The sequence below is a fragment of the Oncorhynchus masou genome, chromosome 31, assembly GCF_036934945.1.
Source record: "Oncorhynchus masou masou isolate Uvic2021 chromosome 31, UVic_Omas_1.1, whole genome shotgun sequence".
Classification (NCBI taxonomy): Eukaryota; Metazoa; Chordata; class Actinopteri; order Salmoniformes; family Salmonidae; genus Oncorhynchus; species Oncorhynchus masou.
The window spans coordinates 62,901,101-62,973,189 of NC_088242.1; the positions used below are offsets into that span (position 1 = coordinate 62,901,101).

At 41.6% G+C, this 72,089-nt stretch overlaps 2 protein-coding genes across 2 annotated transcripts; both read right to left on the reverse strand.

Moving 5' to 3' along the window:
- Nucleotides 1-570: 570 nt before the first annotated feature.
- Nucleotides 571-18,848, reverse strand: LOC135525261 (ammonium transporter Rh type C 1). Its single transcript, XM_064952980.1, has 11 exons — nt 18,626-18,848; nt 15,706-15,898; nt 4,394-4,544; nt 4,040-4,187; nt 3,781-3,947; nt 3,478-3,615; nt 3,160-3,296; nt 2,916-3,040; nt 1,994-2,067; nt 1,543-1,610; nt 571-610 (listed from the first exon to the last, which is right to left on the reverse strand). Exons 1-11 carry the CDS (start codon nt 18,846-18,848, stop codon nt 571-573), a joined length of 1,464 nt encoding a protein of 487 aa, XP_064809052.1.
- Nucleotides 18,849-58,725: 39,877 nt separating this feature from the next.
- On the reverse strand, nt 58,726-61,208 carry LOC135524982 (muscarinic acetylcholine receptor M2-like). Its single transcript, XM_064952786.1, has 3 exons — nt 61,035-61,208; nt 59,768-60,745; nt 58,726-59,055 (listed from the first exon to the last, which is right to left on the reverse strand). The coding sequence occupies exons 1-3, from the start codon at nt 61,206-61,208 to the stop codon at nt 58,726-58,728; spliced, it is 1,482 nt and encodes a 493-aa protein (XP_064808858.1).
- Between the last annotated feature and the right edge of the window lie 10,881 nt (nt 61,209-72,089).

Sequence of the window (72,089 nt, forward strand, 5' to 3'; positions counted from 1 at the left end):
ATGCTAGGGTTCCTGACCATTTCTGCTTCTGCATTTTTGGGAAGGGCCCGTAAGGAAGCATTTCACTATTAGTCTACACCTGTTGTTTACAAAGCATGTGACAATTGTATTTGATTATACCTGTCAAAAAGGACAGAATCTCCACAAATTCCGATTAATGCAATAATTCCTCTCACACCAGCATCACCGGTGGTTTGGCCTGTGGTCTTTATTTGGTAAGGTGACACAATGACAATGTGGAAAATAAAGTGTACAGTCACCTATCTTACTGTTAATATTAATGATGTAGGGTTACCTGCTTAGGATTCGACTTAGGCCTGACTGGTGATAGAAACATGGCACCATTATTTTTGTCTGGTTATTCTATTATTTGCCAAAACTATTTCATTAAACAAAGATAATTGTCACTGTTTCTCAGGGAGATCTTGTTGTGATTCCAATGTAAAGTAGTAATGATTGACTAAATTCCATGAACAGAACAGGAGGATAGGAGTGTTTTCTGTCCAGTATGAGTCAGTGTAGGATAGAACCATCAGTTTTTGTAGGGGGAGATGACATCAGGCTCTAGCGTCAGTTCTGACTCTGTTCCATAGAGAAATGGGATTCTGTACTGTGAATGACAAAAGGTGACGTTAAGATTACAACCCTTGCGTGAAACTGGTACAGCCCAGGACTACACATAGGCTTCAGACCATTTATTCATACTTTCTGACCAGTACACTCCTTCTATTTTCACGTTGCTTTGCTTAAAGGGAATTGAGAGAAAGTTGGTTCCTGTTCTTTTTCTATATTGTTCTACATCAAATAGACAGATTCCACCTAATTAGACAAAATCCTCCTCTCACACACAGTAAATGTTTTTTTATCCCCATACACTGCCCTATTCTAAAAGCAGTACCATTGTCATTTTCAGGCCAAGCACAACAACTACGGGATAACTTCAAGGTCACTTTCAGAAAGCACCCGTCCAGGGCTATGGAACACCCCTACCAACACACAGAACAGATGAGCAACACACAGAACAGATTGCCACACACACACGTAGAGCACAATTCAGCTTTTCAAAAAGTCTGAAACAACATGTTGTCAACTAATTTGTGGCAATTTTTCACAGTATTGTGTGGGCTATTGTGTGGGCCCAAACAAAGATTGTATGCACTAGGGGTGGGCATACACTTCATATAGCACAGTGGTCTGCTGCCATCTTGAGGATATTTGACATAACACATTTTATGAGGACAAAGGCATTTTAGGGCCCTGTGTTTTGGTTAATCATGTCACATGACCTGGATTTGAATCTTTATTTTAATAAGCCTTTTCCAGAAAAAATAATTAGACGTAAATAAAAGCAATTCTCTGAGGATGGTTTTGGACCATCTGACAAAAATTAAAGGGGACGTTTGATGAAAAAGGTTAAATTCCAGGTCAAGTAACATGACTAACCAAAAAAACAGGAACTATTGTCGTATCATAAGGCATAATGAACAAAAGCCTTACAATCCAACCTCCATAATCCTATTGTTGCACAAATCTGCTACTTACACATCCCTGTTCCGCATGTGGTTGTTGTCCTCCAGTTTAGGTGGAATGCTCTCTTCATCCTCAGGTAACTGAGGGCAGAAATCAACATTTGATTCGAACTTCCAAAAGCATGTAAAAAAAGAGGTAAATAGTTTCCACTGCTATATCCTTCCTTAGCTTCTACAAACCAAATACCATTTAGTCATAATAAGCAAACCTCCTCGGACTGGAAACAAGCTAATAGCTAAATATTGGTATTAACCATTCCATGAAGGACGTGACAGTATTAGGGAAACAGTTTAGGGGAAAAAAATATATATATACTGCCCTTTAACAATGACACATTGTTTTGATTCAAATTCTCAACAAAAAAAATGCTCAGAAATCTCCTTCAGAAAGATCGGTCGAAAATGACTTCAGTCTTCATGCTATGAATGCATTTGGACTTTAATGGTTTAGGACAGTATCTCACCTCCCAGTAGAGTTCATCGTCAAAGCAGTTATCATCAGGAGCATCCCCCCAGATAGGCATCCTCAGGATACAGCCTAGGGACAAACACCATCCTCACCACGGAGTACATACAGCAGTTATTCAAATACACCACCCCAGCTGCACAATACTACATGAACTTGTCAGCTCCCTCAAAACCTGTCCTCACTTAAACACTCATGAATGTGTCACATGTTGTCTCCCTTATATTTAACCCAAAATGGAGACCATACTTTTTTGTATGAATGTAACATTTATTTTGATTGGGCAGTGACCTTTCTTTATTCAATATACTTTGTGAGCCTTATTCAAATGTTGCATGATTTCTATTGTTTGCTCTGTTTCTCCTTCCTTTAGTGTTTCCTAATTGATTTATTGTAGACTCCCCTTGGAGACAGGAGTTGGGCCTGATTGACTTAATGAGCTACCACACAACTGAAAAAGGAGCTTTCAGCATCAGTCTGGGCCTGCTGATGGAGGGAGATGGCCATCACTGCTGCTGCCTCCGCCACCACCACTGAAACCTTGATGGGGACCAGCGGCGACCATGCTCACTACCACGCAGATAACGAACGGTAGACCCCTAAATGTGTGGGTGAGGTGGAATACTTCTGTTCAGAATGGATGTTTCCTCTCTCCATCTGTGCTGCCAGCACTGTTCTGTGGGCTGGGTGCTGCGAGCAGATGATGACCGAAGGGTAGTGGGGGCAGCCAATCGTGAGGACATCCAGCAGTATGTACTGCATCTCTGGGACTGAGCATGTGAACCAGATTTTTGTACATTTTAAAATCTTTGACCTTGCAGTATATTAGCCTTGTTTGTGTGGTGGCCTGGGATCTCAGAACCTGTTTTGATCAGCACACACAATCTAATCTAGAGACGGTTACATTGTGTCAAACTCACCAACAATGATTCCTCCTCCGACTCCAAAGCAGAGGGCAACACAGAGCCCTGCTGCCTGGTGTCCTCCCTGCCGGCTCGGCACCATGTCTTTCCATTTCCCCGTGAAGTCAAACGTGTTTATCAACCTATTAAGAAAAACATTTACTATATCTAAGGTGGGGGAAAAAAACTATTGGAAGCAGACAAACTGAGTAGACTTCATTGTTGCAGCATTGGATGTGCATAATGATATGACATAACTCACCCCGCCTTGCCATAGACCCCTTCACTGGCGGCTGCTGCAGTGACGGCGCCCACAATGCCCCCTATGACCCCAGGCATGGCGTGGAGGTTGTGGATGCCACACGTGTCCTGGATCTTCAGATACTTCTCCATGAACGGCTGAGGGAACAGACACATACATGCCCACTAATCAAATAGGAGTACCCCAGTCAGTAGTCACTACTATACTAGCCTCGAACTAGCAATTACACTCCTTCACTGCATTCAGTAGGCACATTTTGTGGAAAGTTGCAAATAAATCTGATGAACAAAGCTGATGTGACTCTATATTCTACATTACCGTGATATAGATGTAGCCCAGGGTGGAGATGATGCCACAGCAGAACCCTATGATCAGAGACCCATAAGGCATGAGCATGAACTCTGCTGCCGTACCCACGGCAACACCCCCTGCCAGCGTGGAGTTCTGGATGTGAACCTGGAACACAGGAACAGAACGGTTGGCCAATAGTTTGAGTGGAGATGTATGATAAAAAGGAAACGGGTATGGCCATTACTCCAATGACCATAGGAGTTGGCAAGACAGCCCAAACAGATCTGGAACCAGGACAATGTATGTAAGGCACACCATATGGCCAATTACCATGTCCAGCTTGCCAGTCTTCTGGGAGAGACTGGAGATGGCTACGGTGGTGAGGACAGTGGAGGCCAGGGCCAGGTAGGTGTTGATGGCTGCTCGATGTTGCCCATCTCCGTGGTCCGTGATGGCTGAGTTAAAACTAGGCCAGAACATCCACAGGAACAGGGTTCCTACGGGACAGGGGTGGATCCATGGTAGTACAGTTGCATATATACCAGTATGGAAAATGTGCAAAGCGTCAACTATTGTGAATCCGACTCACCGATCATAGCAAAGACGTCTGAGTGGTAGACAGAGCCATTCAGACGCTTGCTCTGGTCCAGGTTGGGCCGGTACAGCATCCACGAGATGGACAGACCATAATAAGCCCCGAATGTGTGGATCACCATGGAGCCGCCAGCATCCCTGGCCTGTAAGGGAGAATGATATACAGTAAAACAGCCACCTTATTCGTATATGTGGATATCACCATCTATTCCACAAAACCCTGTTGTAACAGTAAATGTATTCAGAAAATCAATCAAGCACAGACCTTGATACAGCATCACTGTGGGCCATTTGTGAGAACCATGTATGCAGGACTTAATATTAAAGCCTTCATTCACTAAAGACTTACATGTATGAGGTTGAGGATGATGAACTCATCCACAGCATACAGAGTGATTCCAAACAGTGTCATCACCATCAGCTGGACTGGGCTCAACTTGCCTAGCACCGCCCCATACGCTATTAGGCAGCTGGCTACACAGAAATCTGCATTGATCAGACTGAGAAGGAAGGAACCAGAGCAGGATTACAATGTATAGTGGGTTGGTGTCAGCCTGGTACCATATCCTTTTTTGCTGACTTGCCAACTCATTTGGTCATTGTAACACAGCAAAAACAGATCTGGGACCAGGCTAGGTTAGTACAGTGCATTCAGAAAGCATTCAGACCCCTTGACATTTTGTTACGTTACAACTTTATTCTAAAATTGATTTTTCCTCAATCTACACACAATACAATATAATTTATTATTTTCTACATTGTAGAACAATAGTGAAGACAGCAAACATATGAAATAACACATGGAATAATGTAGTAACCAAAAAAGTGTTAAGCAAATCAAAATATATTTTATATTTGCAATTATTCAAAGTAGCCAACCTTTGCCTTGACGACAGCTTTACACACTTTTGGGAATGTTAATGTTGTATAGTTTTGGAAAGGTCTGGAACTTACCTTTGTGGTATTTAAAAAAAAATGCTGAGGTGTATTCACGTTTGAGGACATAAGCTCAAGTACGTAGTATAAAAATATGATAAATCTAATATTTTTTTCCTATTCAACATAAGTGGGGCAATAGGGCTTGAAATGACTGAAATGCTTTCTAAATATAGTAACAATAATAAACATAAACAACTTATTATAAGATTTCACATTTCTTATAACTGTAAAATAAATATGATCATACTTCCAAGGTGCTTGAGTACAGAGCCAAAACAACAACAAATGTGTCACTGTCCCAATATCTTTGGAGATTACTGGGACTCTGTACACCTCACAACACAGAGTACACCTTTCCTGCAGTAAAATTACCTAGTGGTCTCATGGGTGGAATGTTAGATTTCTCTTAATTCCATAATTAATACTCTTTTATTTTTCTTTATGCCGAAAATACAGTGTTTCTATGTCAAACAGTTTTGTTATATTTCAGTCTTATGTGATGTATATAAAGTGTAATATTGGCATGCAAACTCAAAATTGAATACATTTAAACTCAATATCTGACATGGTGCAGGTGTCTTCTTTTTTTTAAGCCGATAACCATGTGTGTGAGGTGAATACTTCAATTTCAAAGTAGATTTGTTTAAGACTACCAAGAAACATTGTGTGACCCTTATTTAGCCCACTGCTGTAAAAGATTTTAAGGGCTCGATTCAGTCTGTAGCACTGAAGTTTGGCTTTACAGCATGATAAAAATGTAAAGGCAATGCATTCGCGCAAACTGCATTAACGCTAAATGCTTTATATGTAGGCTCAATTGTAAATTACCTTTACATTTCAACTCTTCAGCACTGTGGATTGAATAGAGCCCTTAATTTGCATCTTACTTTATAACAATTTGTTCTGCTAGGATACGAAACGGCTCTTATGGCATTAGCGTTATAGCATTAGCGTGGGAATTATTATGGCATTAGAGTTATGGCATTAGCGTTAAAGGCATTAGCGTTATGGCATTAGCGTTATGGCATTAGCGTTAAGGCATTAGCGTTATGGCATTAGCGTTATGGCATTAGCGTGGGAATTATTATGGCATTAGAGTGCTCAGTGAAAAGGGCACCCTACCTCCCGAAACCACAGTTGACTTAAAATTCTGACATTCATAGTTCATTATCTAATGTTCTTGTAATCAAATTTCAACAGCATAGGCCTTTATTTTCTGTCAAATCACACTCATCCATGCAAGTTTACAGCCTACTGCTCAAAGAGCGGGCAAAGAGGGGGGGCTATCAGCTGATCATAGCGGATGTAGATTATGTAAATCAGCTAGTTAGTTAAACAGCTATGCTGTTGAAACAATCTAACTGGTCTTTAACTGTGATTGTTTTTTGTTCTGCTTCCCTATTCCTAACCGTGAGAAGACACATGCAACTCAAAAGGTAGCCCCTACTACACTACCTTTCGGCGCCTGTAGCTTCTGCCTGCAGGACAAGTGCAGTCGGGGTGGACTCGAGTGGGGGAGGAGGATCGGGAATTTTCCAAGATTCAATCATGAGAAATTAGCTAGTTTGATGGGCAATTCATTTAAATAACAAGAGTGAAAGTTAAATAAAAATTTGGGCACTTTTCTCATAGGAGGGCAAAAGGGCGGGTGCTCAGGCACCCTTCGACATTTATCTGTTCACGTGCACAGGCACAGAGGCATACACGGGTACACAGGGGTACATGTTTGATTACACACAGACGTCACACAGACATGCACCCACAAATATCATATCTGTTTACACAAGATTGGAGAAACTTCAGCAGAATCATAAATGCATGATTAGCACCAATATGTCTTTTGTTTGCCCTACCATTACTGTGTACAGGCTGTACATCTCACAAGTCAAGAGGATCAACAGTAACAGGTGATACATACAGTGCCTGCAGAAATTACTCACACCATTTGACTTTTTCCACAATTTGATGTTACAGCCTGCATTAAAAATGGATTCAATAGATTTTATTTCCCACTGGTCTACACACAATACCCCATATGGTCAAAGGTGAATACTGTGTTTAGACATTTTTACAAATGTATTAAAAATGAAAACCTGAAATGTCTTGAGTCAATAATTATGTTATGGCAAGTCTAAATTAATTCAGGAGAAACATTTTTCTTAACAAGTCACATAATAGGTTGCATGGACTCACTCATGTTTACCATGATTTTTTGAATGACTACCACATCTCTGTACCCCATACAGACCTCTGTAAGGTCCCTCGGTCGAGCAGTGAATTTCAAACACAGATTCAACCACAAAGACAAGTAGGGTTTTCCAATGCCTGGCAAAGAAGGGTACCTATTGGTAGATGGGTAAAAAATAAAAGAGGCAGACAACTGCTGAACACAAGTACTCAGACTGCGTAAAAGCGCTGCTTTCGACAGTCTGGGCGGTCAAACACTTCACCAGTCATGTCGGCGGACAAAAGGTGATCATAGAAACATGTCACCAGCCTGTGACTTTTCTGAAAAGCCGACGAATCAGTGAGGGTGCTGTACACAACAGCATAATAGCGACTTGACTGATGGCGCTGCAGAGCCATGATGTAGTAGTCCACTACGCAAAAGGGTCAAAGGGTCAAACGAAGGGTCAAACCTGCCTTTGGGTGGGGCTTTGGCAGTGTGTCAAAGGTGTGGTGATGATGAAACCGACTTCACACCACCCCCGGTGACGTAGCTCCGCCTTCGAACCATCACTACTTCGAAGAGAACGTGGCTCTTGGCATGCCGATAGCATTTTCGGATGGCTGTTCTTACCGCCATCTAGACCATTTGCAAGCTGGTGTGAGATTGGTATGGAACAATGACAATTTCAGCTAGGCAACAAGACCAGCCAGTCCTCAGAAGTGGCGGGCGTGCTTATCACACTGCAAATGGCGTTGAAACACGACTTGTCAAAACTTGCAATCTGCACCGACTCAGACTATGCCAGACTCACCTTCTTATGCCACTTACTGTTTTGGAAACAAAAACACATGACCACTTCAAGTGGCAAAGAATGACCTCATCACCAAACACGACATACTGGAAGATTGGAAGAATGTCAAGGGACACTCCAAATCACCTTGTCATGAACAAACTTGGCAACGACCATACCGACAGCAGGGCGAAATCTGGTGCAATTTACGTCACCCCTTGGGTGTTCGATGCCCGAGACGCAAAACCACCGAGGCGGCCATGGTATCTGCAGTAACGCACAGCCATGTAGCATCGCGGGAAACGTCTTCGCACTAACATAATGTGTCCGAATTGGTTTTGGCAGGTTCACACGACTTGCGTTCGCAATATGCAACTAAAAATAAACTCACACTCACACTTGACCTACTGGTTTATGTTTCAGAAACCGACGCCACATGAAGATGGATGGTTCCTAAAACACAGAGGGGGATATTGATAGCTCATGCCCACAACGAGTCAATGTGGAAGCCATAGGGGGGTCAAGGCTACATGTGAAACATTGCGACAGATGGCCCACTGGCCTCACATGGAACAAGAAGTGGCACAATACGTGAGGGGGTGTCTAGTTTGCTGCCAGTTTCAATCCTCTAAGCCACTTCACAGAGCACCCCTGCAACGCAAGCATGTGTCTTACCCCTGGAGCTCGATCCACAACGACTGGATCGGCCCAGTTGCCAGGTCGGCCAGAGGCAACAAGTATTTCCACACAGTGACTTGCTCATTCACAAGTGGGTGGAGTGCCTGCCCGCAACCAATGACACAGCGGAAACCAAGGCCATTCTTTTGCTCAACCACGTTTTCAGTCATTTCGGCCTGCCAGGAGTAACCATGGACAGCGACAGAGGAACCCACTTTTCGGCAGCTTTAATGACCAAACTATGGCGGCTCCTGGGAGTCGAAGCTAAACTCCACATCGCGTACCACCCTAGGAGCTCCGGCAGGGTAGAAAGGAGCAATCAGACAATCGTCAGAATCCTGAGGAAATATGTGGCAGCCAACCACAAAGACTGGGACCTCAAACCCCCACTGGTACTGATGGCGAGAAGAGCCTCACGCAACAGGTCTATGGGAATAACACAATTTGAGATGATGACAGGCCGGCAAATGACACTTCCACTGCATCTCCTGTACCAATCGGGAGATGTCGCCGCAGACATGGCATACACGGCTCATCAATATGTGACAGACTTGCGAAACCACCTCCAGACTACCTTTGCGTATACTCAAAGAAAGTTGGAGAGAAGTACAGAAGGTGACAAGACCTATTATGACAAAAAGGCTTCACACCGGGTGTTCGGGGACAAGGTGTGGTACTACATATACACCAAACCCGCGGGCGTTGCGACAAAGTTCCTGCCCCACTGGACGGGGCCACACGAGATTGTGGTGAAGCTGTCACCTGTAGCTTATCAAATCAGAACCATCAAAGGTTGACAAAACACAATGTTAAAGTGGGTCCACCGGAACCAAATCAAGTTGTACACTCGCCCCATGGGAATAGAAGGGGTGCTAGCCAGCACCGAATAGACAGAAACCTAGCAAGTCGAAGGCACTAAGAAAATTCTTAAGTACAGTGCCTTGCAAAAGTATTCATCCCCCTTGGTATTTTTCCTATTTTTATGCATTTCAACCTGTAATTTAAATGGATTTTTATTTGAATTTCATGTAATGGACATACACAAAATAGTCCAAATTGGTTAAGTGAAATGAAAAAAATTACTTGTTAAAAAAATGTAATATATATATATATATATATATATATATATATATGGAAAAGTGGTGTGAGCATATGTATTCACCCCCTTTGCTATGAAGCCCCCAAATAAGATCTGGTGCAACCAATTACCTTCATAAGTCACATAATTAGTTAAATAAAGTCCATCTGTTTGCAATCTAAGTGTCACATGATCTGTCACATGTTCTCAGTATACATACACATGTTCTGAAAGGCTCCAGAGTCTGCAACACCACTAAGCAAGGGGCAGCACCATGAAGACCAAGGAGCTCTCCAAACAGGTCAGGGACAAAGTTGTGGAGAAGTACAGATCAGAGTTGGGTTATAAAAATATATCCAAAACTTTGAACATCCCACAGAACACCATTAACTCCATTATTAAAAAATGGAAAGAATATGGCACCACAACAAACCTGCTAAGAGAGGGCCGCCCATCAAAACTCACGGACCAGGCATGGAGGGCATTAATCAGAGAGGCAACAAAGAGACCAAAGATAACCCTGAAGGAGCTGCAAAGCTCCACAGAGGAGGTTGGAGTATCTGTCCACAGAACCACTTTAAGCCATACACTCCACAAAGCTGGGCTTTACTGATGAGTGTTCAGAAAAAAAGCCGTTGCTTAAAGAAGAAAATAAGCAAACATGTTTGGTGTTCGCTAAAAAGCATATGGGAGACTCCCCAAACATATGGATGAAGGTACTCTGGTCAGATGACACTCAAATTTAGCTTTTTGGCCATCAAGGAAAATTCTATGTCTGGCGGAAACCCAACACCTCGCATCACCCCGAGAAAACCATCCCCACAGTGAAGCATGGTGGTGGCAGCATCATGCTGGGGGGGATTTTTTCATTGGCAGGGACTGGGAAACTGGTCAGAATTGAAGGAATGATGGATGGCGCTAAATACAGGGTAATTCATGAGGGAAACCTGTTTCAGTCTTCCAGAGATTTGAGACTGGGACGGAGGTTCACCTCCTAACAGGACAATGACCCTAAGCTTACTGCTAAAGGGGAAACATTTAAATGTCTTGGAATGGCCTAGTCAAATCCCAGACCTCAATCCAATTGAGAATATGTCGTATGACTTAAAGATTGCTGTACACCAGTGGAACCCATCCAACTTGAAGGAGCAGGAGCAGTTTTGCCTTGAAGAATGGGAAAAAATCCCAGTGGCTAGATGTGCCAAGCTTATAGAGACATACCCCAAGTGACTTGCAGCTGCAATTGCTGAAAAAGGTGGCTCTACAAAGTATTGACTTGGGGGGCGGGGGGTTAATAGTTATGCACGCTTAAGTTTTTTCTGTTTTTTTTTGTCTTATTTCTTGTTTATTTCACAAGAGAAAATATTTGTGTTGTGTAAATCAAATGATTCAAACCCCCCAAAAAACTAATTTAATTCCAGGTTGTAAGGCAACAAAATAGAAAAAATGCTAAGGGGGGTGAATACTTACGCAAATCACTGTATATGTTGTTATATAGGTGACCTCAGCTGATCCCTTCCAGGAGATCAGTGCATTGCATATAACATCTTTTCTTCTCTTCCCAGCTACAAGATAAATGTGTTGTCACTATTGATATTGTCCTGCAAAATCAGAAAAACTGTTGTCAAAACATTTTCGTTCACAAAAGCAAATAACTGAAATATTCAAACAATATCTCTGATTATGCTTTTCTGTAGGATGGAGTTGCTTTGGCTGATCCTGACACTCTGCGCCCTGGTCAAAACCAACCCAGCAGATGTCATCCCGAGCGGACCCCGTACGGGAATCGTTCACCACGATGATCCAGGACTCCTTATAACTAACTGCAGAGTATACACGCAGAGGGTGTATGTCCGCCTACATGCAAAGAACGTGTACCGCCAACATATTTCACCTGCGGCTCATTTGAGTTGGCCCGGGATTGAACCTTCCAGGCAGTTAAGCATGCCCAGCTAAACACTGCCCATATGTTGGCCCAACTCTAAAAGTTCACAGTCACCCAGTCAGAACTAGCAGAGCCCAGGCGAGAAAAACGATTAGTCCAGGCGCTACTCTCGATTAGTTGCAGCCGTAGGGTCGCTATTTGGCCTAGGTACCACTGCCGTCAACGCAGTCAGTCGAGCCACAGTCAAGAGGAATGTTAGGGAGATTACTGAAGAGATGCCACTTATCCAGCAACAGATGAAAGCACAGGCACTCAGGTTGCAACATGTGGAAAAGTCTCTACATGACACTATTCTGGTGGTAAACACACATGCTACTCTCCTGAACAAAACCCTCCAATCTATAGGAAAGCTGGTAGAGGTCATGAACCATGACTTTGCCCTTGTCCAATGGGTTCGATTGTTATTGGATGATTTTCTCTGTGAAGTTTAGCAGTTCTACGGACCACTTGGCCATGAATAGAATCCCCTCATATCTAGTGCCCCTCTCAATGGTGCACGACATATTGACCTCAGCTACTACAACCATGGTAAGGCTGTTACAGTCACATTTGGCCTATAGTCTGGGGATGTGATCGTAATGAAGTGGGATTTTTACTGACGCTGCCGGTTGTTGTCTATAGATTGAAAACGATTCTAAATGTAGGATTTTGGCGTGACAGAACCCACGTGAAAATTGCCACAAATCCAGTACGAGGGACCAATGACTGTTGATCTTAGCGTACGGGATGAGGCACTTTTAGTTGACCCGACTGACTACAGACCAAAAGATTGGTCTGTCACCCTCTCTTGGACGGTGCCGAACAGTATCCTGACTGTTACCATGATCCTTGGTCTTATTTCCCTTTGCGTGTGCACCTACTATGTACACAGGCACACATGTGCAATGGAAGACCTAATGAGATCTTATACTAGGATCACCTGTGGAACAGAAGCAATCCCAATTTTCGGAAAGTTGGCATAGATCCTGCCTCCTCTCCCAATATTGCTAGGTCAGCCCTGTAATGTCCCCAATGTAAGCTTTTTCATTCAGGGTGGCATATTTCCAAATGCCTTAACTACCCACCTTTAAGTAGGATCGCCCTAGATATGGTATTAGAGTCAATACCATGATAGACCTTGGACATATTTTGAACATAGTCCATATTAGGTGATTAAGGTGTGATAGCTATATTTTCTATATCTCTTGTTTATGTTTTTATTCATTTTATTGAATTTCCTTTGAAGTGATAGAGCCATGAACAAGTTCCCCATACAACCACCAGTTAAAGCCACAACGCCGCTCATTTGGGGAAGAAATGTAATGATGTATTGCCTGAGTGTTGTGCGTTATTAACGTCTGCCCAAGTTACTGCCTAGATCCACTAGCCGGGACCACCGGACAACGGGCCGGAACACAGAGCCACCGCTGGTCCTCCCATATCCATTCTAGTGGTGATCTGCAGCGTGCATAAAGCCTACCAGGGTAAACCACCGGGGGGATTGCGACGATGATCCACAAACCAGGACATTGGATGGCCATTCTTATGGTGGATTGCAACATGCAGAATCCTTCTAAGTTTAACCCACCAGAGGGGGACTGTCATGACTGGCCTGTTCAGGTCAGGTTACCATGGACCACACTCCTACAGATAATACACACCCACCAGAGGAGGAGAGATAGAGAGGTATGGAGGTGGGGGGGGGGGTTTATGACACCTCACGCCCATTGTAAATCTTAATAAAGGCAGCAGACAAAATCCCTTTGTCCTCTCACTGTGGAGGAATGGAATGTATGATGGGCCTATGGAGAACCTACCTCAGAACAGTAACGTGCAATAGATGGACTTTGGGACATTATGTTTTGTCAGCCAAAATGGTGGCGATGACGATAGATGGAATATTAAGATGAATGTCGTTTTTGTTATGTTATCAAAAGTTAAACGACAACGTTATAATGAAAACATTGTAACTTGAAAACTTTTCACAATATGTACCTGATGTTTGCATACTATACGTTGTGTGGAAAATGTCCAGATCAAATAGAATGTTTTTGTAAAAATAAAATGTGAAGTTAGTTGTCTAAATTGGATCTGAGTAAAATCCAGCACTTGCCTCGTAACTTGCGATGTCCAAAGAACTTGCCATAAATACGGAAACGCCCCTTTCTGACCCAAGGGTATAAAACATATGAGTTAAGAAGTAACATAGTAGACTAGGTGACCACGAGCTGCAGCCAAGGTCCGAGGTAGTCACAAACCCAAAACGCAACACGGGGTTGAAGAAGACAAAGGAACCTTTTAACAATCTATGTTACGGATAAGTAGCTGTGTCTAAGAGGGTGAACTCAAGCAGGACCACCCGGTTACCACTTTCCAAGGAATCGTGTTTCTACACTGCTTTCATTCATACACTGGATCCCTGAGCTACACGGCTGACCGTACTTAGAAGACCCCCTTTCAGAACAAGGGCGAGGAAACAGACCACTAAGAGAAAGGACACTAACATTGTGTGGACAATCAGAGAGTTACACCCAGTGACAACAGAGGTGCCGCCATCAGAGGAGAAGGAGGAACTCGGTCCACGAGGAGATACCCCACCAGAGACCTTCGACACGTGATTGCATCATTATATGCTGACCCATAAGAGCGGCAGTTCGGGGCAAGGTTGGGGTTAAACTAAGAATAGTTTACAAATGTACCTAAGTGTGTTCTTCTCTCACGCACTCTCTGTCTTTCTCTCTCATTTTAAATCCCCATTTTGTGTAACACGCGTCGTATTGTGTTGGCCCGCATGGGACCTGTTTCATTGTGCTAAATTCTAGTCAATAGCCAATACTGTGTGTTTGTGTATGTGTATCTTATATTATCATTTTAGCTTGTTAGTAAATAAATAATCAACTCAATTTGTGTGGTATGGACTTATTTGGCGGGACTCGGGTTTGTGCAGATTCCCGGATTATGCGACGTTCAGGATGAGAGTGTAGAGGAAATTAATTAATTAGTGACTGTTGTAAAATCGATATTCTGATATTCTTTGAGTAAATTTGGGAAATAGAAACTCAAGAAAACCAAATTTTCCCATGGTGCCCCAGGTTACTGAGTTAATAATTACTTGATAAATTTAATCATTTAATTATAAACAGTTAATCGTTTGATGAACAGCAGTTGTCACATTAATCAATACAACGTCACGACAGTGCGTCTGTATTTACTCAGGGGTGTGAATGCTTATGTCAATGAGATATTTCTGCATTTCATTTTCCATCATTTGTAAACATTTCTAAAAAAAACTGTTTTCACTTTGTCATTGTGGGGTATTGTGTATAGATTGGTGAGAATTGAATTCAGGCTGTAACACAACAAATTGTGGAATAAGTCAATGGGTAGGAATACTTTCTGAAGACACTGTATGATGGATTTTCACACACAGACTGGTCCCACCACTTCTCCTCCGTCTTTAGGACAGCTGTTTTTAGTCAAGACTTTCGTGTTTTTAAGGTCAAATGTTTTTGTTGCACTGTATGTGTGTTTATAGTTTTGTTTAATGTTGTGTTAGTGTATGTAAGTTGTTCTGTCTGAAAAGTTGTTCCCAATGCTGCTATTGGATCAGGTCTCTCTTGGAAAAGAGATATTATCTCAATGAGAAAAACCTGTATAAATAAAGGTCAAAAATGTATATATATTTTTTTAAATATGCTCTTTCTGGCACTCACATGATCCTTTTCCATGAACATATGTTATTCTATGGATTGATTTCAATGACGTAGGTCTAAGATCTGAATGACTGACTCATTCATGCTAAAGTTATACATACTACAGTCAGTGAATGGTCAGCCAGAAGAGCTCTATACATTGATGTTGAGTGGGGTGAGTTTGTTAAAAAAAAATGATATCAATCCATACAATATTGTAGATTTATATAATTCATTGCGCTGAAAAAAGGGATGCTTTAACTAGTTCTATATAATTATTTTTAAACCCACATCACTTTCACCTATCAAATCCGATACTAATATTCACTGATCTCAATAGACCAAGAAAACTCATTTAACACTGTTAGACCAAAGCCGTCAAACTTTAACCTCTCCATGCTGATCTTGATCTTTCCGTCCATGGGGTCCAGAGATTGGAACCAGCCCTGCATCAGCAGCGCCCACTGAAGGCCGAAGGCAGCGATGAGGAAGTTGAAGCCCACGGCGCTAAAGCTGTAGCGCTTCAGGAAGGTCATAAGGAAACCGAAGCCCACAAAGATCATCACATGGACGTCCTGGAAACCTGAGAGAGATAGGGTGTGTGTGTGTGTGTGTGGTGGTGAGGGGGGGGGGGGGGTAGAAAGGAGTAAGAAGCGCAGATCAATACTGTCATGGAAGTGAGAGGGTCAGTTGGTGTCAGTTCCATATCAATCAAAGTTCAACCAAGGCAATATCCATCCTCTGATTAAATCAAACTATATTGACAAAATGTCTGATGAATACATTTACACTGTCTGGAACTATTTCTGAAAAAAAGGCACAACCTGCCTATTATCTGACCCACAGCCATAATCTGGTGGTGATGTAGGTACATGGTTATCCTCTTATATCACAATACCGAGCAGAAGACAGGACCTTTTTGCATGTGTATCTCCATTGCAAACACTGAAATTGAAGTAGCTAAAGTAGTGCAGGTGATTGTGATTGCGATGAAATGCTTTCATCAGTGTTCATCTGCTCTGTCTCTACAGGATAGAGACTCCAGCTAGTCTGGGCCAACACAACAGTCTGTCTGGGCCCCTAAGTGTTTTTTACATGGCAACAAATAGTCCTGCCAGTACATTCATGGCTCATATACAGTGTATATATATATATATATATATAAATCAGCCGTTTCCAGCTACAATGTGTATATATATATATATATATATATATATATATATATACACACACATTGTAGCTGGAAACGGCTGATTTTTTATGGAATATCTACATAGGTATACAGAGGCCCATTATCAGCAACCATCACTCCTGTGTTCCAATGGCACGGTGTGTTAGCTAATTGTGTTAGCTAATCCAAGTTTATCATTTTTAAAGGCTAATTGATCATTAGAAAACCCTTTTGCAATTATGTTAGCTCAGCTGAAAACTGTTGTGCTTGTAAAGAAGCAATAAAACTGGCCTTCTTTAGACTAGTTGAGTATCTGGAGCATCAGTATTTGTGGGTTTGATTACAGACTCAAAATGGCCAGAAAACAAAGAACTTTCTCTGGAAACTCGTCAGTCTATTCTTGTTCTGAGAAACGAAGGCTATTCCATGCGAGAAATTGCCAAAAAACTGAAGATCTGGTACAAAACTGTGTACTACTCCCTTCACAGATCAGCGCAAACTGGCTCTAACAAGAATAGAAAGAGTAGTGGAAGGGCACAGTGCACAACTGAGCAAGAGAAAAAGTACATTAGTATCTAGTTTCATTAAATAGTACTGGCAAATAGTACCGGCAAAACACCAGTCTCAACGTCAACAGTGAAGAGGTGACTCCGGGATGCTGGCCTTCTAGGCAGAGTTGCAAAGAAAAAGCCAAATCTCAGATTGGCCAAATAAAATAAAAGATTAAAGATGGGCAAAAGAACACGTTTTATATTTTTTTAAGGAAATTGGGACATCTGGTTTGCTTCATATAAGGAATTTGATGTATAGCATTTACTTGAACTTTTACTCAAGTATGTTAATTGAGTACTTTTCCCACCACTGTACTTAAGTATATTTAAAACGTGATACTTTTAGCCTTTTACTCAAGTAGTATTTTACTGGGGGGATAACTCAATATACTTTAAAGTGACTAAAACCAAATCGAAACTGTAAAATGGACCTACATTCACACAGTTGCTGGACCATGTCCAGACAGTTAAGGGGATTGTACAACTGAAGTCCTTTACTGAAATGTGTCTTCCGCATTTAACCCAACTACTCAAAGAGGTGCAGGGGGATGCCTTAATCGACATCCATGTCTTCGGCAACCGGGGAACACTGGGCTAACTGCCTTTCTGGTTCAGGCAGTTAATGAAAGCTTTTTTCCTTGTCAATTCAGGGATTCTCTCCAGCAACCTTTCGGTTACTGGTCCAACAATCTAGCCTCTAGGCTACCTGCCGCTCAGAGGCTGGTGCTTTTGCGTTAGATTCAACATTTAAAATGTACCGGTTTAATTCCGATTTTTATAGTTAACCACGTGACAATGATTTTGAGAAACGAGAAGGTATTATTGAAATGAAACTGTTCCACAAAAATGTACATATAAAAAGCATAACTGACATGCAGACGGTAGGATAACTTGGGAACTTCCCCAAACTTGAAACTCACGTACCGCCTTTACTATAACATCTATTTAAAAAATTATGTGCAACATAGGAGGTTCATTGAAAAAAAGTGCCCCCCTATGGAAATCAAATACCCATCCAACTGCTTCGTTCTGACGCCAACCCTGAATAGTAGGTGTGATCACCTTAACATGATTTCTGAACAAATTATTAAATGTCAATTTTAATTGAATAACTGCTCAACTATTTAATTGTACATTCAAGCTCAGGTCATTGTAGTGGAGATTTGGAATTGGGCAGCATGAGGCTGGCTATATCACAACCGGCTGTGGTTGGGAGTCCCATAGGACAGGGCACAATTGGCCCAACGTCGTTAGGGTTTGGCAGGGGTAGACCGGCATTGTAAATAAGAATTTGTTCTTAAATCACTTGCTTGGTTAAATAAAATACTAGCTATGGTTGTCATTTTTTTTTAGTAACATGACAATAAAAAGTTATCCCTTTGTAGAGGAAAAGGACTACCCTAATGACCAACGTTTCTGAATAAAACGACCAAATTGGCAAAGATTTGTTTGGAATATATATTACTATTTTGTTTCACAACTGGTTGGTGTTGAAATAGAATGTAAATATTTTAAAAAAGAAAAAAAAAAGAAAACATAGTTTACGGAAATGTAAAAGCAACCGAGCATATCATTTTGAGTCACTTACTTGGGTATCTGAAATAGAAGTCGTTCTCAATGTCACTGGAAATGTTTTGAAATTTTCTATACTCTGCCCAATGTGCGTCGGATTCTTGGTCATAACGGATAAAAATGCCGAATAAGATGATCATGACAATTTGCCATACGAAACACACTGCTGGAAGACTAAATCGGACGTTGGTATTTTTCGGCCGGTCACAGCATTGCCTAAAGCTTTGTCTACAACCCATTCTGGTATCGCCACAATGGTCCAGTTCGCATTGGTGCCTTGTGGATAAAGACGGGCAAATATGTTGTACAGTAGTATCCTAGTGTGTAAGCGATAATGGCAGGGGGGCCCTCTAGGGGGCCCTCATAAGCTCAGATGTGTGAGCAGGGAGGAGGGCGGATAGGGTGTTGGCGGAGGTGTTTCCGCTTGGAATCTTCTGAGTCCACATCTCCGCGCCTCTCGAGGTAAACATGAACTTGATTTTTTTCTCACGTAGCTTCTTTTCAGGACACCCCAAAATACTGCAGAAAATGTATACATACTAAGATTCCTGTCACAGTCTCCTCTCCTACATAATCACGAAGAAAAAGATTAGACAGCTATGTAGAATATAATCAAATAGAATAGGGTCCACTGCACACCTTGTGTTTCCCCCTTGACCCTAGATGACCAGGTAATATTTGTTTGCTGTCATTGAACTTACGGGGAAGGTGGAGGCAATGACAGCGGGGCAGTCAGACAGTCAATTTTGTATTTACATTTGGTTGAGTTGTTTAACTAACGTGAATTCAACCTGAAATCAACAAAACATTTCACAATTTCATTGGATTTCCGTTCAAATTTACGTGAAAAAAAAAGAAAATTCCCAGTTGTCCACACTGATTCATCACATTGAATGTTTTGGTTGAAATTAAGTGGAAACAATGTTGATTTAACCAGTTTTGGGCAAAAACAACTTCTTCCAATTGGCTCATTCATCCCCCGCTCCCCTGTAACTATTCCGCAGGTCATTGCTGTAAATGAGAATGTGTTCTCATTTAACTGGAGTGGCAAAAAAAGGTTACAAAAGAAATATAAAAGAAAGTGGAACCTATGTGTAAAATACATTGGATTTCAAAATAGTCATTAATGTAGACTGTTGTTTTGAGGGTGAAATCTCAACCACAGGATTATGTCATCATGGTAACTCAATTTCAAAACAGGCCAACCTTGTATAAAATATGTTTTTGTACCTTTAAAACAAAGTCAGATTTTCAATGTTATATCATCTATCAACAAACAAAAAAACAATAGGCTGTGCAGCACCTCCTACTGGAGGTGTATATGTTAAAAATGTATAGGTTGGATTCAAGTCTCCATCTCAACCAAAAATACAAGTTAAAGAATAAGACTACATCTGATCAAACTTTATTTAAAGTGGAATTTAGTTTTGCTTTGATTGAAATCATATTGATAACACAATGGAAAATCAACTAACTTTTGGCTGTATTTTTGAGTGGGTGAATATAGGTTGTAATCTCATTGAGCAATGTCTCAACCAAATATTACCTCATCATCCACATTGAAATGACGTAGCCAGACAGTCCTGAACTCGCTGAGTATAATCTTTGATTTTAAGTCTTACCAATTACATTAGACAGCTTTAACACTGTCCACTGTGTTCAACTAATTCTTAGAAACATTTCCTTGAAACAAAGAGGTATGTGTAAACTGAGAGTAAACCTCACCTCACACACTGATGAAGTGTTGGGGGAAACTGAAATGGGAGAAACGTGATCTTCACGTGGACATACATTAGACTCTGTAATCATACGGTAGCACAGTGCTCATAGTTTAAAGAAAGAAATCCTTTGTTTCAAGCATAATTGAGCAAGCTGTAAGATTCCTCTATATGTCAAAGCCTGTCAAATATTATTGTGTCTTATATTGTATACATAGGCCTAAAGGTGTTTGAAGTTTTTGGGATTTAGGTTACATTGAGTAAATAGAGATTGTAATGTCAACTCCAACAAACAATCAACTGCACCCTTGACATGCAATCTACAGTTGAAATCAGAAGTTTACATGCACTTGGGTTGGAATCATTAAAACTTGCTTTTCAACCACTCCACAAATGTTTTGTTAACAAACTAGAGTTTGGCAAGTCGGTTAGGACATCTAATTTGTGCATGACACAAGTAATTTTTCCAACAATTGTTTACAGACAGATTATTTCACTTATAATTCACTGTATCACAATTCCAGTGGGTCAGAGGTTTACATACACTAAGTTGACTGTGCCTTTAAACAGCTTGGAAAATTCCTGAAAATCATGTCATGGGTTTAGAAGCTTCTGATAGGCTAATTGACATAATTTGAGTTAATTGGAGGTGTATGGGAAAATCAAAAGAATGGGAAAATCAAAATAAATCAGCGAAGACCTCAGAAAACTAATTGTAGACCTCCACATGCCTGGTTCATCCTTGGGAGCAATTTCCAAACACCTGAAGGTACCACGTTCATCTGTACAAACAATAGTACGCAATATAAGCCCCATGGGACCACGCAGCCGTCATACCGCTCAGGAAGGAGACGAGTTCTGTCTTCTAGACATGAACGTACTTTGGTGAGAAAAGTGAAAATCAATCCCAGAACAACAGCAAAGGATCTTGTGAAGATGCTGGAGGTATCTATATCTACAGTAAAACAAGTTCTATATCGACAAAGCCTGAAAGGCCACTCAGCAAGGAAGGAGACACTGCTCCAAAACTGACATAAAAAAAGCAAGACTACAGTTTGCAACTGCACATTGTGACAAATATCGTACTTTTTGGAGAAATGTCCTCTGGTCTGATAAAACAAAAATAGAACTGTTTGGCCATAATTACCATTGTTATGTTTGGAGGAAAAAGGGGGATGCTTGCAAGCCGAGGAACACCATCCCAACCGTGAAGCACGGGGTGGCAGCATCATGCTGTGGGGGTGCTTTGCTGCAGGAGGGACGGCTGCACTACACAAAACAGATGGCATCATGAGGACGTAAAATTATGTGGATATATTGAAGAAACATTTCAAGACATCAGTCAGGAAGTTAAAGATCGGTTGCAAATGGGTCTTCCAAATGAACAATGACCCCAAGCATACTTCCAAAGTTGTGAACTGAAAAAGTGTGTGCGAGCATGGAGGCCTACAAACCTGACTCAGTTACACCAGTTCTGTCAGTAGGAATGGGCCAAATTTCACCCAACGTATTGTGGGAAGCTTTTGGAAGGCTACCCGAAATGTTTGACCCAAGTGAAACAATTTAAAGGCAATGCTGCCAAATACTAATTGAGTGTATGTAAACTTCTGACCCACAGGGAATGTGATGAGAGAAATAAAAGCTGAAATAAATCATTCTCCCTACTATTATTCTGACATTTCACATTCTTAAAATAAAGTGGTGATCCTAACTGACCTAAGACAGGGAATTTTTACTAGGATTGAATGCCAGGAATTGTGAAAAAATGAGTTTGAATGTATTTTGCTAAGGTGTATGTAAACCCCCCAACTTTAACTGTACATGTACTGTAATGTATGTAAGAAGAACACCTAAACAGAGCATTCGGAAAGTATTCAGACCCCTTGACTTTTTCCACATTTTGTTACGTTACAGCCTTATTCTAAAATGGATTAAATACATTTTCCCTCATCTATGTATACATAATGACAAAGCAAAAACAGGTTTTAGACATGTATGTACATTTATAAGAAATAAAAAACAGAAAAACCTTATTTACTTAAGTATTCAGACCCTTTGCTATGAGACCCGAAATTGAGCTCAAGTGCATCCTGTTTCCATTGATCATCCTTGAGATGTTTCTACAACTTGATTGGAGTCCACCTGTGGTAAATGTAATTGATTGGACATGATTTGGAAAGGCAAAAACCTGTCTATATAAGGTCCCTCAGTTGACAGTGCATGTCAGAGCAAAAACCAAGCTATGAGGTTGAAGAAACTGTCTGTAGAGCAGGATAGTGTCGAGACACAGATCTGGGGAAGGGTACCAAATTATTTCTGCAGCATTGAAGGTCCCCAAGAACACAGGGGCTTCCATCATTCTTAAATGGAAAAAGTTTGGAACCACCAAGACTCTTCCTAGAGCTGGCCACCTGGCCAAATTGAGCAATCGGGGGAGAAGGGCCTCGGTCAGGGAGGTGACCAAGAACCCTATGGTCACTTTGACAGAGCTCCGGAGTTCGTCTGTGGTGTCAAGATGTTGCTCTGTTGGTGAGATTTATGACCCACCATAAATACCTTTCCCCCCTTTCTCTTTCTACTCTACATAATGGACTCTTGGAAAGCCCTTTGTTAACATAGAGAGATTATGGTAACATCAAAAGGTTGGGAATGGAACAATCTTTTTGTAATCCAACCAGTTGAAAATATCTGTTGGTACTTAAAGAATATGATGACAGATCAGATGGTGTCTAGGACATGATATCTGATGATAGGACGACATAAATTGTATCTTGGAAATTCACATGGAATTGTTGTGAAATTTAAATATTTAAATGTTTAAATATGAAACTATTTGTGAAAAGATTAAATGTAATTTTTGCTTCTATATGAGAATTGTTTCCATAAGTAAGCTATGCTCGCTCAGTGGCCATGCCCAAGTGAATAGACATTGGTTGAGAACTATGAAACGCCCTTCTCTCCCACGTGATAAAAGCCCGTTGAAGAAAGTCTACCTTGTGTTCCCGATGATGTGAGGACTAATGTCCATATGTTTAAAAGGGCTAATATCAACTACAACCTAACAAAATTAACTTGTGTTCCCGACGATGTGAAGACTGGTGTCCATGCATTTAAAAGGGCTAATTTCAATGTGGAGGTCACGATTGCCAAGCTGGAAGGATGAATTTCGACTATAGCACGAGCTTAGTATGGCAACTTGGTATGAACTTTGAACTCTTATTCACTAAATAAGTGATACATCCTAGACTTCGAGTTATCAGCAGCAGCTGTAAATGTACGTGGTCTAGGAAAGGAGAGACAATTTCTTCAGAACGACAGGGTAGTACAACATATCTGTTCTACCACAGAAACCTTCTTCAAAGGACATGGGCAATCTCAGCTGGGCAAACCAGTCTTCTATCTTCGACCAATCTATCGAAGCGCAGCTCAGAGTAAATATAGTTCTTGCATTTTCCTTTTCCGAATGGGCGGTTATTTAGAGATTGCATAAGATTCTGTTTTTACGATAGCATAGCTTCTCAAGGTCCAATAATGACCCAATCCTTTTGTTCCTCAGTCTTCCCGCTCTTTCATTCAAACCCAACCCCCTTTCTATGTGTAAGTCATCATATCGGTTTCGTCCGCTAGGGACATTTTCTTTTATGACATAATTAGTCATGTCTGATCCATCCTGTGCATATGTAATTATGTGTGATTATTTAGGTATTTAGTAAATAAATAATTAAACAAAATGTTGTATTGCTGATTCAACTTGATAGCCAGGGTTCGTGAAGATAATCAAGAATTCTACAACGTTCAGATGAGACTGAATAAGGTACCGATTAATAATTGACTGCTATTAATATAAACGATTACCAGGTCTTTAAGAGTTTATTCGGAAGACAACAGCTCTATAAACATTATTCCGTGGTGCCCCAAAGCCCTAGTTAATTACATTTACATGATTAGTTTAAACAGGTCATATTAATTACAGAGAATTGATTTGATAAAATAGCATGTCATAAATAATTGAATCCATAGTGAAGACACGACAGTGGAGATGGGAGAACCTTCCAGAAGGACAACCATCTCTGCAGCACTCCATGAATCAGGCCTTGGTGGTAGAGTAGTCACTCATCAGTAAAAGGCACATGACAGCCCATTTGGAGTTTGCCAACAGGCACCTAAAGGACTCTGAAACCATGTGAAACAAGATTCTCTGATCTGATTAAACCAAGATGGCCTGAAATAAAGCATCACATCTGGAGGAAATCTGGCATCATCTCTAAGGTGAAGCATGGTGGTGGCAGCATCGTGCTGTGGGGATGTTTTTCAACAGCAGGACCTGAGAGACTAGTCAGGATCGAGGGAAAGCTGAACGGAGCAAAGTACAGAGAGATCATTGATGAAAACCTGCTCCAGAGAACTCAGGACCTCAGACTGGGACGAAGGTTCACCTTCCAACAGGAGAATAACCCTAAGCACACAGGCAAGACAATGCAGGAGTTTTTGGGACAAGTAGCTTGTAGCGTCATACCCAAGAAAACTCAAGGCTGTAAATGCTGCCAAAGGTGCTACAACAAAGTACTGTGTAAAAGGGTCTAAATACTTATGTAAATGTGAAAATATATATAAAAATCAGTTTTTGCTTTGTCATTATGGATGTAGATTGAAAAAAAACTGGAAAAAAACTGGAAAAAACGATTTGATCAATTTTAGAATAAGGCTGTAACCTAACAAAATGTGGAAAAAGTTGAGGTGTCTGAATACTTTCCGATTGCACTGTAGTATAAAGGAACAAAGATACATCTATATACAGCATATGTACCTAAGCACAGTACATAGAAATACATACTCTTCTATTTACGATGGGAGATGACACATCTCTCTCTCCCAGGTCTACAGTTCCTGCAGAAAGCATTCACTGCCCTTGACTTTTTCACATTGTGTTGTCTTACAACCTGTATTCAAAATGGATTAAATTGAGATTTTGTGTCACTGATCTATACACAATACCCCATAATGTTGCAGTGGAATTTTGTTTATAGAACATTTTTGAAATGAATAAACAATGAAAAGCTGAAATGTCTTGAGTCAATAACTATTCAACCCCTTTGTATTGGCAAGCCTAAATAAGTTCAGGAGTAAAAATGTGCTTAACAAATCACATAATAAGTTGCATGGACTCATTGTGTGTTCAATAATAGTGGTAAAGAGTATTTTTGAATGACTACCCCATCTCTGTACCCCACACAGATAGTTATATGTAAGGTCCCTCAATCCAGTAGTGAATTTCAGGCACAGATTCAACCACAAAGACCAGGGAGGTTTTTCACTGCCTCGCAAAAGAAGGGCACCGACTGGAAGATGTGTAAAAAATAAAAAATAAAAAAAGATGTTTAATATCCCTTTGAGCATGGTGAAGCTATTAATTAGGCTTTGGATGGTGTATCAATACACCAAGTCACTACAAAGATACAGGCTTCCTTCCTAACTCAGCTGCCGGAGAGGAAGGACTGCTCAGGGATTTTACCATGAGGCCTATGGGGATTGTAAAACAGTTACAGAGTTTAATGGTTGTGATATAAGAAAACTGAGAATGGATCAACAACATTGTAGTTACTCCACAATACGTACAAAATAAAAATATTACAAAACATGCATCCTGTTTGCAACAAGGAACTTAAGTAATACTGCAAAAAATGTGGCAAAGAAATTAACTTTTTATCCTGAATACAACACATTATGTTTGGGGCAAATCCAACACGTCACTTAATATTTTTAAGCATGGTGGTGGCTGTATCATGTTATGGGTATGCTTGTCATCGGCAAGGACCAGTTTTTTTTAACCTAAAACACAAGGCCAAATCTACACTGGAGTTGCATATCAACATGACATTGAATGTTCCCGAGTGGCCTAGTTACAGTTTTGACTTAACCCTCCTGTTGTGTTTGTTTCATGTTAATTAATTCTGTGTTCCCAAGACAAAATGACCGCCCCATTATGGCTGATTATAAATCCATAATAATACATATATTATCACCTAATGTTGTATTATATCTTTTTATTAACTTAAGTTCTTGTGAACATTACAGGTTTTGAACTTCTATTTGCTATTTATGGCATGTAGGCCTCATTGACCTGAGCTCATACAACTCATTTTTTAGTAAAAAAAAAAGCATGATGTATGGATTATTTTGACTTTTATTTTACTAGGGAAGTCAGTTAAGAACAAATTCTTATTTTCAATGACAGTCTAGGAACAGTGGGTTAACTGCCTTGTTCAGGGTCAAATGTTTTACCTTGTCAGCTCAGGGATTTGAACTTGCAACCTTTCATTTACAAGTCCAACACTCTAACCACTAGTATACCTGCCGCCCCAAATAACTCAGATGAAACATATTTTGCTATTTATCACAGACTACTTTGTGTCAAAGTTTAACAAGGACATTTGTTTTTAAACCATTTCAAATTTTTAAATAGTGGCACAAAATAACATCTGTTGTGTTCCCAGTCAAAATTGACCGGTATGATTTTATTAGTAAAGAAAGGCCCATAACTACACATGAAAACCATATTGGGGAGGTTGCCCTCCTTTCCCCCGCCCGCCCTTCGCCAGAGCGAGAGGCCACAGTTCACAGACAAAGGTTTAAGGTTAGGGGGGCCTCCGGGTGCTCCGCCATCGCCGAAGCGCCGGTAGGGCTGGGGAGACATTAAACCACGCCTGTGCCGTGGAGCAGAGCGGTTGACTGGGTTCCCAGTGCCGCGTGAGGATACTGGGCGATACTCATTTTGTATTATTTACCATATTACAAAATTTAATGTCTGAACACATTAAAGAACAACAGTAACAATAACAGTATTACTAACAATAACAAAAACCTAAAATGTTCACAATCTGTCAATCAGTGGTGGTTCGGGTTACATTTTGGTTACATTTTGCGTTTTCTCATGCACATGTTGGACAATACGTGGTGGTTGCTGCATGTGCCTTGCAAATGTATGCACTGCATTTATGGCACATAATGCTCATTTTGACATCTCTTGGTGCATACAGATTGCACCTCTTCCTTTTGTCTCTTCTGTCTCTGGCGGCCGTAGATCTTGCTTCTGGCCCTTGTATATCTCACCAATCCAGCAGAGGATGGGGTTCGAGGAAGGTGTTGGAATGAGAGGTGCCACCATGGCTTTCCCCAACTCTTCTTGGAAGAATCTCCTCTTGAAGAATTTCCCCTGCTTCCAGTCTGGATTCACCTCCATCCACACCACATACACTTTGAAGGCCGACACATCTAGGATGTTGAAGAACACCACCACGGGCCAACGTGCCGTCAACCTGTTACAAGAATATGTGCCAGCAACCTGCAAAAGTGCATCAGTAAATAAAATAATGAGTACATACAAATGATTCTTCACGTCTTGCATTGTAACGTGAAAAATTCCATCAAAGCGTTGTTTTCATTTATCATATTTAAAACATATTTACTTATTCAAATGAATAGAATTGACACCATATTGACACCATAACCTTTTCAAGGTTGTCAACTCCCCCTTTGTTTGTGTTGTAATCAAGGACAGCGTTGGGCTTCTTGTCCTCCCTGATACTCACAGCAGCATCCCTGTGCAGAGTTGTCATCAGGAGCACATTCTTCTTTCTTTCGGGCAGTAGGACACAAGAGAGTGTGTATCGGTGAAGGCAAATTTAGAAGAAAAACGATCCATGTCCTTGGTAGTGAGTAAGCAATGATCAACAACCAACTTGACAGAATTTGAAGAATACATTTTTTTAATGGGCAAATCCTGGTGTGAAAAGCTCTTAGAGACTAACCCAAAAAGATTCCCAGCTGTAATCGCAGACAAAGGTAATTCTAACATGTAATGTCTCAGGGGGGTGAATACTTATCTCATCAAGACAGTATATTTATTTTTTATTTTCTCATAAACGTTTGAATTTTTCTTCCACTTTGACATTACAGATTATTTTAATGAGGATTAAATCCATTTGAATCCTACTTAACACAACAAAATGTGGACAATGTAAAGGGGTGTGAATATTTTCTGAATGCACTTTATGCTCTGTTTATCCTGTCACGCATTAAGTATAAATCTGCTTACAGGCCCCCTGAGATATTAGAAAGATGCAAGACAGGTTTTACTTAGTCAACCGTCCTGGAGGCACAGTATGTTACATGGCCGCAGTCATAATCACATACACAGGAGCACTGTGGGAGGAATACTATAACTTCCCTCTGTGAACATCAGCCCATGTGACAAATTACTTTGTTTTGAGGATTGTGTGGATGTTTTTTGGGCACAGGGGAGGGTAGTGTGTTTTTTCCCTAGTTTACATTCGCTATTTTGCAGGTTTTCCCATTTAATTATTCCATCATAGCCAACTTTCCCCATCTGCTTTCATGTTCCTTGGCTATCAAGAGGTTTTCGTTCTTTCTTTATACACCAGCCTACGCCGTCGGGGTGTTCAGGTTAAACATTTTCTGCATCAAGCCTCTGTCTGGGGTGAAAAGTAACTTTTTGAAAGTAGGCTCCAATGCTTAGAACCATATGACGTCTCAGATGTAATTATTTCTAAACAGCGACAGTTTTGTTGCAAACAAGACACACTTTTTTGCCATCGGAGAAAGGTGGTGAGGTGAATGCAAGTGAGCTGATTGTTTTGAGCTAATAAAAAGTAGGGTAGGCTAACTGTTTTTCCCCAATCAACGCATAGAGAAATAAGATGTAAGCTACAAAACTAATTTACTAATTTACTAGAGACATTGGTGATTTTATCTAAATGATTATGTTATTGTCATTGAAAGTATTATGTACAAAACAGATGTGTTAAAATTGCGGTTTAAAACCGTGTAGGTCTATGAATTTGGCTGCTATGATATTATGTACTGGCCAGAAAAACTAATGTATTCAGTCATGTGAAATTACTAGAATTGCATTAAATAGATTTATTAAAGGCTTTTTTTCTCTCGGAATACTATGATAGATGCATGCAGATGATAATTATTTCAATAAAGGTGATCGTAGTACTGAGGTAGGCATACTTTGTCACTGTTACTGTGGTCATAATCATTATTTTGAGTTGATTCAATGAATGGGGACTGTATGTAATTTTTTTCAAGCAGAAAGGGAGGGTAATGTGAAAATATTTTTCACATTGGGAAGGTGGGTGCATTTTGTTTCATAAATAGTCCCGTTAGAATAGGGCTTAAGGGGTGTGTGTTTGTCGGTTGAAGCTATTGTTCTTGCTTAACAAAGCCCCATAAGCTACTTCCAAATGAGGTATTCATGAAAAATGTCCAGCCTAACCAGGCTTAGATAGTCTTTTATATGTGGACAACAAAACTGAACACAACCTGTCAACCTGTCATCTAGTTAGTGCACAAAGAGAGTGAGTGGAAGGGTACCTTTTAAATTGGCCCTCCAGTTCCTCCAAATCTGGCCCCAGGTAAGGGAGGGTCTACAGAGAACAGTGCCCCTGCACCTCAACACTGAAATCCCTGTGCATCATCCCTCTCACGGCCCCAGGCAGGGCAGTCCGGTTGTGCCAGCTTTCAGCACAACCAGCTAGGGGAGTGTGCAGTATCAATACTGTACATGGGTCGTTCCATGAAATTAGTGCCTTTTGCATTCCTTTGATATTTTAAGGGGGAAGAGGTGTGGTTGTGCCCTTTTCACAACTGTGTTGGTGTATGTGGACCATGGTAGATCCTTAGTGATGTGGATACTGAGGAACTTGAAGCTCTCGACCTGCTAAGCTACAGTCCTGTCGATGTGAAAGGGGGCGTGCTCGGCCCTCCGTTTCCTGTAGTCCACGATCAGCTCCTTTGTCTTGCTGACATTGAGGGAGAGGTTATTGTCCTGGCTCTACACTGCCAGGTCTCTGATCTCTTCCCTATAGACTGTCTCATCGTTGTCAGTGATCAGGCCTACCACCGTTGTGTCGTCAGAAATCGTAATGATGGTGTTGGAGTCATACGCGGCCATGCAGTCGTGGTTGAACAGGGAGTACAGGAGGGGACTAAGCACGCACCCCTGAGGGGCCCCTGTGTTGAAGGTCAGCGTGGCGGATGTGTTGTTGCTTACCTTCACCACCTGGGGGCGGACCGTCAGGAAGTCCAGGATCCAGTTGAAGAGGGAAGTATTCAGTCCCAGGCTCCTTAGCTTAGTGATCAGCTTGGAGGGTACTATGATGTTGAAAGCTGATCTGTAGTCTATAAACAGCATTCACACATAAGTGAATCATGTCCAGGTGGGAAATCACATCATATCCAGGTGGGAAAGGGCAATATGGAGTGCAATAGAGGTAGCATTTCATGGCTACAGATGTGAGTGCTATGGGGCGATAGTCATTTAGACATGTTACCTTGGTGTTTTTGGGCACAGGCGGTCTGCTTGAAACATGTACAGTAGGTATACAGACTGGGCCTAGGAGAGGTTTAAAATGTCAGTGAAGACACTTGCCAGCTGGTTGGCGCAAGCTCTGAGTATATGTGAATATCCAGACAAATGTTAACCGTACTCACATCGGTTATGGAGAGCGTGATCACACATTCATTCAGAACAGCTGGTGCTCTCATGCATGGTTCAGTGTTGCTTGCCTCAAAGCGAGCATAGAAGGCATTTAGCTCGTCTTGTAGGCTCAAGTCACTGAGCAGCTCGCGGCGGGGTTTCCCTTTGTAATCTGTGATAGTTTTCAAGCCCTGCCACATCCGACGAGAGTCAGAGTCGGTGTAGTAAGATTTGGTCTTCGTCCTCTATTGACACATTGCCTGTATGATGGTTCGTCTGAGGGAGTAGAGGGATTTCTTATAAGCGTCCGGATTAGTGTCCCTCTCCTTGAAAGCAGCAGCTCTAACCTTTAGCTCGATGAGGAGGTTGCCTGTAATCCACGGCTTCTGCTTGGGATATGTACGGACACTGTGGGGACGACATTGTCGATGCACTTATTGATGAAGCCGATGACTGAGGTGGTATACTCCTCAATGCCATTGGATGATCCCAAAACATATTCCAGTCTATGCTAGCATATTCCAGTCTATGCTAGCAAAATAGTCCTGTAGCGTAGCATTTCCGTCATCTGACTACTTCCGTATTGAATGAGTCACTGGTACTTCCTGCTTTAGTTTTTGCTTGTAAGCAGGAATCAGGAGGGTAGAATTTTTGTTACATTGTTCAACTGAAATTGTTACTCTGGCAACATGTTTGCCGCAAATAGAAGCCTTTTTGAACTCGCTTCAGATGTATGTCCTTGAACCGATTATTTGAAATGAGCACACAGAAGAAGTTACAAGGATAACTAAACAATTGCTAATTGCAGTACTCCGGTCGGCCTTCATCTAGAGTTACTCAAAGAAAGGTGGCGGCACTGAGCTAGCCTGCAACGTCACTTCCTCTGAATGTCATGTCTCATTGAGATACCACCTTAACTCACTTAATTTGACTTCAATGTGCTATTGAGACTTCACATAGAATTGAATGGTGTCATGTGAACGATGGCGTCTGCTAAATGACTCAAATTAAGATTCTAAATATTAACCAAAAACATCACATCCAGGTTGTATTACAACCGGCTGTGTTTGGGATTCCCATAGGGCGGCGTACAATTGGCCCAGCGTCGTCCGGGTTTGGTGATTTTATCTAAATAATGATGTTATTGTCATTGAAATGATTATGTACTAACCAGATGTGTTCAAAATGGTGTACAAAATAGTAATTGGTCTATGAATTGGCTGCCCGCCGACTATGAGCTCAGAAAAACTGTGGTATAAAAAAATATATTCTGCTTATGTCTTTAGACATGTAAAATGACTGGAATTGCATGAAATATGTTTACAAAAGGCCTTTTGTCCGGGACCCACAAATACGATGATAGATGATTGCAATGTAGTAATAAGGTAGGCCTACTTTGACACTGTTACTGTAGTCATAGTCATTATTTTGAGTTAATTCATTGAAGGGGAAAGGTATTGTAATATTTTTCAAGTACAAGGGGATGGTGATGTGAAAATATTTTGATCGTTGGGGAGGGGGGTGCATTTTCTTTATGACATCTCAAGTTGTGTTATTTCATAGTTTTGATGTCTTCACTATTATCTACAATGTAGAAAATAGTAATAAACCCTGGAATGAGTAGGTTAGTCCAAACATTTGACTGGTACTGAATATGGACAATAACATTTAACACACCTTTCAGCCTGTCATCTAGTAAGTGCACAAAGTGTTCAGTGAGGGGAAGGGTACCTTTTGAATTGTCCCTCCAGTTCCTCCAACCCTGGCCTCAGGCAAGGGAGGGTCTACAGAGAACAGTGCCCCTCCAGTTCCTCCAACCCTGGCCTCAGGTAAGGGAGGGTCTACAGAGAACAATGCCCCTCCAGTTCCTCCAACCCATGCCTCGGTTAAGGGTGGGTCTACAGAGAACAGTGCCACTGCAGTTCCTCCAACCCTGGCCTCAGGTAAGGGAGGGTCTACAGAGAACAGTGCCCCTGCAGTTCCCACTCTGGAACCCCTGTGCATCATGCCTCTCACAGCTCCAGGCAGCTGAGTCTAGTTGTGCCAACTCCAGCACAACCAGCTGAGGGAGTGAAAAGACTCACTAAATGTCACCAAATTTTGTTGCATTCCAGCTGTATTCAATACATGGGTCATTCCATAAAATGAGCCTTTTGTGTCCCTTTGATATTTTAAGTAAATTGTGCACCAATATTTAATTTTAAAAGCCTGTTATATTAAATGATGAGCCTTTTGATATAAACCACATGGCAAATTCAATAAATCTGATTTTAATATGAATAAAGTCTTGCTAAAGTGCCAAAATACAGCATTTTGACATTTCCATCCATCCCTCCGTCAACAAAGTTTCATCATCATTGTAAAGCTCTAGTTATTTTGTTGCTTTAACAAATTCATTTCTGAAGATTATTATTTATTTATTTCATTAGTGATTAATTAACATCTGTCCCTCATTTTAAGGTCAATTCTGTTAAGTTAACTGAACTCTCATTTTAATATGGTGAAACTATATAGACTTTTTTTCCCAGAAGAAACATTGAACATCTAACAGTCAGATCGTAGAGTAAAAGCAGCTGAGCTGGTTCTGCTCCTTGGCCATTTTCTGGTGTTTTGTGGTGGAAAACTGAGCGGGTCAAGCATAACACATCAACCCTGTTAGATAGATAGGCTGGACATTTTTTTTTATTAGTTCGTTTGCATTCAATTGCTACTCCCTGTTGCACACAACCAACTTCCATTCCCCCTGTCACACAGGGAATTTTGTCTGATTTTAGAAGAAATCGTCAACCCTGTTACTGTCAACCCTGTTACGGTCAACCCTGTTACTTTATTTGGCACTTTATAGGCACGTATTATATATTTTTTTAAATGTACACTTTCAGATGGAATAACATGTATTTTGTGATGTTAAACATGTGTTCTTTATGACAGAATGTAAAAATGTAGTGAAATCACATTGTTGTTATTTTTACCAAGTTACACTTCTCAAAAGCCACCAAATTGGTGGAACGACCCACAGTCATTCACTTTATGTTTAACTTCTATCAAATTATTTGTCCAAAAATGACATTATTTGTCCAAAAATTCACCACCCAAACCACTCCCACCAAACAATGTCTCACTAATAGGTGTCAACTGCAGGTCTCTATGGGTAAGACAGCATGCTGAATTACCATATTATTACGGGAGTGATCTTACGCTGCCGTTCAGGGCTGCGGCAAGTTTGCTCCATTTGTGAGGGCAGGCCCAGTTAGATCACCCATACAGACAGTAATCTGGTCATGGAGCCGTTGGTCCAGCGTGTGGGCCAGTGGTAGGGCTTAGCATAGCCTCACAGCACTGCCTCCTGGCTGGCTGAGTGGGGAAGGGAGAGCCCCCCGAACAGGGGCTTTAGGTGGCCTGAACTACCAGCAAGGCCCAGAGGAGCGGAAGCCAGCACTGGCTTCTGATGTGATGGGACAGCTTTCTGACCAGAGATTCCTTGAGGAAAAGCACAATATGGTCATTTTGTTGATATTTTTATCAAATCAAATTTATTTATATAGCCCTTCTTACATCAGCTGATATCTCAAAGTGCTGTACAGAAACCCAGCCTAAAACCCCAAACAGCAAGCAATGCAGGTGTAGAAGCACAGTCCAAAGTGTCTTACAGTTCAGACATATATTCAATCATATGTGGATTTGATAACTAATTCTACCTGCATTCCACGTATTGACTTCCTAAGTAGCACGCAGATTTTGAATTTTTTTTATTGAACCTTTATTTAACTAGGCAGATAACAGAAAGTCAAATCTGATCAGAACTCAAATCAGGTTTGAATCACAGTCGGCACTGACTACAGTATCTCTGGTACATACAGTACATACCTCTCCATGGCGGTGGGGGAAAGGGACCCTTTTGAGCCCGCTGTTGCTGTGGGTGACCAGGGGCTGCACAAAGCTGTAGACTAGTGCAGCTCCACCATTTCCCTGGCAACCACTTGCTCCCACCCAGCTCCTCCTTCATGTGCATCTCCTTCAGCATCTTCCTGAGAGAGAGACTGACATTAGAGTACAAATAGTTTATGTTTCAATATGCTTTGTGTTGTAGTCAAGACAGACAAAGATACAGTTGAAGCCGGAAGTTTACATACACCTTAGCCAAATACACTTAAACTCAGTTTTTCACAAATCCTGACATTTAATCCTAGTAAAAAATCCCTGTTTTAGGTCAGTTAGGATAACCACTTTATTTTAGGAATGTGACATGTCAGAATAATAGTAACGAGAATGATTTATTTAGCTTGTATTTATTTCATCACATTCCAAGTGGGTCAGAAGTTTACATACATTCAACTAGTATTTGGTAGCATTGCCTTTAAATTGTTTAACTTGGGTCAAACATTTCGGGTAGCCTTCCACAAGCTTCCCACAATAAGTTGGGTGAATTTTGGCCCATTCCTCCTGACAGAGCTGGTGTAACTGAGTCAGGTTTGTAGGCCTCCATGCTCACACACGCGTTTTCAGTTCTGCCCACAACTTTTCTATGGGATTGGTGTCAGGGCTTTGTGATGGCCACTCCAATACCTTGGCTGTGTTGTCCTTAAGCCATTTTGCCACAACTTTGGAAGTATGCTTGGGATCATTGTCCATTTGGAAGACCGATTTGCAACCAAGCTTTAACTTCCTGACTGATGTCTTGAGATTTTGCTTCAATATATCCACATAATTGTCCATCCTCATGATGCCATCTATTTTGTGAAGTGCACCAGTCCCTCCTGTAGCAAAGCACCCCCACAACATGATGCTTCCACCCCCATGCTTCACGGTTGGGATGATGTTCTTCGGCTTGCAAGCCTCCCCTTTTTCCTCAGAAGCTTCCATGACATCATTTTCTGGAATTTTCCAAGCTGTTTAATTAAAGGCACAGTCCACTTAGTGTATGTAAACTTCTGACCCACTGGAATTGTGGTACAGTGAATTATAAGTGAAATAATCTGTCTGCAAAACAATTGTTGGAAAAATTACTTGTGTCATGCACAAAGTAGATGTCCTAACCAACTTGCCAAAACTGTAGTTTGTTAACAAGAAATTTGTGGAGTGGCTGAAAAACTAGTTTTAATGACTCCGACCTAAGTGGATGTAAACTTCCGACTTCAACTGCATATAGTTAAGCAAACTTTACTATGCATGTTGTTAACCTGCACATCAACTACATGAAGACGGTAAGCAACAATTGGTTACGTTTCCTGTGTAACATCAATATTGCTAAATGTTCTCTTTTTTTTACAACAAAGGCAGACTCCACCTAACTTTGGCTTGTAATCCATGTCTGCAATAAACCTGAATGTGAACTGAATGTTTGTTTAATGTCTCTAACTGTCCATACCATAATTATTTTTTTAAATGTACATTCACACAAAGTCTTTCATGTGTATAGGTCTTTCGGGTGGCCCTACCAGGCCTTGTGTGGGGAGTGTTACATCTGGAGGTGCTTGACCTGAGATGTTTGGATCTTTTTGTTGAGGTGCAGCGTCCACCTCTGGGTTGTGTTCTGCACCCTGCTGGGTGTCAGCTAGGGGCTCTGTTTACTGGCTCCTCAACATTGGGAAAATCCTCTACTTCTCCACTTTTCCTCAGCTGTTCCTCCTGAACACTTGTCCCTGTTCTGTCTTCACCTCGTAGGAGCTTTGCTCCACAGGTCTGACTGCTGTGGCCCACTGCCACCACTGTTTCTGTCCTGTGATTGGCTGAAATTTCACCCTGTCATTTTGTTTCAGCTATGTGAGATCCTTAGCAGAGGTATCATAGTATTTTGTCTATCTCTGCTGTATTTCTTTCAGATTTTCCTTCTGACAGTTTGTCATCATCGGTGTCAGCAGATTTTCACTCATTAATAGTAGTGTCTTTGTACGTCTTCCCATGAGCGCCATTGCAGGGCTGCTGTCTGTTCCTTGTGATGGTGTATTTCCGTGAACCAGTATGGCCAGGCATGGGTCAGCACCAGTGGAGTCTCCTCAGAGGAGGAAGGGGAGGACCGTCCTCCTTAGTGAATTTCATAAAAATGTGTAAAACATTAAAAAAGTTATCCTATTTAGATAAAACTATACTAAATATGTTCACATTTCACCAAATAATTTATTTAAACACACTGTTTTGCAACGAAGGTCTACAGTAGCCGCAACTGCACTCTGTATGGTAGCACCATGGTTTAGCTCAAGGACAGCTAGCTTCCATCCTCATCTTGGTACATTGACTTCAATACATAACCCTGGAGGCTCTTGGTTCTCACCACCGTACATAGACTTAGACAGTAATTATGACAACTTCCAGAGGACGTCCTCAAACCTATCAGAGCTCTTGCAGCATGAACTGACATGTTGTCCACCCAATCGAAGGATCAGATAATGACTCTAGTACTGAAAGCATAAGCTAAGGCTAGCTAGCACTGCAGTGTATAAAATGTGGTGAGTAATTGACTCAAGGAGAGAGAAAGACAACAGTTGAACAGTTTTCAACAAATTAATTTCTTCAAAAACGAGGCAAGCAAATGCAGCTGGCTTGTTTAGCCTATTCAAACACCCGGCTCAAACAGAGGGATGCTATGTTAGCTAGCTGGCTATGACTATCCAACACAACACTGGAACTCTTCCAAGTCTAGGTAAGCTTTTGGTTTTATTACTTTATTGCCACCTGGGGCATCTGTAGGCCTAGGCATCTGTCTGATGGCTATCACTTTTCCTGGGTCCACTTTCAACCCATCGGATGTTAGCAGGTGGCCAATGTAGGGCACTTCCTTCAGCCTGAGCTGCAGTATCTCCAGATTCATCTTGATATTGAGTTTCCTGCATCTGTCCAGGAGCATTCTCAGGTTATTGTCATTTTCCAGAGTCGCTGCTTCATGGTTGTCTCCTTCTCCCACAATCAGGATGACATCTGCAATAATTTCGACTCCTGGAAGACCTTCCATATCCTGGTTCAACATCCTCTGAAAGATCTATGGGGGCTGGACTGATTCCCATTGGCATTCTCGGCCACCTGTAGCATCCCATGGGAGTAGAGAACATGGTGAGACTCCTCATCTAGTTCCTCTTACCAAAATCAGTTTTTTACATCAAAAACAGAGAACACGCATGCTCTGTTCAGGTTTGGCAGCACCTCTTCAATAGTGGATAGTGGGTAATGGCTCGTCTTGAGTGCCTTGTTGAGAGGTTTTGGATCAATACACAATCATAGTTTTCCAGATGGTTTCTGCAATATGATCAGGCTGCTCATCCAATCTGTGCTTTTTCAACTAATTTTATCGTCCTTCTTTTCTCTAGATCCCCAAGCTCCTCTTTGAGTGGTTTATATACTGGCACGCTTTTCTTTGGCAGCTGGACAGGGCCCACTTGCTCATCCACTTCCAGCCTCAGTTTGCCGGGTAAGCATCCGTCTCCCTGGAAGTTATCAGCGTACTCCTGTTTTATTTGCTCTTTAGTCCAGGATCCTGTTATTTTCACAATGGCCAGGATGTTGTGATGCTGCACAGTAATCAACTCCATTGCCTGGATAGCATTACTGCCTAGAATGGGCCTGTGCACATTCTTGTTGACTACGATGAACTCAACCCTGTAGGTTTTCTTTTTGCTTGGATTGATCACTTTAAGTATGCACTTCCCCAGTGGCGTCAGTGTACTCTTATTATACATCACCAATGGGCTCTAGGTGACTGTCTTTTGTGAGGTTTTCAGCGATAACATTGGCTCTCCGAGTGGCGAAGCAGTCTAAGGCACTGCATCTCAGACTGCAGTCCCTGGTTTTAATCTAGGCTGTATCACATCCAGCCGTGATTGTGAGTCCCGTAGGGCGGTGCACAATTGGCCCGGTGTTGTCCGAGTTTGGCCGGGGTAGGCCGTCATTGTAAATAATAATTTGTTCTTTAACTGACTTGCCTAGTTAAATAAAGGTTCAATTACAACTAGTGCTAGTTGACCAGCAAGGTTGCAAAGAGAACTGCATTGGGGTCTGTGATTTTCTCCTGTTGATGCAGGAGAACTTTGGCCCTAATGTGATGCAGAGAACATCCTCACCACTTTCTGAGTCTGCAGCTCTTCCAATCTGTATGCATTTCTCTAAACTGAGATTAGTCTCTCTGAGTAAGAGCTCTCTTAATGGGTCACATGTGCCACACACAATCCTGTCCCTGATATGAGAGTCTATGATTACTCAGAAGTTGCAGGTTTCCACTAGAGTCCTCAATTTAGTGAGATATTTGTCTAAGCTCTCATCTTGGCAGTGACTGCGTATGAAAAAATTATATCTCTCAATTGTTTAATTTTTCTTGTGATCACAAAATGCATCCAGTGCTGCATTTACTTCATCAACAAAGAGATTGTATTTTGTACTGCCTGCACAGAGGGTCTTACAAATCTCTACCTTTTCCCCCAATGAGACAATACAGTAGCTTAACTTTGTAGTGATCAGGTTTTTCTTCCATTGTAAGAGCCATGTACAAATTTAATTTCTCTTTCCATCTTTTCCAGGTAAGTGCTAAATTACAATCATCAAAGGCAATTTTTCCCGGAGGTTTCAGTGCGTTTTCTATGGTCATTTATTTGTAGAATGGAACGTTAGCTACTCACGAATCTGCTTGTGTCCAATAGCCAGTTATCTTTTAGCACAGAGTCACTCACAATAGCCAGGCAGCGTTGACGTTTGGTGCGATGACTAGCTTGTAAACGCGCCACTTTTCCAAACTGCCATCTGGGATGTATTGTTCATTTACATACATGAGATCCAGTTTATTTTGAGTACCGCTGCTACCATGTTTCAATATGCCTCGTGTTGTAGTCACGACAGACAAAGATATAAAGTTAAGCAAACTTTACTATGCATGTTGTTAACCAATACGTGAAGACGGTAAGTAACAATTTCCATGTGTAACATCAACATGAGTACAATCAATATTGCTACGGCCTAGGTGTCTTTCTACTTCACAAAGAAGTTGGCCACAGCGAAAAGATATGGAACTAATCAGGCTAAAGAATAAAACGTAACACATAAAAGAAAGGGAGAGTGCATCAGGAGAGAGTCATCATGTGTTTATTTTCTTTACTGTCTTTGTTCACTCCAGGAATACCAGTACAATGCCTACGGGGAAAGGCGACCGGAAACATGACCGAATACAAACAGTAGCTATTCCCTCCGAAATTGTTAGGTTAGTTTACTCGCTGGTTATTACTGCATTGTCGGAACTAGAAGCACAAGCATTTCACTACACTCGCATTAACATCTGCTAACCATGTGTATGTGACAAATAAAATTTGATTTGATTTGAAGGCAATCAAACAAACTGAGCGTTAGAAAAGAGACAAAGTAGAGTTGCAATTCAACAGCTCAGACACGAGAGGTATGTGGCAGGCTCTACAGTCAATCACGAACTACAAAAAGAAAACCAGCCCCGTCGCGGACCCCGATGTCTTGCTCCCAGACAAACTAAACAACTTCTTTGCTTGCTTTGAGGACTATACAGTGCCACCGACATGGCCCGCTACCAAAACCTGCGGGCTGTCCTTCACCGCAGCCAACTTTAAACGTGTTAACCTTCGCAAGGCTTCCGGCCCAGATGGCATCCCTAGCCGCATCCTCAGAGCATGCGCAGACCAGCTGGCTGGTGTGTTTACGGATATATTCAATCAATCCCTATCCCAGTCTGCTGTTCCCACATGCTTCAAGAGGGCCACCATTGTTCCTGTTCCCAAGAAAGCTAAGGTAACTGAGCTAAATGACTATCGCCTCGTAGCACTCACTTCTGTCATCATGAAGTGCTTTGAGTGACTAGTCAAGGATCATATCACCTCCACCCTACCTGACACCCTAGACCCACTCCAATTTGCTTACCGCCCCAATAGGTTCACAGACGATGCAATCACAATCACACTGCACACTGCCCTAACCCATCTGGACAAGAGGAACACCTATGATAGAATGCTGTTCATCGACTATAGCTCAGCATTTAACACCATAGTACCCTCCAAACTCGTCATTAAGCTCGAGACCCTGGGTCTCGACCCTGCCCTGTGCAGCTGGGTCCTGGACTTTCTGACTGCATGCCCCCAGGTGGTGAGGGTAGGAAACAACATCTCCACCACGCTGATCCTCAACACTGGGGCCCCACAAGGGTGCGTTCTCAGCCCTCTCCTGTACTCCCTATTTACCCATGACTGCGTGGCCATGCACACCTCCAACTCAATCATCAAATTTGCAGACGACACCACAGTGGTAGTCTTGATTACCAAAAACGACGAGACGGCCTACAGGGAGGAGGTGAGGGCCCTCGGAGTGTGGTGTCAGGAAAATAACCTCTCACTCAATGTCAACAAAACAAAGGAGATGATCGTGGACTTCAGGAAACAGCAGAGGGATCACTCCCTATCCACATCGACGGGACAGTAGAGGAGAGTGTGGAAAATTTTAAGTTCCTCACATCACGGACAAACTGAAATGTCCCACCCACACAGACAGCGTGGTGAAGAAGGCGCAACTGTGCCTCAGGAGGCTGAAGAAATTTGGCTTGTCACCAAAAACACTTACCAACTTTTACAGATGCACAATCGAGAGAATCCTGTCGGGCAGTATCACCGCCTGGTACGGCAACTGCTCCGCCCACCACCGTCAGGCTCCCCAGAGGGTTGTGAGGTCTGCGCAACGCATCACTGGGGGCAAACTACCTGCCCTCCAGGACACCTACACCACTCGATGTCACAGGAAGGCCATAAAGATCATCACGAACAACAACCACCTGAGCCACTGTCTGTTCACCCCGCTATCATCCAGAAGGCGAAGTCAGTACAGGTGCATCAAAGGTGGGACCGAGAGACTGAAAAACAGCTTCTATCTCAAGGCTATCAGACTGTTAAACAGCCATCACTAACATTGAGTGGCTGCTGCCAACATACTGACTCAAATCTCTAGCCACTTTAAGAATTACAAATTGGATGTAATAAATGTGTCACTAGTCACTTTAAACAATGCCACTTTATATAATGTTTACATACCCTACATTACTCATCTCATATGTATATACTGTACTCTATACCATCTACTGCATCTAGCCTATGCTGTTCGGCCATCGCTCATCCATATATTTATATGTACATATTCTTATTAATTTCTTTACACTTGTGTGTAAAAGGTAGTTGTTGTGAAATTGTTGGATTACTTGTTAGATATTACTGCACTGTCGGAACTAGAAGCACAAGCATTTTGCTACACTCGCATTAACATCTGCTAACCATGTGTATGTGACCAATAAAATTTGATTTGAATTTGATTTGATAAATTTTGATGTGTACTTGCTCTCTCTATGTTGGTGTGTCTGCTCCAGGCTCTGCATGCCTTGACCAATCAAATTCACGGAAATCACAAGTCGTGCAGTCCAGACACAAAGCGCAAGGCTCGCTCTTCACTTTCCTCAGATATTTATTTTGCAAGCCTGACAACGCATCACTCCCGACAGACACAAGCAAAATCTCTTACATAAATGTAGCAGCCTATACACCTAAACATTAGCAATCACAACTTGTGGACTCGTTTACATGCTGCTGTGAGGTTTTTTTGCTAACGTTACTCTGCTACCTGCCAACTTGACATTTTTTACTCTCTAAATTCTTAATAACCGTTTTATATTTTTATTTTTCCTTCGTTATACTTTTTTCATTCAGCTTTTCTCACCTCAGACGCTTTATCTGGACATGGTTCTACACGACCTCCACCAGATGAAGCTAAGTAGTAACATCAACATTATGCCTTCTAATTGCAGTCGCTGTATTCATAATATACAGAAGAACTATCGCCTTATGGTGACTATAGCCATGCTGCAAGCCCAGCTACAGACACAATCGTTAGGCAAGGGTAATTTAACTGTAGGAAAGGATGAAACAGCGTCTGTGCCACCAATAAGTACAGATAGTAGTATATATCCCCTCGCAGAGTCCCCGCAGCCGGACAATTTTCTCATGGCTTCTGGAAGGAAATTCTGTTGGTAATGCTCAAGCAGTGTCACTCATTCAGCCGACAGAAACTTTCAACCGGTTCTCCCCATTAACCAACGAGTCGGAGTCAGAGACCGAGCCTTCTCTGGTCTCTCCTCAAAACGTTACAGGGTCTGAGCCGCCAAAGCCTCCCACCATTAGCTCTGACAAATTGAAAACCCTAGTCATTGGCAACTCCATTACCCACAATATTAGAATTAAAACGAATCATCCGCAATCATATACTGTTTACCAGGAGTAGGGCTACCGACGTAAAGGCTAATCTGAAGATGGTGCTGGCGAGTGTGGACAGTATAGGGATATTGTTATCCACGTTGGCACCAACAATGTTAGGATGAAACAGTCAGAAGTCACCAAGCGCAACATAGCTTCAGTGTATAAATCAGCTAAAATATGTGTCGGCATCGAGTAATTGTCTCCGGCCACCTCCCAGTTAGGGGGAGTGATGATCTCTACAGCAGTCTCACAACTCAATGGCTGGTTGAAAACTGTTTTCTGCCCCTCCCAAAAGATAGAATTTGTAGATAATTGGCCCTTCTGGGACTCACCCACGAACAGAACCAAGCCTGACCTGCTGAGGATTGATGGACTCCCTCCTAGCTGGAGGGTTGCTCTCATCTTATCTATGAACATAGACATGGCTCTAACTCCTCTAGCTCCACAATGAGCTAGGGTACAGGTCAGGCAGCAGGCTGTTAGCCAGTCTGCCAGCTTAGTGGAGTCTGCCGCTTTCACCGTTAGTGTAGTCAGCTCAGCTATCCCAATTGAGACAGTGTCTGTTTCTCGATCTAGGTTGGGAAAATCTAAACATGGCGATGTTCGCCTTAGCAATCTCACTGGAATAAAAACCTCCTCCATTCCTGTCATTATTGAAAGAGATTGTGATATCTCACATCTCAAAATAGGGCTGCTTAATGTTAGATCCCTCACTTCCAAGGCAGTTAACTCAATTAAGTAATCACAGATCATAATCTGGATGTGATTGGCCTGACTGAAACATGGCTTAAGCCTGATTAATGTACTGTGTTAAATGAGGCCTCTCCCCCTGGTTACACTAGTGACCATATCCCTGTGCATCCCGCAAAGGTGATAGCAAATTTCAATTTACTCTTTTGAGCTTCGAGTGATGAAATCTGCGCAGCCTACTCAATCACTTTTTATAGCTACTGTTTATAGGCCTCCTGGGTACAGGCCTACAATGTTCCTCACTGAGTTCCCTGAATTCCTATCGGACCTTGTAGTCATGACAGACAATATTCAAATTGTTGGTGACTTTAATATTCACAAGGAAGTCCACAGACCCATCATCGACTCAGTGGGTTTTGTCCAACATGTCTCCGGACCTACTCACTGCCACAGTCATACTCTGGACCTAGTTTTGTCCCGTGGAATAAATATTGTGAATCTCAATGTTTTTCCTCATAATCCTGGACTATCGAACCACCAATTTAATACTTTTACAGTGGCAACAAATAATCTGCTTAGACCCCAACCAAGGATCATCCAAAGCCGTGCTATAAATATACAGACAACCAAAATATTCTTAGATGCTCTTCCAGACTCCCTCCACCTACCCAAGGACGTTGGAGTACAAAAATCGGGTTAACCACCGAACTGAGGAACTAAATGTAACCTTGCTTAATACCCTAGATGCAGTCACAACCCAAAAAACAAAAAACATTTGTCAAATTAAACTAGCTCCCTGGTATACAGAAAATACTCTTGCCCTGAAGCAAGCTTCCAGAAAATTGGAACGCAAGGGAGAGACTCAAGTTTTTAATCCAATATCTCTTGACACATTCATGATAATAATAATGGCCTCTAAACAATCATGCTGAAAACTGGACCCTATTCCAACTAAACTACTGAAATAGCTACTTCCTGTGCTTGGCCCTCCTATGTTGAACATAATAAGCAGCTCCCTATCCACCTGATGTGTACCAAACTCACTAAAAATGGCAGTAATAAAGCCTCTCTTGAAAAAGCCAAACCTTGACCCAGAAAATATAAAAAACTATTGGCCTGTATCAAATCTTCCATTCCTTTTAAAAATATATTTTTTAATCTGTTGCGCAGCAACTCACTGCCTTCCTGAAGACAAACAATGAATCTGAAATGCTTCAGTCTGGTTTTAGACCCCATCATAGGACTGAGACTGCACTCGTAAATTACCTTTTAATGGTGTCAGACCAAGGCTTTGCATCTGTCCTCATGCTCCTAGACCTTAGTGCTGCTTTTGACACCATCGATCATGACATACTTTTGGGGAGATTGGAAACCTAAATTGGTCTATATTGACAAGTTCTGGTCTGGTTTAGATCTTATCTGTTGGAAATATATTCGTTTGTCTCTGTGGATGGTTTGTCCTCTGACATCAACTGTAAGTTTCGGTGTTCCTCAAGGTTCTGTTTTAGGACCAATATTGTTTTCACTATATATTTTACTTCTTGGTGACGTCATTCGGAAACATAATGTTAACTTTCACTACTATGTGGGCAATACACAGCTGTACATTTCGATGAAACATGGTGAAGCCCCAAAATTGCCCTCCCTAGAATACTATGTTTCAGACATAAGGAATTGGATGGCGGCAAATGTTTTACTTTTAAACTCGGACAAAACATAGATGCTAAGTTCTAGGTCCCAAGAAACAAAGAGATCTTCCTGTGACATCGGGTGGTGTAGGTGTCCTGGAGGGCAGGTAGTTTGCCCCCGTGAATGCGTGGGGCAGACCGCAGCAGACTTCTGGAGAGCCCTGCGGTTGCGGACGGTACAATTGCCATACCAGACGGTGATACAGCCCAACAGGATGCTCTCGATTGTGCATCTGTAAAAGTTTGTGAGGGTTTTAGGGGCCAAGCCAAATTTCTTCAGCCTCCTGAGGTTAAAGAGGTGCTGTTGCACCTTTTTCACCACACTGTCTGTGTGGGTGGAAAATTTCAGATCGTCAGTGATGTGTACGCCGAGGAACTTGAAGATTTCCACCTTCTCCATGGCGGTCCCGTCGATGTGGATAGGGGTGTACTCCCTCTGCTGTTTCCTGAAGTCCACAATCAGCTCTTTTGTTTTGTTGACGTTGAGTGAAAGGTTATTTTCCTGGCAGCACTCTCCCAGTGCCCTCACCTCCTCCCTGTAGGCTGTCTCGTCATTGTTGGTAATCAGGCCTACTACTGTTGTGTTGTCTGAAAACTTGATGATTGAGTTGGAGGTGTGCATTGCCACACAGTCATGAGTGAACAGGGAGTACAGGAGGGGGCTGGGCGCGCACCCTCGTGGGGCCCCAGTGTTGAGGCTTAGCGAAGTGGAAGTGTTGTTTCCTACCTTCACCACCTGGGGGGGCGGCCCGTCAGGAAGTCCAGGACCCAGTGGCACAGGGCGGGTTTCAGACCCAGGGCCCCGAGCTTAATGATGAGCTTGGAGGGTACTATGGTGTTGAATGCTGGGCTATAGTCAATGAACAGCATTCTTACATAGGTATTCCTCTTTTCCACTTGGGATAGGGCAGTGTGCAGTGAGATGGTGATTGCATCGTCTTTGGATCTATTGGGGCGGTATGAAAAAACCATGTGACCTGATTAGAAAAACTCTGGTCCCACCAAAGGCCATATTAAACCTAAATACAACAGGTTAATCCCGTCATACCGTATAGCCTAAGGTCAGGAGTTTTGATAAGGTCCTGGCTAGGTTACCAGATCCATGCATAACACCACCCACCTCCAGGAGCCAGGGTTTGAGCTTGGCATCCAGCAGGATGTTAAAGTCCAGGATCTCTGGAGCTGTGCCCTAGCTGGCTGGGGAAGCCTGTGCTGTATTTCTGCCTCAGGGTCGGGTGGGCCGTGATCAGGGTCTTCATGACCACATCTTCCCCGTCTGAAAAAGAGTGCCACCATGTCTTGGCCTCCAATATAGTTGCAGGTTTCGATTATAGGTGCAACTGTCCCAGAATCCCAGTAAGAGGACTGATAATGACCAGTTGGAGACATGGATACAATTCACACTTTATTGCCACAACAAAAAGATGGGTACACACACACACAGCAAACAAGAAGAGGAGACTAGTAGTAGGGTAAGTGTCCATGACATACACTGACCAGGTGAAAGATATGATCCCTTGTTGACTTAAATCGACTTCAATCAGTGCAGATGAAGGGGAGGAGACAGGTTAAAGAAGGTTTGAGCCATGAGACAATTGAGACATTGATTGTGTGTGCATGCCATTTTGAGGGTGAATAGGCAAGACAAAAGATTTAAGTGCCTTTGAACAGGGTATGGTAGAAGGTATCAGGTACATCGGTTTGAGTGTGTCAAGAACTGCAATGCTGCTGTATTTTTCACGCTCAACAATTTCTGTGTGTGTCAAGAATGGTCCACCAACCAACTTGACATAACTGTGGGAAGAATTGGAGTTAACATGGGTCAGCATCCCTCTGGAACGCTTTCGTCACCTTGTAGAGTCCATGCCCTCAAATAATTGAGGCTGTTATGAGGGCAAAAGGGGGTGCAACTCAATAGTTGGAAGCTGTTCCTAATGTTTTGTACACTCAATGTATATTCCTATTTCCTACACATCAACTACCTTCACTGCAGGTACAGTAATCACATCACACTCAACTGACTGCCCAATCAGCAGGGCAGTTCATATGGATGAGCAGGTAGCCATGCCTTGCATGTCTTGGAATGGTTACCTTGGAGATGTAGTTCTGGCAGATGATGTGCTCCTCAGGGTTGATATCCCGGGGCTGATGGTTGATGTGATTCCCTTTGCCCTGGCAACCATTTTCGAGTTTGCGAATAAAGGTCTTTTGCTTCCACACTCTTACAGTAACCTTGAAATTCAATGTACCTGCAATGCAAGGGATGCTGTGTGGTTTCAAATTATTACATTTTATAGCTTATTGGTATTTAAGGCTTTAGTTCCTTCATAATATTTTCTTCAACCCTTGCACCCACAGTGTTGTGAACTTTGGTGCCTTTGGAAAATGTGTGTGTGTTTGCATGTGCGATTTACACAGTAGGCCAACATGCAGCTGTTCCACAGTCTCCCATGGTGAGCTTTTACCCTGCAAGGTGGCACCAGGTTTTGGGGAAGATGTTGTACTCTTTAGGGACGAGTCGAAGCATCCTGTTCATGTTCCTAGCCAGTAGATCCTTCCTGCAGATCTCATTCATCCCTGGGCAAAACTGGGACTCAGGTGTAGATGTAACATAGTGAATGTAAATCTGAGACACTTCATTCGTATGATATGTTACGTTTCGTATGGTATGTACATATATTAATTTGTGGATGTCCATCGTCCATTTTGTATATGTTACAAATTACAATTCGTATGATATGTTATGAATTGTAATTTGTACAACATGTTATAAATTTCAATTCGTATGAAATGTTACATTCCAATTTGTTGTGGCTAATGTTAGTTAGGTGGCTAATGCGAATGTTAGCTCGGTGGCTAACGTTTGCTTTTTTTAACCTTTATTTAACTAGGCAGGTCAATTGAGAACAAATTCCTGTTTATAATGATGGCCTACCAAGAAGCAAAGGGCCTTCTGCAGGGACGGGGGATGGGATAAAAAATGTAAAAAGTTAGACAAAACATACATCCCAACAAGAGAGACACCACAACACTACATAAAGAGGTACCTAAGACAACAACATAGCATGGCAGCAACACATTACAACGCAGCATTGTAGCAAAACAACATGACAACAACACGGTAGCAACACGACATGGCAGCAGCACGACAGGGGCTAAGCTAGGATAGGGTTAGGGGTTAAGGTTAAGGTTAAAGTTAACGTTAGGGTTAGGAGTTAGGTTTGGGTTAGGGGAAGGGTTAGCTAATTAGCTAAGTAGTAGCTCAAAAGTAGTAAGTAATTGCAAAATTTAACTAATCATTTTTAATTCTAAGTATGAAAGAAAAAAAAGAAAAAAATTTATGAACTGAATAAGAAATGTGTGAAAATGTATTGTTGCGTTTTTAGCATTATAAATTATCTTACCACACTTATACTTGCAGATTATGAGGTGTATTGCAAGTGGTCTGAAAATTGAAATAAACTGGTAAAGTGGCATTTGTGAATACTGTACCTTTCAGATGAATTCGTATATAGACAATCAATCACATTTATTCATAAAGCCCTTTTTACATCAGCAGATGTCACAACGTGATTTTACAGAAACCCAGCCTAAAACCCCAAAAAGCAAGCAATGCAGATGTAGAAAGGCAGGAACCTAAGAAGAAACCTAGAGAGGAATCTGCATCTGAGGGGTGCCAGGATCTGAGGGCTGGCAGGTCCTCTTCTGGCTGTACCGGGTGGAGATTATAAGAGTACATGGCCATTAAGGCCAGATTGTTCTTCAAGATATTCAAACATTCATAGATGACTAGCAGGGTCAAATAATAATTACAGTGGTTGTAGAGGGTGCAACAGGTCAGTACCTCAGGAGTTGCATCAGTTGCATAGCCAAGCATTCAGAGGTTGAGAAAGCAGGTGCGAGAGAGAGAGAGAGAGAGATTCAAAAACAGCAGGTCGGAACAAGGTAGCATGTCCAGTGAGCAGGTCAGGGTTTCATAGCCACAGGCAGAACAGTTAAAACTGGAGCAGCAGCATGACTAGGTGGACTGGGGACAGCCAGGACTCAGGTCCTCTGGGAGGTTAGAGAGGGAGAGAGAGAGAGAAGTAGAGGGAGCATACTTAAATTCACACAGGACCAGTGATGACTCGTCATTCAGGGCAGTTGGGGAAAAAATAAAATATATATATTTATTCATTCTTTTTTTTTTTGTCTGTTTTGCATGTTATTTTGGCATTAATACGTGTCACATATAAGTTTGCAAACAATTTAAAATTAAAAAATTATTGACTTAATAAAGCCGCATACGAACATGATCTCTCTTTTGCTTTCTTGAGTAAGGCAGTTCCAAAATGCAGGTGTTTCAGGCTAGCTCAGTGCTTACTTTGGTGGTGTGGCAGCCTGTTGAAAATTCCTTAGCGTAGAGGTTGGTAATGTTCTCCAGTTGCGCCATGATTGGCTCAGTGTTCGGTCACTCATGAGGACACTACATCACAGCAAAATCTAAGGGTAGAGCTAAAAAATTCAAGCCCCTTGGGTGCTGCCATAAAGTTACGTTAGAGTGCCCATCCAAGAGGGCTCAAGGCCATTGGCCACAGATAAAATGACATCAAATCACATAATATCAACCATAGCTTTGATTGGACTAATCATGTAAACAAAAATCAAAATCTTAGCTAGCAAGCTAGCAGTCATCATCATGAATAAAGTCGACAATTTACTGGCAAATCCTTTTCAATCCTTGTCATACGAAGAGAAATTATAACAAGAAATTATAGCCATTGGACATAAACATTATACAACAAGTTGGAAATCGCAAATCCTTCAGAATCCAGAGTCAATCGGAAACCAAAAATGTACTTTCCACAACTTCCAAGGAACCAAAATGTGCAGGCTTGGAAACCAGATACAGTATTTTGGGAACTTGACTTACATATTCCAATAAACGTCCCAGTTGAGCACAAATTAAGTAGGCCTACATTAACATTTTCTTCAGGTAGCATGTTTAAAAGTTCCTCAAATTTGCAGGATCAAATGTTATAGTTAGGTTTTTCAAAACTGAAAAATTTGATTCTGATCCTCCGTATAGGGATTTGGATCTGGTAATCTAATCTGCCCTTTAGTCAGGATCAAATGTCTTTATTGCATTTTTCAAATGTGATTAGGATAGTTTTCATGCCGAAAATCGGGATTATCTTGGTCCTACTGGAAGGGTGGATTTAGAAAGGTGAATGAAAGAATGTATAAAAAAGGTATATACCTTGTCCCCTTAGTTACATTGAAATGTTTGTAATGTACTTTTTTATTTAATTTACTAGGCAAGTCAGTTAAGACCAAATTCTTATTTTCAATGACGGCCTGGGAACAGTGGGTTAACTGCCTGTTCAGGGGCAGAACGACAGATTTGTTCCTTGTCAGCTTGGGGATTTGAACTTGCAACCTTTCGATTACTAGTCCAATGCTCTAACCACTAGGCTACCCTGCCGCCCCACTTGAAAGCAAAGGTTCATTATGTTAAATTGACCGCAATATAGGTATGTGGTCAGTTGCTATATTGAGAAGTGTCAAATAAAGGTTTGTACTTACATATTATTTTTTACCTTTATTCATGTAGTTTACTCTTCTCTGTTTCCTTATGACAGAGTAGAAGTAGTATCATAACCTGTCTAGTAGATAGCAAGGTGTAGACCTGTTCAAAGCCCTGAAAATCCAGATTCTGTGATCTTGATGTTGTGGTATCAGGATCAGAATGATCCTTTCTAACGTCTTTAAAACAGCCAGATTGATCTGATCCTGGATTGCAAAAACAAGGTTTACAGAATCCGGATCATTCTGATCCAGATGTGAAGTTTCGAAAAACTGGGCCCAGTGCACAGATTCGATTCTGATTTGGATGGTGCCAGTTTGGGAGCAAGGATCGGCCTGTGGAAAGGACTGGTTGAGCCTGGGAATAAATAAACTGTGCCCGAATTCCAAAGGGCTCACGTTGGCCACCATCATTATTCTACAGGGTTCACCTGTGGATCTATTTTCATTGGGGTCCCCAGCTTGATGAATGGCTATAGGTTTAGGTTCGATTTGCTTTATAGTCCTACTAATCTCAAACAGGATTTCTTCTGAAGTTGAACAGCTTGGCATCAAAGTCTTGTTTGGTGCTGAATGTTTTTTCCCGGTTTTCTTTTCTCTCACTCTCTTGGTATTCATTAGAGCAACATACCGACACAGGTAAGAGTCTGTGTCTACAAGTTGATGCAAGGTGATGTCAGAACAGCCCTCTGTGCATCCTGTCAGTCCAGCCAGCTTCTAAAGTTGTGTCAAACTTTGACTATGTGGCCGTTATGTCAAACACCAGCCTGTAAACCTAATAATAATGGTTATGGACAAAATAGGCTATATTGGTACTGGCTACATTTACAACATGACACTGATATTCTCTTCTAGCTTGCGTATGACATTAAAGTCAGGTTTGTTTTTGGTAGCAAATCAGCATATCCCCTGCCATACCGTCCACAGTGCACACACACACTCCCGTGTCTGGTGCAAAACGGCATCCAAGTGCCACTATGCTGCTGTGTCCCATCAATTGAACCTCTAGAGGGCACTCACACCTCAGCAATTCATGCAATGGGAGCTTTGAATTAGGAGTTAAGACATAGTTAAGACATACACCACTGTAGCTCCCACAACTCATTACTTATCCTGACACCCACAGTACCAGTACATAAATGAAAATCCCACACACATAGTGTGTGTGGATGTGTTTGTGTGTGTTTGAAGGGCTGTGTTACACATGATGTCCCACATACAGTACGACAGTCCATTCGTTATGAAACACTCTTGGTGTTTAAAAACACAGGACTAAATATGGCTAAGTGAATGGGTCTCAACTACTGTTGTTGATGTTGCTGTGATTTATAGAACTACCGAAGACAGGGGAATTATAACATTATGCCCTGTGTCTGATGACTGCTTTGACTAATCTCGGTGATAAATACACATATTCCTCTCTCAATAGCTGTCTTCTGGTGGAAATGAACGAGCTATCCGAGCTGGAAAATATGAACACAGACAAAGAACGACCCCACAAACTACATCACTGTGTCATTTCCCAGTAAGATCCAGTTTCACTGTGGTGAAAATTGTTTTGTTTTTTAATTTAACCAGGCAAGTCAGTTAAGAACACATTCTTATTTTCAATGACGGCCTGGGAACAGTGGGTTAACTGCCTGTTCAGGGGCAGAATGATAGATTTGTACCTTGTCAGCTCGGGGGTTTGAACTTGCAACCTTCCGGTTGCTAGTCCAAAGCTCTAACCACTAGGCTACCCTGCCGCCCCAAATGTGTCACCATGTTGAATAGTGCTCTAAACCATTGTCTGTGATAAAGAAAGGACATTCAGTTTGACATATAATTTTGTATTTATACCCAATTCAAAATACCTGTTGTGGTTAAATGTATGGAGTATGAATAAGCAGAACATGAGGAGGGGAGGGTAGAGGATCGGTAATGGGGAGCAAAGGGAGTTATATCACAATAGTTCAAGTTGTACAGTTACAGGGTTGGATAACAGATGTGGTTTAGCATGTTTCTTTATCGGTATATACAGTATACTCCTCTCCTCCCATAAGCACAGAAAGATACAGAGCCTTCAGAAAGTATTCATACCCCTTCCACATTTTGTTGTGTTACAACCTGAATATATATGTTTTTTCTCACCTGTCTACACACAATACCTCATAATGACAAAGTGAAAACATGTTTTAGAAATGTTTGCACATTTATAAATACAGAAATATCTTAATTTACATACGTAATCACACCCCTGAGTCAATACATGTTAGAATCACCTTTGGCAGTGATTACAGCTATGAGTCTTTCTGGGTAAATGTCTAAGAGCTTTTCACAACTGCATTGCACAATATTTGCACAATGTTCTTTAAAAAATTATTCGAGCTCTGTCAAGTTGGTTGTTTGTCATTGCTAGACAGACATTTTCAAGTCTTGCCGTAGATTTTCAAGACGATTTAAGTCAAAACTGTAACTAGGCCACTTAGGAACATTCAATGCAGTCTTAGTAAGCAACTCCAGTGTATATTTGGCCTTGTGTTTTAGGTTATTGTCCTGCTGAAAGTTGAATTTGTTTCCCAGTGTCTGTTGGAAAGCAGAATGAACCAAGTTTCCTCTAGGATTTTTCCTGTGCTTAGCTCTATTTTGTTTATTTTTATCCCCCCATAAAACGACCTAGTCCTTGCTGATGACAAAAATACTAATAACAAGATGCAGCCACGACCATGCTTTAAAATATGAAGAGTGGTACTCAGTGATGTGGCGTGTTGAATTTGCCCAAAACAGGACAAAATGTTTTTGTTTTTTTGCAGTTTTACTTTAGTGCCTTATTGCAAAGAGGATGTGTGTTTTGGAATATTTGTATTCTGTACAGGCTTCCTTATTTTAATTCTATCCTACCACAGCCATTAAACTCTGTGACTGTTTTAAAGTCACCATTGGCGTTATGGTGTATTCCCTGATTCCCTTTACGTCATCTCCGGCAATTGAATTTGGAAGGACTCCTGTATCTTTGTAGTGACTGGGTGTATTGATACACCATCCAAAGTGTAATTATTACCATCACCATGCTCAAAGGGATATTCAATGTCTGCTTATTTTATTTTTTACCTGTCTACCAATAGGTGCCCTTCTTTGCGAGGCATTGAAACCTCCCTGGTCTTTGTGGTTGAATCTGTGTGTGAAATTCACTTGTGTAGGAGATGAGATAGTCATAATGCAAAATCATGTTAAATACTATTACTGCACACAGAGTGAGTCCATGCAACTTTTTATGTGACTTGTTAAGCACATTTTTATTTAGGCTTGTCATAATAAATCGGTTGAATACTAACTGACAAAATTCATTTGTATTAATTTGTAAACATTTCTAAAAACAAAGTCCACTTTGACATTATGGGGTATTGTGTGTAGGCCAGTGGAACAAAATCTCAATTTGTCCAATTTTAAATTCAAGCTGTAACACAACAAAAGGTGGATAAAGTAAAGGGCTGTGAATACTTCCTGAAGGCCCTGTACATGTGCAGAAGCACGATGTGCGCAGACTCATTCACTGATACACAACATGACCAGAAGTATGTGGACATCTGCTCTTCGAACATCTCATTGACATATCATGGGCATTAATATGTAGTTGCCTCCACTACTCTGGGAAGACTTTCCACTAGATGTTCGATCATTCCTGCCGGGACCGTCTTCCATTCAGCCACAAGAGCATTAGTGAGGTCCACACTGATCTCGACAAACCATTTCTATATGGACCTCGCTTTGTGCACAGGATGTTGTCAAGCTGAAACAGGAAGAGAGCCTTCCCCAAACTATTGCCACAAAGTTGGAAGCACAGAATCATCTAGAATGTCATTGTATGCTGTAGCGTTAATATTTCCATTCACTGGAACTATGGGGCCTAGCCTGAGCCATGAAAAACAGCACCAGACCACGATTCCTCCTCCACCAAACTTTACAATCGGCACTATACATTTGGGGAGGTAGCGTTCTCTTGGCATCCGCCAAAACCAAATTTGTCCGTCGGACTGCCAAATGGTGAAGCGTGATTCATCACTCCAGCCGACACTTGGCATTGCCCATGGTGATCTTAGGCTTGTGTGTGGCTGCTGGGCCATGGAAACCCATTTCATGAAGCTCCCGACGAACAGTTTTTGTGCTGACGTTGCTTCCAGAGGCAGTTTGGAACTCGGTAGTGAGTTTTGCAACCAAGGACAGATGATTTTGACACGCTTCAGCACTCGGCGGTCCCATCTGAGCCGTTGTTGCTCCTAGACAATTCCACTTCACAATAACAGCAATTACCGGGGCAGTTGACCGGGGCAGCTCTAGCAGGGCAGAAGTTTGACAAACTGACTTGTTGGAAAGGTGGCATCCTACGACGGTGCTACGTTGAAAGTCACTGAGCTCTTCAGTAAGGCCATTCTACTGCCAATGTTTGTCTATGGAGATTGCATGGCTGTGTCCTCGATTTTGTATACCTGTCAGCAATGGGTGTTGCTGAAATAGCCAAATCCACTAATTTGAAGGGTTGTCGACGTACTTTTGTATATACAGTGTAGTTACATACAGTACCAGTCATAAGTTTGGACACACCTACTCATTCCAGGTTTTTAAAATTTTTATCCTATTTTCTACATTGTAGAATAATAATGAAGATATAAAAACTATGAAATAACACATATGGAATCATGTGGTAACCAGACAAGTGATAAACAAATCAAAATATATTTTATATTAGAGATTCTTCAAAGTAGCCACCCTTTCCCTTGATGACAGCTTTGCCCACTCTTGGCATTATCTCAACCAGGTTCAAAAGGCCTGGGATGCATTTCAATTAATAGGTGTGCCTTGTTAAAAGTTCATTTGTGGAATTTCTTTCCTTCCTAATAGTGTTGTGACAAGGTAGAGTGGGTATACAGAAAATAGCCCTATTTGGTAAAAGACCAAGTCCATAATATGGCAAGAACAGCTCAAATAAGCAAAGAGAAACGACAGTCCATCATTACTTTAAGACATGAAAGTCAGTCAATCCAGAAAATTTGAAGAACTAAAAGTTTCTTCAAGTGCAGTCACAAAAACCATCAAGCTCTATGATGAAACTGACTCTCATGAGGACCGCCACAGGAAAGGAAGACCCAGAGTTACCTCTGCTGCATAGGATAAGTTCATTCGAATGCACCTCAGATTGCAGCCCAAATAAATGCTTCACAAGTAACAGACACATCTCAACATCAACTGTTCAGAGGAGACTGTGTGAATCAGGCCTTCATTGTTGAAATGCTGCAAGGAAACCACTACTAAAGGACATCAATAAGAAGAAGAGACTTTCTTAGGCCAAAAAACATGCACAATGGACATTACACCGGTGGAAATCTGTCACTAGGTCTGATGAGTCCAAATTTGAGATTTTTGGTTCCAACCGCCATGTCTTTGTGAGACGCAGAGTAGGTGAATGGATGATCTCCAAATGTGTGGTTCCCACCATGAAGCATGGAGGAGGATGTGTGATGGTGTGGGGGTGATTTGCTGGTGACACTGTCAAAGATTTATTTAGAATTTCAAGGCGCACTTAACCAGCATGGCTACCACAGCATTCTGCAGCAATACGCCATCCCATCTGGTTTGCGCCTAGTGGGACTATCATTTGTTTTTCAACAGGACAATGACCCCAAACACACCTCCAGGCTGGGTAATGGCTATTTGACCAAGAAGGAGAGACCTGACCTCCATAATCACCCGACCTCAACCCAATTGAGATGGTTTGGGATGAGTCGGACCACAGAGTGAAGGAAAAGCAGCCAACAAGTGCTCCTTCAAGACTGTTGGAAAAGCATTCCAGGTGAAGCAAGTTGAGAGAATGCCAAGAGTGCGCAAAGCTGTCATCAAGGCAAAGGGTGGCTACTTTGAAGAATCTCTAATATAAAATGTTGAACACTTATTTGGTTACTACATGATTCCATGTGTAATTTCATAGTTGTTATGTCTTCACGATTATTCTACAATGTAGAAAATAGTAAAAAATAAAATCCTTGAATGAGTAGGTGTGTCCAAACTTTTGACTGGTACTGTATATTTACAGGTGTATTCGTAGTCTTATGTTTCTCTGAATCTGTTGGTTTTGGATGTGCAGGAAACTCTCAGTCTTCTTCCTCTCTTCTCTCTCTTCCCTCTTCTTCTCCTAGATATATATCAACAGTACTAGTGTTTTTATGTTCTTTCTCAGAATACTTACATATCTTTTTTGAACAATCTAAACCACATTTATACTTACAGTTGGAGTCGGACGTTTACATACACTTAGGTTGGAGTCATTAAAACCCGTTTTTCAACTCCACAAATTTTCACTCCACAAATTTCTTGTTAACAAACTATAGTTTTGGCAAGTCGGTTAGGACATCTACTTCGTGCATGACACACGTCATTTTTACTACAATTGTTTACAGACAGATTATTTCACTTATAATTCACTGTATCACAATTCCAGTGGGTCAGAAGTTTACATACACTAAGTTGACTGTGCCTTTAAACAGCTGTGCCTTTAAACAGAAAATTATATGATGGCTTTAGAAGCTTCTGATAGGTTAATTGACATAATTTGAGTCAATTGGAGCTGTACCTGTGGATGTATTTAAAGGCCTACCTTCAAACTCAGTGCCTCTTTGCTTGGTATCATGGGAAAATCAAAAGAAATCAGAAAAACAATTGTAGACCTCCACAAGTCTGGTTCATCCTTGGGAGCAATTTCCAAACGCCTGAAGGTACCTCGTTTATCTGTACAAACAATAGTACGGAATTATAAACACCATGGGCACACGTAGCCATCATACCGCTCAGGAAGAAGACGCATTCTGTCTCCTATGAGGAATGGGCCATAATCCACCCAATTTATTGTGGGAAGCTTGTGGAAGGCTACCTGAAAAGTTTGATCCAATTTAAAAGACAATGCTACCAAATACTAATTGTGTGTATGTAAACTTCTGACCCACTGGGAATGTGATGAAAGAAATAAAAGCTGAAATAAATCATTCTCTCTACTATAATTCTGACATTTCACATTCTTAAAATAAAGTGGTGATCCTAACTGACCAAAAATGGGGAATTTTTACTAGGATTAAATGTTAGGAATTGTGAAAACTGTGTTTAAATGTAGTTGGCTAAGGTGAATGTAAACTTCTGACTTCAACTGTACATAAGGGAACATCTATAACCATGTGTCATAGTATATCAACAAACAAACCTTAAGTGTCTGAACAGTGCAGAAACAGCTCTGAGCAAACCTCTGCCACTGCACCTGTTTATCAAACAAGCACTGGACAACAAGCAATCACAAGACATCAGACAGAATCACCCAGACATACCCGAGATATCCAAATTCATACCATAGAGTAGACATGTCACATACCCAAAACATAACATAGACAGCCATTATGTAAACCGAGTTTAGCCACCATGTTGAAACCAAACGTTTCATGAGAATAGCAGTCTAATTTGGAACCTACTCATATAAAACCACAACCAACATAGATAGATACACATCTGAGCTGCATTTCATTCTAAGAAGTTGTCTCCCCTCTCCTTCTGCTCTGGTTCAGCCTCTGCACAGATCAAAGATGACTGGGTAGGTCTAAACAATAGCTTCACCTACTTTCACCTATCCAGTCCTATCAGATCTGTGAGTATCTGAGTGAATCAAGACAGCAGCTTCGCAGCCATGACCCCTGACCCCCTGGTCCTCATGACCTCATCGTACGTATGTTCCTGTACTGGCAGAGCAGCAGCTGTCTGAAGGTGTTCTTGAAGGTGGTGTTGCACAGGGCGTAGCAGGCCGGGTTGACGGTACTGTTGATGTAGCACAGCCAGTAGCCAATGGTCCACAGCGAGTTGGGGATGCAGCTGGAGCAGAAGGTGTTGATGAGCACCATCACATTGTAAGGTGTCCACGTGGCCACGAACGCCACCAGAATGGCCATGATGGTGCGCGTCACCTTCTTCTCCCGGGACGGAGGGCCCTTTTTCTTCTTCGTCTTCCTCTTGGGGCTCTGCTTGGAGTTCCTCTTTGTCACCTGGAGACAGAAAAGTGATAGATTTTTTATCAGTATGAATGCATTTTTTTCATGATTCTACATTCTCCCCTACCACGTAAAATATCTTGTGCTTTTTGATTATGGTTATAAGTATACACTTAGTATACAAAACATTAGGAACACACACCTAATTATGAGTTAGGTTGAGGACTACAAGGTATCGAAAGGGTTCCACAGGGATGCTGGCACATGTTGACTAATGCTTCCCACAGTTGTATCAAGTTGGCTGGATGTCCTTTGGGTGGTGGACCATTCTTGATACACAAGGGAAACTGTTTAGCGTGAAAAACCCAGTAGCGGTGTAGTTCTTGACACAAACCAGTGCACCTGGCACCTACTTCCATAACCCTTTCAAATGCACTTCAATCTTTTGTCTTGCCCATTCACCTTCTGAATGGCACACATACACAATCCATGTCTCAATTGTCTCAAGGCTTAAAAATCCCTCTTTAACCTGTCTCTTCACTTTCATCTACACTAATTGAAGTAGATTTAACAAGTGACATAAATAAGGGATCATAGCTTTCACCTGGATTCACCTGGTCAGTTTATGTCATGGAAACAGCTGGTGTTCTTAATGTTTTGTATACTCAGTGTATATATCTTTTCACTTTACACATACTTCATATTATTATTTAATGGAAGTTGCTGTCTATTCTGTTGTGCATTATATATATATATATATCAACACCTTTAACAGCGTCCGTGTCACCAGGCTGTGTTTCTCTGTTGCAGGGGTGGAATCTGTGTTGCTGTACGTGGCTTTGTACGTCTCTCCCTCAGGCCGGGAGTTGTTTCTGATACAGGAGAGTTTGGGCCCACAGCCTTTGGCCTGGTTCTGATAGCAACACTGCGTCTGGCTGGATTTGGCCTCACCGTTTGACCCCTTCTGTGATAGGCCAGGCTCTATCTTTTGATTGGATGATGAGGCAAGGTTGCTGACTGTTGTGGTAGAGCTATCTCTGTCTGGCCCTTCCCCTCTGCAGGGCTCCCTGTCATTCTGCTGCTGGACCTCCTCCCAGACCTTCTCTCCATCCCCACCCTCCTCCTCCTCCTCCTCCCCAGTCACAGTGCAGTCATTGGGCTGGGCCCTGCACCCATCCTCCTGGCTCTGCGATGGGCCTTCTCCCAGGCTATTCCCTGAAGGTTTCCTGCTGTTCCTCCGTACCCGGCTGCGACTGGCCTTGGATATGCGCCAGTAGAGACTGATCATGATGGCCACAGGCAGGTAGAAGGCCGCGATGGCCGTGCCAAACGTCACCGTTGCGTTGGAGAAGAACTGGATGTAGCACTCGCCAGGCGGCACCGTCCGCCCACCCGCGAAGAACTGCCAGAACAAGATGGCAGGAGCCCATAGTACGAATGACAGCACCCAGGCCGCCGCAATCATCATCCCCGCCATCATGGTGCTGCGGCGCACCGGATAGCTGAGAGGCTTGGTGATGCAGAAGTAGCGGTCAAAGCTAATGATGAGGAGGTTCATAACTGAGGCATTGCTGACCACGTAATCAATGGACAACCACAGGTCGCACACGACCGGGCCTAAGGGCCAGTGTCCAATCACAATGTAGACAGTGTAGAGGTTCATGGAGCACAGGCCAATAATGAGGTCAGCACAGGCTAGGCTGAACAGGAAATAGTTGTTGACAGTCTGGAGGTTCCTATTGACCTTAATAGAGAGCATACAGGAGAATATTAGAAAAGACAATGATATGTGTAGAACCAGGAGTTTTTCCCGACCATGTGATCTGGCCAAGGTCACATGGTCAGGAGTAACTCCTGACCCTAACAATGTGCAATGCATTTTGCCAATATCTTTCAATCACAACACTAAAGAATAACAGGTCTCCAGTATTTTAGGTGCACTGAATATTGGCTATCCAATATGTGACCTTTTTAACTGTATCCTAAGAATATGATTAATTTAAAAAACTAAGTGATGGATCTTTAATCCAAACCTTTATGGAGAGCATAACCAGGATGTTGCCAATGATGGTGACGAGGCTGAGTGACCCGGCCACCAGGATGATGAGCACGATCTCTACCGTCTTATAGGGACTCCCAGAGAAGAGACTGCTGCTTTCATTGTCTGAGCTGAGGTTGGAGTAGTTGGTGAGGTTGAGCGTCTCCATCTTGTCTGGTCTTGGTTATCCTTTTCAAGTATGCTTTGGGGCCAATCTCAGAACTATAAGATACACCTGGTAATGACAAAGATTACATACGCTTTTGACAAGAGATTCTTCATTAAGCCTTCTTTTTAGTCCAGGATAAGGCTTAATCTGTGTCCAGGAAACCAGCCCATAGTGTATTAAGTCTAAACATGAGTGCATCTCTTTTAGTGTGTGTGTAAGCATTTTCTCTGTACTCCTCACAATCAACTACCTGATGGTGTTGTACTTGGTTCCATTGTGATTTCCGACACCAGCTTCCTGACTGGTAGAGGAGAGAACAGGTGTGTGTTCCTTTACCCAGGTGTGAAAAAAATGGCAGGTGAGCAAATAAAGGCCCTTTCTCGTGGCTGCAGGGTTTAGAAAATCCACACAGTAGTGTCCTATATCTCAAAATGAATATGCAGTATCACCCCTGGATATTTTAGGACAGGCATGAAGGAAGCACATTCTCAGATCCAATTTACAAAGGATTATTGGTGAGCAGCAATGACCTGACTCCTAATATTTATCCACCTGCTGCTGTGTTTGTAGAAAGTAGATTTGACCTGACTGTTAACTGCTGAACACTACAAATTAAAAGTAAATAGTTGACCTAATAATTACCTAAATTACAAAATGAAATGTTTGTTTCCTTATCCTGTAAGCCTTTGGATAAGGAGGGACAGCAATCCTTTCTATGGTTTTGATTACCTGACTGCTGTCTACTAATGCTATCATTTCTGTCCAAAACCCAATGCAAGTCAATATCTCCCAAATAATTGTTTTAATTAGTTTTTAAATGAGTTTTTGTTTTGTTGATGAAACGTGTAGTACATATTCTGCTGTTCTATCGCGTCTGCAGTGAGGTCAGAGGGAAGAAGCAGTGTAGTGGTTTGCAGTAACCTCTTTGTTGTTGTAGTATCCCAAATGGACGCCAAATAAGGATTCGATCTTAAAGTAACGTCATTGAGCTACACAGTCAATACCAGTCACATTGGGATGGTTTTGAAATATTGAAACCATTTTTTTGAAGTTGGCCTTATTTGTACTGTATTTGGCTCATCTATGCTATGAGTTTGAATGCACTTTAACTGTATGGTTTCCTGGACAAGGCTCCCCTCCTGGCTCTGTGATGAACTGAAAGTACTCACTGGGATAGGAAGTGATCTGACAGGTCGAGTTAGAACACATTATTAGGTCACCCTAACCTCTAAGACAGCTCATTTACATGTTCTGGTTTACCTGGAAACATACATGTTGACAGCTAATCCGATTATAAGAGCCAAGTTAATAATGTCAAGTTGTTCCCCTAATTCTATAGGCTTGGAGAAGTACAAGCAAGTAGCCTAGTGGTTAGAGCATTGGGCCTGTAACTGAAAAGTTACTGGTTTGAATACCTGAGCCAACAAGGTAACAACTTGTTAATATGCCCTTGAGCAAGGCACTTAACCCTAATTTGCTCCAGGGGAGCTTTACTACTATGGCTAACCCTGTAATCTTGAATCTGCACTGGCCAATAGCTAGCTACTGTCACAGCAAGAGACTACATTCATGCTGCCACTGTGGGCTAACTGTGAGGGGCAGATGTACAGATAGATAGAGGTCTATCAGCAAGCGCCTGTCTCCATGTCACGACAGCACAGATCCTATCAGGCTAAAGATGAGTAACTGACTGTGGGAATAGGGAGGGATGCTGTCCACTTTGAGAGAGTGATGTTGGTGCAGTTGTTCATCTTCCTTGCTGTCTTTTATACTTTCTACACTTTGTGAGACCCTAATCGCTCTCTGATCTTGTCTTGGCTCATCTCTAGCTCATCTCTGCACCAACCCAGCCCTCTTCTGTCTGACAGTAACAAAGCAGATAGCTTGATTTACAGGTATAGCAATTCCCTATGACACAAAACAAACAACACCATAACTACATTTAGCAAATGGAAGAACACCACTGTAATAGCTGCTAAGGAACGACGGTAAGAACAAAAAGTATCTACAGCACAAACATTACTCAGACAGCGATGTGATTACCTGATCTATTCGGATCCGAAAATCAATGGAAAGACACTCAGGAGAGACTTTTCAAGGATCCTTGCATGCTACTGAAGCAGCCCCATAAGCAACTCCATTAGACTATGTGATAAGATTGTACCTAATAGAGGCTTCCTTCCTGCTTTTAACATCAGCTCAAATATCATTACAGTATGAGTACCCCCATCTGTTATCCCTCAGATACCCCATTTGATTCAATTATGAAACAGTGCTGTGCTGCACTTACAGGGTCATAACCATAGAAATACAGTATAGTTATAACACTCAAAAGATCAGGAAGAGAGCCTGCTCTGCTCTATTGATATGTTTGTGTTTGAGGTGAAAGTAAGACAAACATGTTTCAAAATTATTTCATATTCTTATTATTCTGACAAACATATTTGCTCATGAATTATTCATGAAGCCCCCTCCCACTCATATGCACGTACAGTAGGTGGCCCTATGGAGAACCTCATATACAGACATGGCATTAAATGTTACAATCGAACATTATGAATCAATCAGTGACCTGCTCGGAGTCATTGTGTTTTGCTTCAGGCATTAAGGGTTAATGCGGGGAGACCAAACAGCCGTTACACAACTGTCCAATTAGCTGCCTGAGTGACAAACACATTTATTTATGAATCTACAATGAGGATAGGGGTCAGACCAGTGATGTGTCTGAACATTATGCAATAATAATGTACATATGTATGTCTATGGGTCAGACAGAGCTCCTCTTCCCTCCCTCATACCACGTGCACATGTAGCCCCTCACACCCAGACCCCCTGATTCAAACATAACAGGATGATAACAGAACAGCTCCTACTAATTGTTATGGATGGAATCTGGAGAGAAAAAACAAAGCAGTTCCTTGACAGGCCCACTAGCTTATCTAGCGTAATCTGATTCAACAGCTGCTTGCCCCAACAGCTGGTTCCGGTAATGTGCTAGTATGGCTGTCTGGCTGAGTTGGTTTTCAGGGAATAATTCTCTTCTCACTGGGACTCTGAGAAGGGCACCACATGCTGCTGCTACATTCTGTCTCACCATGTTACAGAGAACGAATCTGGGGCACTGGAACACAACTTGGAACATGTCTTGGAACGTGTGTGTCCGTGTGTGTGATCTTTCTCTTTTAGACCCTCTTGTGTTCAGTCCACTCAAAGCAAGTTACTCTGTTTTTCCATTGAGGGCCTGGATCACCTTTCTTCTCTCTGCACAGTCCATCGCAAATAAACAACCTGACAGTATATGAGGCCAATAAAATTGCCACCACTTGTTGTAACAATTTCTGGGAAGTCTGTGCTACACTGAGAGAGGTGGGAAATTTTACATCACTGTGTGCTCTGCATTGACGTAGGAGTGTAACAGAGTGTGGAAAAAACACACGCCACTCTGTATCACAGAGCCAAGCAGGAGAGACAGAAACAACCTGCTAACACCAGATTCTACCAAACAACACACCCTGAGAACAGAGGGGAGGAGGAGAGGAGAGGAGAAAGAGGAGGTGAAAACTATGGGACAGAGGAGAGGAGAAAGGGATGATCGCTGTACACACACAGGCAGAAAGACGGAGTCGGTCTATCTGAGCCAGGGCACCCTGGGGAGGAATATGAGATTTAATAGGAGAAGATTAGAAAACATAATCAGATCTACCATGTACAATTCCCAGGGAGGAGTCCAGCAGCAATCTATTTTAGCTGTTTAACACACACACAGTACAGCATGGGAGATTCCTGGTGAGAAACAATATAATTGTTCTGGCCTCACTTGACACTCAATCATTAAATCATGATATTAAAGGGTAATGGTACAGGACAAGAGTGAAGGGTTAGTCAAGGTTACATGAAGACTCGCACCTCAGGGATATCGTGTGGAAGTCACAATGATACGACCTGGGCCGAAAAAAGTTGTATTTTGTAAACTACAAAATACCAACTTTTCAAATACTGAGGAAGTGTAACAGTGTTTCAACTAAAAGGCAACTTTTTTATTTGATATTCAAATACAGGTCTCAGAAAAACAAATAATATTTTAAATTATTTTGAATATCTCAAAGAAAACCAAATAATACTGAAGGTATTTGAATATATGCAAGTGACATTTAAAAAAAACAAAAATAGATTTATTTTATGGCTGCCAAATACTTGATGAAGAACCAAAAACTACAACAGTTCATTGAATTAGTCAAAATATTTGATCATAAGCACATGGTTTGGAGAGCCCTTAGATATAAATCTTAATATAGCCTATAGCCTACAATTAAATACATGAGGGACATGGAATCAACATTAGAGTGGACCACTTAGGCAGCTTCAAAATTACTAACAAATATATATTCATGAGTGAGACATCAGGAAATACAGCAACACTTGACATCTAGTTATTACACGTGTTGTAACTTTGGGATTATGACAATATCACATTGTTGTTACATAAGATGTTGGAAATTGCTTTATAATTGCATAATAATGGAGTTATTACATAAGTGATATAAGGAACAGCCACTATTATTCTAAAAACGTTCAGCTCATTGCAATCCAATTAAAATGCAATTACCAAAGTATTATGTAACAACATGCTAATATGATGTTTCTCCAATAGTACAGTTTTATTACACAAACACAAAACAGTCATGTTCAAAGGGTCTATGCTCTGTTGAAACACTGTAAGCGCCAAAGTTGGAACAAATCCATAATGTACAAGTTTCTTTTTCCGACAGAAACATTGTGTTTGTACAGTCATTTTATTTCTGAGAACAGTCTCACTTCATTCAAGAAACGTAGCTACAAAACTCCACCCAAAATTGTACATGCACCCAACTTTTTAAATTATCTGTGCGTTTTTATTCTAACCCTAACCCTAAACCTAACCCTAACCCTAACCCTAACCACTTACCAAACGCAGTTCGCGTAAATAATATAATATTTGATAGGATATGTTAAAGTTTGAACAGTCTCGCTGTGACAATGGTTGTCCCGGACTTACCTTCGACCAGTTGAGTCAGGTGGTGGATGGATCCAGTTGTTATGCCCATATCACTGTAACCGTCCAGAAAATTAGGCTTCAACAACCTGGAGAAATGTAATGGCAGATGTCGACATACTTCTCAGGCTGAAGGACAAAGGGCGACTTTGCCTGTTCGCCAGTAGTCATATGTGCGAGAGCGAGAGAGAAAGAGAGGGAGAGAGGGGGGGGCTCGTGAATGAATCAAGACGCTGCACCATAAAATTAAATTGTATTTCGACAAGTTTATGAAGTTGAGGAAACATTGTCAACACTAAAGATTCAAATGTATGCTATTTTCCTTTGCAATAAGGAAGTAAAGTCTATTCCAGAACGCATTATTTGTGGTGCGTGCAAAATTTAGTTTAAGAACCATGGACAGTGCTCGCACGTGGTGCCAATATAAAGGCCGTGGGTAAACAACTTTGCATGCTTCACTGCATTAGCCATGACTTAATTTAAGGATAATATGACAAACAGAAGGCCTGCCAGTGCTTGAGAATCCAAGCATGTGTGTTTACTGTGGAGTATTTATTCACAGGCATTCAAACACAGCAAGATTGTCGAGGCAGGTAGCCTAGGGGTTAGAGCCTTTTGGACGGTAACCGAAAAGTTGCTAGATCGAATCCCCGAGCTGACAAGGTAAAGGTCTGTTGTTCTGCCCCTGAACAAGGCAGTTAACCCACTGTTCCTTGGCAGTCATTGTAAATAAGACTTTGTTCATAACTAGCTTGCCTATTTAAAAATATATATGTGAAGTTAGTTCCATTCCGTGTCCCTTGTAGATGTCTAATATCACGGGCTTCTATACGCATAACAGCCCTGACTTTGTAATAATTATTAAACATTCATTAATTAATTAAATTGCCCACTTTTTTAACTTGAACAATGACAGTTAGGTGGAATATGGTGTTTGTTATACTATATGTGACAATGCAAGCCTAGGAGTTGATTGTTATGGCTAAAAATTGACAAAATGCCATTCAATAATGGTACTATTCACTCAGTGGATGTAATCAGTCCCTGCATTCCTCCTATTTGCTGTATTAACCATGTATTCCATGTTAGTAGGCCAAGCTCACTTAATGCATCACAGTAATCAAATGAGGGGCTTTGCAAAAGTATTTAGAGCAAAGTTGTTATGGAAACTATATGAGGACCTAATAGTGAAAAATGATCCACAAAATGGATCCATGTAAAACAAATGGTTTTCCCTCTCAGCATAACGAGGGAAAAGATTCTGCTCAACTCCATAGTTATTCTGTAGCCGGAGGATTTTAACCTTTATAACTCTGTCGTATTGACCTTCACCACACTTGACGTACACTGCCCCAGTCTGAGTGTGGCCTTACCCTGATGGAATTACTTGAGAGAATAACAGCCTCCACACTCAAACTATTACAGACGAGATGTGGATCTGTCATCTAACAGGCTCATACACGGCACTTAAATAGGATTCAGGCTGAGAAAGTAAGAGCTCACATATAATTCTCGTGTTATTCTTATCCCGAGCCATGGTTAATCGTAGCATAGTACATACTGTACATCAATGTATAACACAGTAATCTGAAATCCCACCAGATTGTGCCTCAGCTTTGGACATAAGTCATTGTAGTTACAGTATGTCCAAAATATACACACATACAGTGTCCATAGGATCATTATGAGTGTAGCATTAGTGTATATGGGTCATTACTATTTGTAAATTGGGTTTAGTGTTTCCATGCTGGAGTTTCTGCCTCAGACTACTACTGACCACAACACAAGCATGTCTGCAGCTTCCTCCCCATTAGACTCCATACACACATCCGTATTACCATATAATTAAATAGAAAATAACGTAGCAAAACATAATTGAATTGATCTCTATGATTATTACATTATGTTTATTGTTTGTGATCAGTCATTATTACAATAAGCATCATGTTTAAAGACATGTGGACATCGTCTCTCCATGGCGACAAACAATGCTAACGTTGGTGACGACTCTAACACTGGAAATAAATAATAATAGGAAATGAAGATAAGTGTCACGTGAGTCGGGCTAAAACTGATGGGGATTATGTCATTCAACCCAGATTAGCATTAGTGATTGGTGTTTTAGACACAGCGCATTGAGATGGTCACAAGCATCTGAAGCATAAACCAGTTTTCAATGACAGTAGTACAACGGGATATGGGACACACAACCATATATAGAGACATATGATGATGCCTATTTTCATCACTGTCATAATATCACTTGAGAGGGACAGCTTTATTGTATGCCTAAGAGGATAGCCAGTGGATGGATGGTTGCTGGTTCGAATTCCAGGTCTGGCACGATTACCCGTAGGGGTGTGAGTGTGCAACCTGAGGGTTGCTGCTGATATCACTGTCTCAGATGTTATCTACTGCCAAGCAAGAAATGTAACCCATCAGCTGCTCCAGTGGAGCATCTCTGTGTCTGTTTCCAACTTTGTGTATGGGTAGGTTACGTTGTGTCCCAGGGTGTTGGGTATTGTATTGTGACAAGAAAAATTAATTTATGTTTAACAATGAATAATAAATGCCAAAAGGTGCATCATGCTGTGTTTTCTGTTACAGTGCTTGTGTAACACAGGTAGTTTCTCTGATGATTCACCTTTGCCTGAGACCTGAAGTGTTAGCTCCCAGCTCTTACACCTAGGCTTCGGCTCAGTGTGTTAATACAGTCTTGAGTAACGTAGATTTCCTAGATTTGATAAATGGTTGGTTAGACTAGTGAGACGACTGAGCCAAGCCTCCCGATCAACTACATGTCAGGCCTTGGGTTTGTCGCCCTGTTATTCTCTGTTGGATTTCTATCTGGGATTTCCTTTCCATTATTGTGTGTATGGGACAGTGCCTTTATGTTGGGTGCTCTTTGATGAAGATGGTATGTGACTATGAGTGTGCAAATACCACAAAGTACCTTTTACTTTTGGAGGAAATATGTTCCTGTATTAGTTCTATTGGCCATTGGGGCAATAGGCACTGGACACATTCCATAATAAACCTGTGCGAGAGGGATATAGCCTTCAGTAATATTTTTAGACCTTGGATAATAATACAGTGCTTCAGAAATTATTCATATATTATTCAATTTTGTTGTGTTACAGCCTGAATTCAAAATTGATTCAATTGTTGTTGTTTTTTCTCAGCCATCTACACACAATACCCCATAATGCCAAAGTGAAAACATGTTTTTAGAATTATTTTTCCAAATATATTTCAAATGAAGTACAGAAATATCTGATTTACATACGTATTCACACTCCTTTGCTATGACACTCCAAATTGAGCTCAGGTGCATCCAATTTCCTTTGAGATGTCGTTACAACTTGATTGGAGTCCACCTGCGGCCAATTTAATTGTTTGGGTATGATTTAGAAAGAATCACACCTGTCTATACTGTATAAGGTCCCACAGTTGACAGTGCATGTCAGAGCAGAAACTATACCATGAAGTCCATGGAACTGTCCGTAGATCGCCAAGATAGAATTGTGATGAGGCATATATCTGGGGAAGGATATAAAATAATTTCTAGAATTTCCAAGAGCACAGTGTTCTCCAACATTGGGAAATTGAAAATATATGGAACAACCCAGTCTCTGCCGAGAGCTGGCCATCCAAACCAAACTGTGGAAATCTATTTAATCCATTTTGAATTCAGGCTGTAACAGCAAAATGTGGAATAAATCAAGGGTTATGAATATATTCTGAAGGCTCTGTATTTCACAACGGAGTTACATAATCCCTGTTACTCAGTGGAGGTGCAAACATCCAGAAAAAACAAATGCTGTGTATGGTGTGTTGTGTGTACATATATGAGCTCTGATGAATGTGTTTTCAAAGGTAAAACAGTGGAAATATTATCATTATAAAAGCGATGCAGTTGTGCTGAAGGGGCATGAACTATTACCTAAGACTCAGTGATAACACCACTTTGACTCTATATGGAGAAATGCCCCAAGGTACCAAAGGAAATTAGGTCACTCTGTTACAATCTACAGTAGCTGCTTGAATGCAGAGAGGCCACATATAACTAGAGCAGGGGTGTCAAATATACAGCCTGTGGGTGATTTGAGTAAAAAATGTACAATTATAAAAGTTTTTTTTATATACCACTGTATATATATTCTCACTGGTCAGTTTATTAGACACAGACAGGGAGATTAAATTAAGGGGTTTACTGTTAAGATGGGTGGAACCAAAGCAACCCAATGAAAAAATGTGGACTCTTTTATGATATAATAATTGGTTGGAGGAATACGTTTACAATCAGGGCACCATGATCATTTAGGCTACATTTCACCTGCTGGCTAGATCAGTAGTGTTTTAACGACACCACTGCCATCTAGTGGATCATTATTTTAATATTTTAGTACTGACAGGACACCACCAGTATTGACTGATAACAGTGATGGGAGTCAAGACTAGAAGAACCTTCAAGACCCAAACAAGAATCAGACTTGACCAATACCAGATCTGACCAAGACCAAACCAAGTCAACCTCTTCAGACACAGAGACCAACAATACCCTGTTTATCCAGACCAAGACCACTTTAATTGTGGACAGACAAGACCCAGACTTAAACTGGAGACCAACACTCTTGACCAGCATGGCCTTTCATAGTAGAAACATGGTCAAGATTAGTAAGTAAAAAGGATGACATTCTCAGTTCCAAAAGACTAACAGGTTGTGGTAAGTCTTACTACCACACGGGGACACTGTTTCACAATACAACGTGATGGCGCAATAGCAGTTCGATCTCATGACAATCTGTGATACTCTCTCAGACAGTGATTTATCTTCATGTTAACCCCAACACCCCTTTCATCATGTGTAAGTGTATTTGAATAATTATACGGGTATAGTATAAGCTGCAGTTATAAATGTTTTTTAACTGGCCAACCCTGGTTTTAGAGGGCTGCTGTGGGGACAGCTTTTGTTTTGTTCCCGCTCAGCACTACAAACACACCTGATTGAAATAATTGACTAATCATGGTCAATTGATCATTTAATCTGATGTTTTAAAGCTGGGTTGGAACAACATTCTGCACACACTGGTTCTCCTCTGGACCTGGTTTATCCACTTCTGCTGTACAGCAATGAGTTACTGGATCTGGAGTGAGGGAGCAAAGGGGGTAGAGTAGAAAGAGACATCAGAAATGGATATAGACAGAGCACCGAGAGAGGGTGGAGAGAGATCGAGAGGGAGAGAGTATACATTATCTCATCCCCCAGTTGGAAGACCAAGTAATCATAAAGGAACCCTAAAGGAAATTGAATAGAAGCATATGGGCTGACTGCGCATCTCGCTCCACCCTATGGGACCCTGTGCACATCACACACACACACACACACACACACACACACACACACACACACACACACACACACACACACACACACACACACACACACACACACACACACACACACACACACACACACACACACACACACACACACACTAATCAGTCCCACATGGAGGCCAAGTTCTCTTATGAGCATAATGAGTACCACAGTGCTAACAAGGCGCTAATTTAAACTCTCCATTCACCTCACACATACTGGGAATGCTATCACTTACTGCTAAAAGAAAACAAGGCATAGTTGGGACCTTAGTGATAGGGTTGTTCACATGGCAATCCAGAAAATGGCACAACTGCTATTCTCAAATTGAACTCACTGTGTTAAAGTCTCATGAAAAATCACAGACAATCTTTATACTTTATAACAAGTTTGTTTACTCAGAATACAGTAGACACTTGTATGGTGTTGGCGATACGGTGGTAAGGCTAATGAGAGCACAGGGGTGTGA

What these genes read in the sequence shown, in the direction of transcription:
- LOC135524982 (XM_064952786.1), bottom strand. Translation starts at nt 61,208, where the DNA reads ATGGAGACGCTCAACCTCACCAACTACTCCAACCTCAGCTCAGACAAT. An exon ending in TGGTTATGCTCTCCATAAAG is followed by an intron (nt 60,746 to 61,034) that starts GTTTGGATTAAA and finishes CTCTCTATTAAG; the next exon opens with GTCAATAGGAACCTCCAGAC. An exon ending in TGACACGGACGCTGTTAAAG is followed by an intron (nt 59,056 to 59,767) that starts GTGTTGATATAT and finishes TTCTGTCTCCAG; the next exon opens with GTGACAAAGAGGAACTCCAA.
- LOC135525261 (XM_064952980.1), bottom strand. Translation starts at nt 18,848, where the DNA reads ATGGGTTGTAGACAAAGCTTTAGGCAATGCTGTGACCGGCCGAAAAAT. An exon ending in CTTCTATTTCAGATACCCAA is followed by an intron (nt 15,899 to 18,625) that starts GTAAGTGACTCA and finishes TATCTCTCTCAG; the next exon opens with GTTTCCAGGACGTCCATGTG. An exon ending in CGGAGGAGGAATCATTGTTG is followed by an intron (nt 2,068 to 2,915) that starts GTGAGTTTGACA and finishes GTTTGTCCCTAG; the next exon opens with GCTGTATCCTGAGGATGCCT.